The 72,089-nt window shown below is 34.4% G+C and overlaps 1 protein-coding gene across 1 annotated transcript; it reads left to right on the plus strand.

Annotated features, from left to right (window-relative positions):
• The first annotated feature begins 30,334 nt into the window (after positions 1-30,334).
• On the plus strand, positions 30,335-32,506 carry LOC141619082 (protein FAR1-RELATED SEQUENCE 5-like). The gene is made up of 4 exons (XM_074436114.1): positions 30,335-30,341; positions 31,344-31,610; positions 31,693-31,929; positions 32,049-32,506. The coding sequence occupies exons 1-4, from the start codon at positions 30,335-30,337 to the stop codon at positions 32,504-32,506; spliced, it is 969 nt and encodes a 322-aa protein (XP_074292215.1).
• The last annotated feature ends 39,583 nt before the right edge of the window (positions 32,507-72,089 follow it).

Consider the following 72,089-nt stretch of genomic DNA (forward strand, 5'->3'; position numbering starts at 1 on the left):
AGCATCTTCATTGGAACATCTTCCGAGTATGCACCATCTTGTGGGATTTGGAACCTCTTCCAAAATTGCTCCGTCTCGATGTAAATTCCGTCTTTTGGAAACGCCGGTAAAAATAACTATTGCAATCAAATTACATAGTTATTCCTTTATACATTAATTAATTAAATAAATAAAAACTATTAATTAATTACAAACCGACGATACGAGATCGTATTTAAATTACAAACAAATCGCTATTCCGTTATATTTCGGGAAATAACGTTTAAAAATAAACTAGGTCATACTAGGTACAAAAATTGCATAAATAATTAAATAAATGACGTTCATTCATTCAACAATAAAAATAAATAAAATGCTGTAACTTTCATGCCTAAATCGCCCCTTTAGCATAATCTCTTAAATGGCTCGGTTTTGCGGAATTTATCGATTTTTACCCCTTAAAAATCAATAATCAACACTTAAATCTCATTTAAGCTCAAACTAATTATCTAAACTGATTTAAAACTCAAAATTAGTCCACATTAATTTCTTAATACGAATTAGTTTGAATTGATATTATCCATGTGCTATTTAAATCGGTTTTTATCACGACCTTGATAAACAATTCAAAAATAATTTTAACCATTACAAAATTTTGACACAAAAATTTTGTACATTCTGAGACTCTCCCAGGGACCTAAAAAGATCAAAAATTAAGTCCAAAAATTTCGAATTAAATTTAGAACAAAACATCCATATTTATCGGTTGTTATGGAATAAAATCCAATAAACATCAAAAACTGTGAAAACTTTTTCTAAATTTCACTTTTATCATATAAAACATATTTTGGAATATATCAAAAAAATTTGTACCAAGAAAATTCCGTTTATTATTTTTGAATAAAATAATCGATGTTTATCGATTTTTAACCAATAAAAATCATTAAACATGCAAATCTTCATAACTTTTTACGAAATTTTACAGAACATTTGTAAAAATTTCATGTGATAACATATAAAAATTCCAAGGTCAGAATACAAGTTTAACTATTTTAGTTAACCTCTTAACCAAAATACGATATTTTCGACTCGGTTTTCCATAAAAATGATTAAAAATAGCAAAATAATTTCGCAACTCACCAAATTTGACCACAAATCATTTGAGATCAAAAGGTATGCATGAAAAAATTTTCGTGCAAAAATCTTCATTTTAGCACCATTTATGAAATTAAAATTATCTCATAATTAAATTAAAATGCTTAAAATTAACATGCATAATACAAGTCAAAGCTCATGATACCACTTGAAAGACCATAACCCCAAATTATACCTCTCTAATTAGGTTATCAAAAATATTTATATTATAAATTGTTGGATCTATGTAATATTCATATAATATTTAAGCTATTTTAAAGAAAAAGATGAGGAAAAATAATTTCTCCTTACATTGAGAAATGATAGTATTTGGGCACAACAAGATCTCCTATCTTGTTGTTCTTGAGCTTAAAATAAATGGCAAGATCCTCCATCTTCAAGTGTCCAAGATAGAACACCTCCTTTCTTAAGCACCCAAGAACTTACCCCAAAATCTTACTAATATTAACTAGTAATTTGGTTTTGAATTATTACCACTTAATAATTTTCTTTTGATTTTAGAGAGAATAACAACATTTTTCCACATGCAAAAGTTGAGTGGAAAAATTGAACAACACAAGTTGAGTTGTGCATTGAGGGAGGACGGTTGGAGGGAGTATAGGGAGTGTTGATTTTGCAATTTTTATGTCCAATCACATGTGCACGTGGAAGATAAATGACATGGGAAGATACACAACCAATGAAACAATGAGGTACATAATACTTGTGTCTCATGCACAATTATCTATAATCACACGCCCATTTACACGGTCCAAATGACCCATTTACGGGTCCATTTTGATTCTTATATTTGTCGCACAAATACGTGCAATTTTTATTTAAACATCATTTTATGTTTAAATGCTTCCCGATTAATTTCGTCTAAAACACTCCGTAAATATACGTGTACAGCTACACATATATTTTACGTACCACTACTAATCACATTAGTCAATTAGTACTAATTTAACAATTAACCGTTTAATCATTAATTCCCGTCTCAATTAATTTATTATTCAATTATCGCATAATTAAATAATAATTTCCACGCCTCGAGTTCACAACTTGATATCTCTCTAAAATAAATTTATCGACTAACTTTTTAGTCAATTTATCAGGGGGCTAATTAAACTGTATCTCATACAATTAATCAGTTTTCATGTTAGGGCTCGTTTCTTTAGGTGTGTCTGAATGGGATCAGCTGAACACCGCCGTCTCACGACAGTAACGTCAAACCCTAGTTGGCCAACCGTTATCGATATACGTTGATCAGTTGACTAGTATTGCCAATGAATATCCCATGCATATTCCTTAATGAGATTTAATAATATTATCATGCACTATTGTGGAGGACAAATACTCCAACAATGGCGACCTCCTCTGACATGATCAAACCCGTGCACTGTACGGGTTTTGCACATATTTCACAATTTAATTCCAATTGTTATTCTAACGATTCAAATTAATTGCAAAAAATACCAAATTAAATCCACGAATTCTAAAACATGAAAATACAGCATTCAACTAATTTTTCAAGATTAGAATTAATTACACACAAATTGAATCAAATTATTTCATAATTAGTCCAATTAAACATAAACAATACGAAATCATGATTAAAACTAAATCATACAAACATGCATAAATTAGATTAAACGACTTGACATTGCATTCATACATATCATGTGATTCATGCCAACATGTGAAATAAAACTAAATAATTTCATTATTTAATCAATAAAACATGAATTAACAATTAAACGTCACAAACGATAACTAAATTTAATCAAATCACAAAAGCATGTTATATTAAGTAAAGATTTCATCTTTAAAGAAACTAACATGTTAAAATCCAGATCTAAACAATTCCAAACATAGATCTAATCATGCAAATTCAAATCTAACATAATAAATGATAATAATGCGAAAAAAATTCATGTGGTAGCAGAAATTGTCTAATATCCTAACAGAAATTTATCCACATAAATAAGAGGCAATCCAATGGTATTCACCATCATAAATAATCCCGTTCACCTCCATAATTTTCAATAATTATCGTAATCAAACATGCTATAACGATAAATAATACAATAATTAATAAAGCGATAAAATTAAAGCGAAATTAAAAGGGAGAAAGAGTGAGTATTTGGCATCCTCGGCTTGCATTTATCTCGAATGCAAGCTTCTTTGTATGTCTACGACGGTTTTCAAATCAATAATCGAATTCGAACTTTGAACCAAACAAAGACGTTTCACGTGTAAAACCAATTTTGCGCAGCGAACTTCAAACGATCACCACAAATTCAATACTCAACGAAATTTCAAGCCGAAAGATGTTTTGGATTCCTTGAATGACAAAGTGTTCACCTTTGGCAAGAAACCAGACTAAAATTTCTTTAGAAATGATTAAAAATAACGATGAACAAGGGCTAGACAAAACGCGAGCAAGGGTAAAGAATTGAGCAAATAAATGCTCTAAAAGTTACCAATGCTATTGCACAAAGGTACGAATTAATCAAGGGCACTACCTTGATTATGTAAATAAATTTTGGTGAATTTTAATGGAGTTTTGAGGTGATTTCGAATGGGTTTTTCGAGAGGCAGCCGTGAATGCTCTGTTTTTGCGGTTTGAACTCGAGGAGGAAGATGAAGTTCTTCCTTGAGTTTTCTGGTTTGCTTGAGGCTATGGTAGGATACGTGAGCAGTACATTTTATTAGTGGAAGGCAGTGAAGGTTTATACAGGCTTTGGATGCTAGGGTTTGAGGCGTTTAGAAAGTAGGAAAGTAGATTGACTCGGTTTTGGAAAGCGATCTTTCTCTATCTCTTGGAACGATTTTTTCTATCTTTTTGGCTGGCAATGGAAGTATAGAGAATATAAGATATTGCTTTCTTAGTGGGGAAAGGCAAGGGAAGGCGGTTTATGTGCTTGGAGCTCGAGAAAAGAGCTCCAAAAGGGCACGAAAACAGAGCAGAGGAATGGACTCGGGTTGGGCTTGTTTTGGCTCATTTGAGCTTGGTATGAGGTTGGATTTGTTAGGTTCTTTAACCCCTAATTAGACTCCTCTAATTAGTTTCTAAATTACTCAATAATTTAGAATAATAGATCTAGTTGCATGAAATATGCAAATAAACGAAATAAGGAGAAAAACGGTTTTACCCTTACAAAATGGTGGACCGATATATTTGGGCACAAGGTAGGACACCTTCCTAACCTTGTTCTTGAGCTTAATAACTTTAGGATGATCCTCCAAAAACCAAAGTTCCAAATTAAAAACTCTCCTCTTAGTTGCACCCAAGACTTACCCTTAACACTAATATAATTACTAACTAGGTAAGATATATTAGTATCCTTAAAATATTAAATCTAATATTCAAGATATTACTACTATAGTAATATATATATTTTTCTTAGATTTTTGAACAAATCTTGACCATAAAACTATTTTATGTAGAGAGAAGGAGGAGTTTGCATGAGTATTGAGTAAGTATAATAAGAGAACTTATTCTCTTATTAATGGGAGAGGAGTGGCCAGATTAATAAGCATGGGGAAGGGAATGGTTTTTCCTTTTTGTCTTACCAAAAACAATAGAGTAGGTTTAGTGGAGATAGGTGTAATGATTATGTTTAACCTATTAAAATAATCAACTATACAACCCTAACCTACCCATAATAAAACCGGCTCCCTTAACATAAAATGGACTTCCATTTTATTTTTGTAATTTGTCAAATGTAATAGGTAGGTCATGTGACATGTAACATGTCATTAGACATTTTAATACATATTTAACAAATTAAATATCATTTTAAATCAAATAAATTACATTTAACAAATTAACAAGTAATTCACAATTACATGTATATAAAATGGGTCACATTAAGTCTAGTTAATATAATCTACAACATTTTGCAATTATGATTAACTAATTACTCTTATCTCAAATGTTTCATAAACATTAATCAATTTTAGTAATATAACATATTAATTATTAAATTGAATCTTATTTAATCACATTACAATAAGATATATAACTCTCACTCATTGATAAAAACTTGTTCAATTTAAGGATTTAATTAATCTGTATCGACATACAATTAATTAACTTATTAGTTAAGGGAATTGTCCTATAGGTGTGACCTTAAGGGATCAAATGATCACCACCGTCAAACGACAGTAACGTCAAACTCTAGTCAGCCAATCGTTACCGATTAATGTTGATCAGTTGACAATATATTGAATCATTCCTTGTGTATTCTTTTATATGAGATTTAAATATGTGATCGCACTATTGTTGAGGACACATACTACAACAATTTTCCACTTGTCCGAGACAAGTGTGCGTCACCAATTCTCTTGTCTTATTACTATCTCCCACTCAATGCAAGGTGTCTGGCAGGTCGTACTTGCATTTGATCATATCTAGAGTGGTTTCGTCGATCTGGAGAGTAACTGTTTGACCGGAATTATTTGCCGTAGATACCTTCCGAGCGTGGCCACGCATTTCCAGTTCACTACTCCTCGAGTGGCCATGAGATTTAGATAACCCTGAGAAGGGGGTGGACAATTCCTATCGAAGTATTCCCTTCGAATAGCCAAAGCTCATCATGACCCAAAAGATGCCCATTTGCACTCCATATTCGGAAGTCGTGGAGCAAAAATCAAAGTCAATCAGAAATTGTGCCACCTTGGGCGAACAACCTCTAGTCAAAGAACTGACTCAAAAAGAATACTATAGTAGCTCTCGCCACGACCAGGCTCTATAAAAATTACCAGAACTCTATAAGCGGTCACTGTCCGACAGAGTGTCCTACATAGTCTGCCTATGTGATCGACTAGTTATCTCTTATGACCCTATGGCACTTGAACTTGCCATCAATTGACTCACACTTTAGTCACTTGGAGACGTCACCTCATATAAGTAACTAGGGGCCAATACTATGTTAATCCAATTCACTTTAATAGGGTTCAACGTTGTTCTTACAACCTATTTGGATATAACAAAGTAAAAGGGTTTAGAATAAAACTCAAACGATGAATGTATTATAACATATGTAAAATTAATACAATATCAATTACTACACAATCTATAATCCATAATTAATTTTGTATATAATCGTACATCTCAATTCAATTGAAATGGCATGACTTATCATGTTAAGCCTATTAGAAGGCCTTGGTTAACTAGTTTTAGCAACATCTTGCATCTTACTTAACCTCATTATATACTATTTCCTTTCATTATCTATAATCTTGTATTATAAAACCTTTTGAATACGTGTTTAGATCCAATCTAGACATAGGCTCTCTTGCCTTAGGATAGCTCCCACTGTCCTCACAGTGTTTAGGATTCATCCTTCTTGCATATCTCACAGTTGCAAGTGTACTCAAGGGATCAACCGATCACCACCATCAAACGACAGTAACGTCAAACTCTAGTGAGCCAATCATTACCGATAAATGATGATCAATTGACAATATAATCTCCGTTGTATATTTCTCATTGTTCAACTGCCTAGAACGTTTCTCGCAGATTTACTACTCAAATAATCATAGCCAAGATGGTTCTCCAACCATTCTTATGTGTTTAGAATATGGTTTTTGTGTAATTCATTGCACATAAATCCAACAATTATTTCCAAACATTTAGCTTCATATCTTTAGTCCTTCTTGAGTACTAACGAATGAACTATATGGTTATATAGTGACTTTCACAAAGATTCCATTTTAATTTCTCGTCATACTCCAAGTATACGAAGTATAAGAATAGAGATACATCTTAGCATAATAAATTAATTCAGCAGCGGAAGTAAATGGATTCAATTTCTACATGTTCAATACTTTTGTATTTGTCAAGATTCTTATTAACATAAGAATATTAACTTTATGCTAATATCCATCGAATTGGATATCTTAGAGATGTATTATTCTTCTCCTAAGTCTTTTATCACTCATAGTGATCAATATGTCATTCACATATAAGACTAATAATACCACCCTACTCCCACTAAACTTCATGTATAAACAAAAATACTCAACAAATCGAGAAAGGTTTATTACATGACTGAAACATACCATTCAACTCCTTGACTTCTACTTAAGATTTCTTCTTAAGATCGTATCCTAACTTAGGATAGTTGCGATTTACAAAACTCATGCAAGATGATTTTAAAATCCAACAATCAAATAATATTATGAAATCCGAATTTAACGAAGCGTTTCAATTGGTGTAAACCTCTTACCACCAATCAACCAAGTCATGGAAACATCTTAATATTTACGTTCAGCTCGGACTTTTGCGGAGTTGAAACTAGATAAAGCATCTTAATAAGTCACGGGTTTGTTACTTTCAAAAATAACATGACTCCTGTACACTTAGGTTTTGAAGAAATATTTACTTATTTTGACCAAGAAAGAACATTTTCCTACGTCTTATGATCATTTTGTGGCTCTTGAACATTTTCTCCCACTCTGTCTTTAAAAAACAATAATCCTCTTTTCTTAATAGACAGTATCATGAGCCACAAACCCTTCATTCTCGTGATCATGTAGGAAAAATGAGCACATGTTTACTATCGAAACAAGCTACAATTTAGGTACCATGCCTAACTATATCTCATATGAAATGTAGATAATTGCTTTAACTATGTTTTGTTTTAGTGGAAAATTTAAATGCCAGACAAATTTTATAACAGAAACTACCTCCAACTCTATTGTAAAGATTCAATCATATCATATAGGATTCTTTGTCACTTTCTAACACACCTTATCTAATATTATGTGCTTATGAAGGTGAACTTGTGATACCATATCACACTCTTTTTAGTGCAAATCAAAGTCATTACTTTATTGTTCCCTACTTTGACAAAGTACTAATACTTTGGTTTTATAATCTCTAGGTTTTGATACCTTTAAAAAATTCATTGAACTTATTCAAAGAATTTCTGTTCTTACCTCATTAGGTGGATACCAAGTATCTACCTAGTTCGTTGCTAAAAGGGAAGAAGAAGTAATAACCTTTTCTGATTGAAATTGTATTCGACCATATACTTCAAAGTGTAAATAGGGCGAATATCTCGCTCTATTCATGATCCTTTTCAAGAAGAAGATCATGAACTATCTTGCTTTGAATACAAGATTCGCACATACCAAGAGATTCCCAATCAAATGGTTTGGGACACTAGTCAAAACTAGTTTCTAAATGCGATTTTTAATCGAGAATTGAGAAATGATTGGGATCACCTACTTGAGTCTTGTATATATGACATTTTATTTCTAGTTTGAATATAATTACCTTGATTTGTATGGTCTCACCATAAACTTAATCGTGGTACGTAAGGGCACAACGCTTGTTTTAATTGCATAATAGTGAAACCCTTTGTTTTTATACAAAAACTTGAATTATATTCTTATTTAGAGTTAGTGTACATAATAACAATTATTGAGGTACATTTCTAAATACAAAAGTAAAATGAGTACACTACAACATTCATATGTTCATGGATGAAATGACATCTACCCTAGTTCCATTCATGCAAATTTCTGAACTTATTCTTGCTAGTCGTCACACGACAATGCCAAATATTATGATGAAATCCACAAATTTGTATCAAATACTGATGATGTGGTAATTTGCAAGAATGCAATGTCAATGTCATACATATTCAAGAAGGAATATGTTGGGGTCTCACAACCAACTTCCTTGATCTTTACTTATTTAGGGTTTGTATCTATTTTAGTATCTAACACTTTCTCTTTCGAGCCTAGTTCTATCCTTAACAATTAAGATATGTACTTACTTCTCATTGCTTCCACTGACTTCAAGAATTTGTACTTGATGAAGACTTATCTTCATATAAATTCCTAGTTAATCCTTCACAAGGGTTAACCCTTTTGTGGTATTTGGTCAATCAAAATTTCTAACAAATCAATTTTCCAATTTTGACATTGTCATGTTCTTAATTACTTAAGTGCTTGATGACAAGTGTTTAGTTTGAGCAATAAGACTTTTGAACCGTGGATGCATAGAAGATATTATCAAAACATATTTTGTCTAATCATTACCTCTTTTATTTCTTCACAAGAAATCATACATAGGTATGTTAGGAATTTTACGATGCTAATCTTATATGACATAGGACAACTCCTATGGAGTTCTATGGAATAGAAAGATTCCTATGGAGCTAGTCCATGCCTTATTAAAGGGTTCAATTGGGGCTTTTAGAAAGGAGATTCTATTTGTCTTTAGCTATAGTGGTTTAATGGAGACATAAGTTAAAATTTAAATGACATCGTATATGTCTAGGAGCAAAGATATAGAACAAATTTAAACAACAAAATAGTGGGAAAACTAACATTCATCGTAATATATGAAAACTTTTAGCAAGTTTTAGCATTTATATAATGACCTCCACCCAATTATATAAACGATTCCCAGATCCAAATTCATACTAGCTCGTTTGTGGGACAACGGTCCCTCTACAACCTTTACTAATACAATTTGGTGGGTTAACTCATTTAACCGATTCTACACTTAGAACTCTCGGTCGATGAAATTACATTAAGTGCATCTTTAGCCCGAACCTATTGAGACAACGGTCCCTCTAATACTTTCGTTGAGATCAACCAAATTTCGAAATGTAATAACATTTTATTACCCCACTTACCCAACGTTAAAAGAAAGCACCCTAGTATAATATTTCAATATCGTATTGTACCCCTAATAAAATTGGGATTCATGAGTTCCTACTATTTGGTAAGGCTAAGTCTCAATTTTTAGAAATGTGAAGGTCTTGTCAATTTATTATCTATCTCTTTTAAGTTTACTAAATTAGTGATCTATCGATAATTATAATTGACAAGGTCGATGACTCGATATAAAAGATATGCATGAGATGTTATAGTGATTTGGCATGCATGCAAACATATAAAAATAGAACATGTAAAAAAAAAAAAAAAGCAATTTCCTAGTATGACCTTTCCTAAAATAGAAAATCTAATAATCTATTACATATTCGGAAACCAACTCCTTTGGTCCCTTGAACTTCATGTGACACGCCTCCCAAGGAAACATCGTCTTGATCGGAACTCCTTTCCGAATGGCTCCGTCTTTAGGAAACTCCGGAATTACAAAAATAATAATAAAATACATAGCTATTCCTATTATACATTTGTAATAAAAATTTAAATCTATTAAATTACAAAACGGTGATGCGAGATCACAATAAAATTACAACCGAATCGATATTCCTTTACATTACGGGTAATACCAATTAAAAACTAAGGCCATACTAAGACAAATTACATGATTCAAAATTACATAAATTTAAATGACATATATACATCTATAAAAATATGCAGCATTATATATGCATTCAACATGCAAAAATGAATGTGCAAAATCGCCTTACTAGATTATGTCGTATATCGCTTTGGTTTTACGGAAATGTGTGACTTTTAACTTATTAAAATCACAAAATAATACTTAAATCAAATTTAAGCCCAAGTTAATTACCCTAACTGTCTTAGGACTCAAATATTAGTTTACACTAAGATTTGACAATAATCTAACTTGGTTTTACATTATTGCTCATTATAATCTCATTAATCTTAACAATTAAGAAATAATTCTCAATAAATCATAACAATTTTGAAAAATTCGAAATCAAATTTTTGTATATTTTGGAATATGACCAAGATCCCAAAAATTCAATAAAAATTGCTTACAAAGCATTTTTTATTTATTTCATGAATAAATAGCATAAATCATAATTTTTACAACTTAATTCCAAATTAATCACAAAAATTATGAAAAATTCAAAATCAAAATTTTGAACATACTATAATAATTTCTAGATCCTGGAAAAACATAAATCCAACCAAAAATTTCGAATTTAATTTTATGACTAACAAAGTTGCCTTTTATCAATTTTATCACATTAAAAATCAATAAACACACAAAATCAACAAAATTAATTTTTTCATTTCACATATGATGTTATAAATATGTGTGCAGCTTTGGGAAAAAATTTGATGCCATAAATTTCGTTTAAGCTATTTTTAGCTTATATAATCTCGATTTATTCCATTTTAACCATTAAAATCATAAATCGTGCAAAATTAATCACATTAACCTCAAATTTTACATACAATAAGTAAAAGATGCATATGAGATCATATTAAAATTTTGTGGCCAGAAACAACATATAACTATTTTTAGTTATTAAATAACTATTTTATTCATTAAAATGTCATTATTATTCAATAAATTATAAAAATGAGCAATAAAGTTCCATAAATCATCTAAAACTAGCTTCGTGATCCGTGAAATTCACGGGATGTTTTGTTTTAAGTGTGATGTTTTTAGTGTTTCCAGAAATTGTAATTTTGTAAAATATCAAACCAAATAGTAAGATCGCCTCATGAATAATTGATGATAGATCGTGTACTTAAATAACGGACATTGACATGTTAACGTAAAGATCAAAATCGATAAAATAAATAAGTTAAGTAAGTGAAATGTGCTATTTTTTCAAAGGTAAAATGATGAAAAAACCAAACAAATACCAAAATAAATCATACATTTGGAAAAAAAAATATTAGTCATTCACATTGATATCGTCAATCTTGTAGCTAGTCTCATTAGATACCTCATTTTTGCACCTCTCGCAAACCACCCGGTGATGATTGGGCCGCATGTTTGCTACGCGGAACGATTTGTGACAATTCGTAAGTTTATCGTCAAGTGATTGCTCAAATACTAATGTCTACCTCTTAGTTGTCATCTACGCGCCGATACGGTCGTTTTGACAGTAATTAGAGTACATTTGGAGTCCGGGCCTAAAACCGTCTTCATTTTCTGATAACCATTAAATCCCGAGTCAGAATGTTCTGGAATGTTCCGGATATTTCTATTCCATATTTTATAAATATTTCACAATCTTTATCCTTTGGTAAACAATTTCCCGTAATATTCACATAAGATATTAAGGAAAACCGAATTATTCCGTCCTTCTATAACTCAAACACAGAAATATTTCTTCCACAGAGGAAACCCTTGGGAATAGACGCAGCAGTGTCTGCGCCTCTTCCAAGAGACGCGATGATCGCTGCGCCTCTTCCCAGGTCCTTTTCTGCGTAATTTTCGTATCTTTTTCATATCTTTCCGAGATTCACTTCCAAAGACTCTCCGAAACCCTAATCCCTTCACGTGATTAGTATAAATAGGAGCCTTCGATCCTAATATTTCTCACGCGAGGGTCCGCCCTTCTCTTCTCCCTTTGCATTCTAGACCTTTGTTCTTACTTTTTGGCGTCTGCGTGCTTGAACATTCGACCACGTAAGCTCGGATCCTTCTGAGTACCAGCCTCGTTTGCACGACCGACCAATTTGACCAACTCCACATCAATCAACTTAATTAATCTAATCGTTTTCCTCTTACGAGGGCACTTTCGTCGTACATTCGAGTCGAGCATCACTAATCGATAACTTAGTTCTTCTCGTTTCGTCAAACATGTAAGTCCGAGGGCAATATAGAAGCAAATGAATATAAGTGAGATGCTTACGCTGTCTAGCTGAAGAGCGTTCACGTCCCGCCGGTAGACACCGTGAGAAGAACGCTTGCTCTTCATCCTGCACATCACCCAATCCCTCACCACGGGATAGGCCTTCTCCAGCGGCTCCGTCCTCTTGGGCGCGAGGCCCGGAAAGTAGGAGTACACCCACGCCTGTGAAGCAAGATAGTTAATAACGATCGTTCGTGATTTGATAAATAAAGGAATTGATTTTGGTCTAAATGAAGGTTCATACCTCCAACAGTAGTCCAGGTCCGACAGCGCCAGGAGAAGTCCCCTTTTCCATCAACTCCGGACGAACCATAGCCCTCATGAAGCGGATGAGGACCGCAAAACCAGCAGTGACCCAGTCCCAACGCCCTAGGGAGCTCAGGTCAGAAAGGGATGGAAGAAGCTTCGTCGACAACCTCTCTCCCTTGTCTCCGAGGTAAATTGAAGACAGAAACCACCAGAGCCACAAACGAGCCCTCTGCTCAGCTGTACAGGGAGGAGGAGCTGTCTCCCTCCCGTCAATCATCACCAGCGCCGGGATCTTTCCCGCAAAGTAGTCTCGAACGTAGGAGCTGGGCACCAAACCCGGCACTGTGACAGCCTTCGGAGACAAGTTCCACCCGATCAACCTCCTAACCTCGGTCGAGTCCACCCTCATGGCAGTCTCCGGCCACTCCACAGCCTCAGACCCACACCGCAGACCAGAAATCATGTCGTAGTCCTCCAGAGTGACTCCCACCTCACCAAAAGGCATGTGAAAAGTGGAAGTCGTATCCCAGAATCGGTCCAAGAAAGCGCGGACTAGGCTAAGGTTAGCCCGCAGCTTCCTCTTCGCAATATCCCTCCAGGCCTGCACCAAGGCACCGAATGCTCCACGCTTGATCATGGCGCGCTCCTCCGCCGACAGCCGCTCGTAGCACTCCATCGCTGTCGTGTAGCCCGAGAACGACCTGATGTTCCCGACCTCCTGTTGTGATTTGAAACAAAAGCTATCTTTAGTTTTTCGAATGAAAATTGGAAGAGATATGAACAAATAAACGAAGGAAGATGAGTGATGAGTAGTGAATTCCTATTTACCAAGCTCTTCACCGTCCTGTAGGACAGGTGACCCTCTGCAGCCCACAACAAGTGCCTACTCTCCCAGGTCTCAGCCCACGCGGGAGCTCCTCTCAGCTGACGACCTCCTCGTCCAACGTTGGCCCGTCTCGGGGCCTCCTCCTCCTCAACAGCCTCCTCCTCATGGACCTCGTCCCCAGCAGCCATCATCGCAGCGGTGAAGGCCTGCTCCAAAGCCTCCTCGACAACAGCAGCGTCTATCTCCATGGGAGTCCTCCCAGAAGTAGAAGCCTCATCACCTGCAACATTAAAGCAAATTTAGGCCGCGTCACGTGACGACAAGCCTTGGTTAAGGGATTTTTCGAGCCTTCGGAAGCCCTGAAATCGCTTTTTCTCGCCATCTTTGGCCATATTCTCACAAACCCGATCGCTCATGTGGTAATTTGGGTTAAGTCAAGCCTAATTTGAAGCCTAGTCTTGGGTTCAAGTCGAAATTTCGGCAGCATTTCGTTATAACGACGATTATGCCCAAGAAAAGTGTCCTGAAAAAGTTGTCACAAACCAAAATTCCGAGATGGTAGGAAGTTTACCCATCATCCAAGGATCCCAAATATCAAGTTTCATCGCAAATGGGCAATCCTAAGGCTATTTTCGATGCAATTTACGGTTTTAGCTGTGAAACCGTCTCAAATTCACTCAAAGGCTCAAAACTCAACGAAAATTCGAAACAAATACATGGTTGTGTTCCTTATACTACCTATTATCCATTTCTAATGCCAATTTGACAAGGCAAATGCATTTGGGGGAAAAGCCCCAAATTTTCGATTAATTGGGTCATAAACCCTAATTTTTTCGATCCAAAATTGAATAAATACGGAAGATTAATGCAAGAATGAGACGCATACCTCTATTAGTCATGATTAATGCAAGCTTTTGGATCAAATCTTGGCGGAAATGGTTAAGATTTGAGAGAGAAAATGAGGAATTTGTGTTTCGAAACAAATGATCTTAAACCCTCTGTTTATCGTGTTTTTACGCAGAAAAAACGCTTTGGGGAATAGACGCAGCAGGTGCTGCGCCTATTCCAAGAGACGCAGCTCTTGCTGTGCCTCTTCCTGGTGTTCCCTCCATACGAGTTTTCAACAATTCGTTATGAGTTCGTTATTTATGGGCCCATCTTTGGTGCGCCTCTTCCCAAATGCTATTTTATTCTTTTGGTCCGTTTGACGATTATCTTTCGTTTCGGCCCGCATTTCTAAGCCAGCAACAGACTATTACACGTTATTTATTACTTCCAAGACCCACATTTGTCACAACGAGCAGATATTCCTTCACAGGTGTTTCGACACGCCTTCATTATATTTCCCCAACGAGAGTAAGCGAATAGACTTTCCCCCTCGAGACATAGAGATTAATTCCCGATTATGTTCCCCAACGAGAGTAAGCGGATAGACTTTCCCCCTCGAGACATGGAGATTAATTCCCGATTATGTTCCCCAACGAGAGTAAGCAGATAGACTTTCTCTCTCAAGACATGGAGATCAACATCAACCCCTATCTTTTCCGAAGTTTGTTCGAAGCTGAACACGAACAGATTTCTCCCAGCAGTTCCCGCCTGTGTCCTGCTACTCACAGTATTTCTTGTTTCCCCTCGGAGTGCGATAAAGATGTCGTACTCCACAGGTTCCCAAACCAGTAGAGTTCCTATACTCGAGCCTTATTTACCCTTTAGTTTAAACTTATATTCGGGCCTCCTTCCCGCCAATGCTTTCCTTTTAGGGCCCCATACCCTAACACCAATCCTTATATATCTTTTAGGTCTCACCCTTAGCTCCTATGCACCTCCGGAAGCATCTCGAGGAAGAAGTCTCAGGTATGATCTCTTCTTATGGCTGGCGAGCCTCCTTACGTAGTCTAATGGACTTTAAACGACCCTCCCCGATAGTCGACAGACTCTAAAATGTTCCCGACGACAGGTCCTTGGCTCAGACCCCTTGAGCCGCCTCGCGTCGCCATAGTCGTCAGGTTGTAATCTTCGATTGACCTGATGGCTATACTTTGACTTTCGCCTTGTCCAAGCCTCAGTCAAAGTGGGGGCTCTGTAGATACCTCATTTCTGCACCTCTCGCAAACCACCCGGTGATTATTGCGCCACATGTTTGCTACGCGGAACGATTTGTGACAGTTCGTAAGTTTATCGTCAAGTGATTGCTCAAATACTAATGTCTACCTCTTAGTTGTCATCTACGCGCCGATACGGTCGTTTTGACAGTAATTAGAGTACATTTGGAGTCCGAGCCTAAAACCGTCTTCATTTTCTGATAACCATTAAATCCCAAGTCAGAATGTTCTGGAATGTTCCGGATAATTCTATTCCATATTTTATAAATATTTCACAATCTTTATCCTTTGGTAAACAATTTCCCGTAATATTCACATAAGATATTAAGGAAAACCGAATTATTCCGTCCTTCTATAACTCAAACACAGAAATCTTTCTTCCGCAGGAGGAAACCCCTTGGGAATAGATGCAGCAGGTGCTGCGCCTCTTTCAAGAGACGCAGTGACTGCTGCACCTCTTCCCAGGTCCTTTTCTGCGTAATTTTCGTATCTTTTTCATATCTTTCCGAGATTCACTTCCAAAGACTCTCTGAAACCTTAATCTCTTCACGTGATTAGTATAAATAGGAGCCTTCGCTCCTCATATTCCTCACGCGAGTGTCCGCCCTTCTCTTCTCCCTTTGCATTCTAGACCTTTGTTCTTACTTTTTGGCGTCTACGTGCTTGAACATTCGACCACGTAAGCTCGGATCCTTCTGAGTACCAGCCTCGTTTGCACGACCGACCAATTTGACCAACTCCACATCAATCAACTTAATTAATCTAATCGTTTTCCTCTTACGAGGGCACTTTCGTCGTACATTCGAGTCGAGCATCACTAATCGATAACTTAGTTCTTCTCGTTTCGTCAAACATGTAAGTCTGAGGGGTGTAAATCCCTATTTTATTTATTCATTGTTCTTAGCTTTTTGTATCATCATTAATTTAAGGTTTATGTCGAAAATACTTATTAAAACCGATTTCTAAAACCATGCTTTAAACCTCTTTTTTACGGATTTCCAGAAGACAGACCGTCGAGAAAGGACGCAGCAACTGCTGCGCCTCTTCGAAGGAGCGCAGTCCCTGCTGCGCCTCTTCGTGAGGCTGCCGCAGTTCCTGCTTCTTTTCTTCTTCCTTCGTCCTCTGTAATTCGTTTGCCTTTGTTTACTTCGTTTGTTTTCGTTAATTCTTTGTTAAAATCACATATTAATTTCACATGTATTTATTGTTCATCATTCATACGTTTAATTCATCATTAAATCCGACTTAAATCCCTTATAATCTCATATTTGCGGGTTTTCGTCATTAAATTCAATCCAGGTTGTAGGGATTCGATTTGTTCATATCGGGTTTCTGGAATTCGATCCTTGATATATTTTCATCTGTCTATTGTCATATTCGTCATTAATTTGTCATATTTTGTTCACCCATGTCATTAATCGATCGTTCATGCATGTAATTAATCCGTTTGCATCCATCTCATCCATGTTTTATTGCTTTTATGACCTTCAATCACATGTAAATAACCTATTAATCATTTTCATCCGAGTAAATATCGTAATTAACCATTAAAATCACCAATTTACATTAACGATTTGCAGTTCCGGCTTCACAGCCAGAACTCACCCTTGGAACAGACGCAGCAACTGTTGCGCCTCTTCCAAAGGGTGCAGTCCTGCTGCGCCTGTTCCAGGTTGAGTTGTCTCTGAACTTCGTTGTTGCTTGACCTAGTTTAATTAGTCTACGTATAATTGACTATTATCCGTATTATCATCTACTAATCTGTTCGTTAATTCTTTCTTTTATTCTTTTTCTCAAAATTCATCCGTTTTAAAGATATTTTCGACATAAATCGCTAAACCCGATGTAATTATTGTATTTTTATTATAGTTTTCTATCATTGTATTATTTATCGCATTTGTATGTATCATTTGTATGTCTTCACATGTAATTGAGCATTAAATCCTACTTCGACCCAATTGTATGCTAAACTATGTGTCAACCGACTTAGTCTAATTCTCACATGCTAGGATTAAAACTTGGATGTTGCATTGCATGCATATAATCGACGATATATCGAGTATAAATAATTTTCCTAATCATTAGTAGAGGCCGCTATCGAGGCGGGCGGGATTAGGTGTTCGATCAAAAGAGCTTACTAATACGTACCCTCACCCCTTACTCCAGATCTCTGTGAACATCCGTGTTCATTGGCATCCACGAGAGTCATTCTAGACATAGAATGCCAAGGGTAACGATTGCTTAGTGTTCATGTCACTACTTTGTGTCTTGACATGGCACGAGGTGTTCGAACGGTTCCAATTTCCCATAAAAATTGGTGGCGACTCCAACAAAAATACAAACGCTTGTTCTCTTCCTCCCAAGCGCCCCCGTGGGCCCTCCGCTGTCCACAGTCTCCAATGTATATTTGTTTGAACAATTCTATTATTTCACTTCTACATATCGTCTTCGTTCTCCAATGAATCGTCCCTATGAAAAAAATAACTCAGTAATTAGTACGAATTAATCAACAAAATAATTATGTTTTATTTGAATTTTGACGTTTTTTCTAAACGTTAAATTGAACACCAATGTTTGACTTTGAGTATAAATGTGTAACAAATTCTTGCACAAATTACGATATATAGTACAAGACAAGTACGTCTTTTAAAAAAAATAGTTTGAATTACGAAGAAAAATATTTTAAATTTTTGTGTCAATTACGAAAACAAATATGAGACTATGAAATAAATTATCGTTATTTGAACAAAATTGATATCCATTGACATATTACACAAAATATGTGCTCTTTTATTTGAGATTATCTACTAATAAACAATACATTCATAACTTATGAGTTTATACCTTAACATTTTCTTTACCTTTGATTTGCCTCATTTTTTTTGCCTTTTGTATTTCTTCCCTCTTCAAATTACCCACATGATATTTTGCTTATCTGCAGTCACATACATTTTATGATACTTTAAAGTTTATATAATAAAAATAAATGATATTGAGCAAAGGGCAAAACATTAACATGGCAACAACTTGACGAACGAATAATAACATTGTCACTTGTAAATCATTTAAAAACCAAATGAAAAACATGAATTCATATATAAAGCAAACAATTCATAAAAACCAAAAACATAAAAAACTAAAATATACTTTGTAAGACTACACAACAACAACATACAAATATATGTTCTCATCATAATAAAATAAATAAATTAAACCATAAATATATAGCCCACAACTTAGAAACTGATGGGTAAATGAAAAATAGGTATTAAATAAATAAATGAAGTGAATATAAACTATTATAGGTATTATTATAACTTTTATAGCTATTATACAACCATAAATTCCAATATTTAAATTTATTTTTTATCTATTTTGTGTTATTGTTGAATAAGATAATTGAATGCCGAGAAACTCAAGAGGTGAATTAAATAAGAAAAAATGTTAATGAAAATGGTGGGGGTCAAGCAATATGAAGAGTTTTAATCAATTTATTAACATATTTTATTATAAAAATTAATTAAATAGGAAAAAGTATTAATTAATTTGGTGGGTGTTAAGTATTATGAAGAGTTTTAATCAATTTATTAACATGTTTTATTAAAAAAATGAATTAAATAGGAAAAAACACTTAATAAAAATGATGGTTGTTAAATAATATGAAAAAATTTAATTAATCTATTAACATGTTTTATTACAAAAAATTCAATTAAAATGTCAATTTTAATTATAAATTATGAAAATTTGATGTAAATTTGTAAGGGTTACATAAATTTTGGAAAATAATATATTTAAATTAATGTCATGTAATAAAAAGTTGATAATTCATGTCATATTTATTCGTCATGTCATGTGTAGTAAGTGATGTGGCTTTTTGTTAATGCTAGGTGGCATTGTATGCATGACATTTTAAGTTCCCCTTTTAATAATATTGTATAGATATAGATATGAAAATCTTTAATTAAATTTGGCAGAGTATTATAAGTGGAATTTACTTAAAAGATGTCACATATGTTTTAGATGTCTTAAGAAGATGCCATGTCACATTGTTCAAGCTAGCCTTTTTATATTGTTTATAGATTATAGATAGATATAACATGTCACCACATATCAGAGATTCATATTATCATTTTATATTACACACCATAATAGAAAAAGGAAAAATCCGACAAAAATGAAAGAGTATTCAAGCCAAAAGAAAGCGTCAACATTACCATTATTTTCTAATTTCATGTAATGTTATATATATGTGAGTATGTCACCCTCCTACAATTCGAAAACAAACACAAAATAATAACTAAATTAGATTCTAACTATTAATTCAAAACATAATAAGGATAAAAATCGAAACAACACATTTAGTTCTCTATGTATTTTTTACCTACCGACTTTTGTAATAAAAATGAAAATTAGGATTGGTGTGATATTTATATAAGATCATTTTTGTAATTAATTCTCCTATTAATTTCAACAATTTATTTGGAGGAAGAAGAAAAGTTTTTTAATGAAGAGAAGATTAAAAATTATCATAACATAATTACTAATAATGGTGATTAATGACATACTACCATTAAATAAAAGAAGTATATGTTACTATGATAGATTCATAACCAAAGTTGTAAGTGGAAAATAAAAAGTTTATATTAATTTATTTTTTGTGTTTGTTGTATTAATTTATTTAAGAATAATGATGATAATAATGACATTTTTGTTAGACATTTTAGTACATTTTATGCATATATAAAAGGGTTAATTTAGTAAATTTACATTGTATAGATTAGTGCCATATCACAATTAAATTTTTGCCATGTCATAATAAATTTTTGCCATGTGGCACTGTCTACGTGGCTTTAATTGGTCATTTTAGGGTAGCCTTTTAATAATATTTATAGATGACCTAAAACATTTTAAGACCAAAATGTATACATGCATCAAAACTTTTCCCGCCTAAATGAAATTTACTCTCTAATTGGGCTTCATTATGTAATATCTACAATTGGGCCATATTGTTTAATTTCACTTACCCTCTTATTCTAAGTTTCAAACCAAAGGTTATATTCTCTTTTCGGAAGTCCAACTTCACAAATTTTGAATGTGAATATTATCAAAGTATAAAAATTTGATAGCTGAAATTTAAATATATATACAGATTTGTTATGAAAAAAAAAATTATATAAAATGTTGTTTTTTTATAAAAACGACAAGTATTAAATTGTTGAAAATTCTTTTTTCTACTTAATACTATACATTATTAATAGTAAATTTTATAATTAAATTTCAATTGAAGTTAATACTACTACTAATTGTTAGTTTCTCTAATATGTCAATATAGAAAACCGCGCATTTGCGCGGGATCTATACTAGTTTATAATAATAGATCTAGTTGCATGCAATATGTAAATAAACGAAATAAGAAGAAAAACGGTTTTACCCTTACAAAATGGTGGACCGATTTATTTGGGCACAAGGTAGGACACCTTCCTTACCTTGTTCTTGTGCTTAATAACTTTAGGATGATCCTCCAAAAACTAAAGTTCCAAATTAGAAACTGTCCTCTTAGTTGCTCCCAAGACTTACCCTTAACACTAATATAATTACTAACTGGGTAAAATATATTAGTATCCTTAAAATATTAAATCTAATATTCAAGATGTTACTACTATAGTAATATATATATTTTTCTTAGATTTTTGAACAAATCTTGACCATAAAACTATTTTATGTAGAGAGAAGGAGGAGTTTGCATGAGTATTGAGTAAGTATAATAAGAGAACTTATTCTCTTATTAATGGGAGAGGGGTGGCCGGATTAATAAGCATGGGGAAGGAAATGGTTTTTCCTTTTTGTCTTACCAAAAACAATAGAGTAGGTTTAGTGGAGATAGGTGTAATGATTATGTTAACCTATTAAAATAATCAACTATACAACCCTAACCTACCCATAATAAAACCGGCTCCCTTAACATAAAATGGACTTCCATTTTATTTTTGTAATTTGTCAAATGTAATAGGTAGGTCATGTGACATGTAACATGTTATTAGATATTTTAATGCATATTTAACAAATTAAATATCATTTTAAATCAAATAAATTACATTTAACAAATTAACAAGTAATTCACAATTACATGTATATAAAATGGGTCACATTAAGTCTAGTTAATATAATCTACAATATTTTGCAATTATGATTAACTAATTACTCTTATCTCAAATATTTCATAAACATTAATCAATTTTAGTAATATAACATATTAATTACTAAATTGAATCTTATTTAGTCACATTACAATAAGATATATAACTCTCACTCATTGATAAAAACTTGTTCAATTTAAGGATTTAATTAATCTGTATCGACATACAATTAATTAACTTATCAGTTAAGGGAATTGTCCTATAGGTGTGACCTTAAGGGATCAACTGATCACCACCGTCAAACGACAGTAACATCAAACTCTAGTCAGCCAATCGTTACCGATTAATGTTGATTTGTTCACAATATATTGAATCATCTCTTGTGTATTCTTTTATATGAGATTTAAATATGTGATCGCATTATTGTTGAGGACACATACTCCAACAGGCTTGGACGGAATATGGACCATGGTTGAGGATAGACATGTGGGCTAAGCTAGGAGGAGGAGGAGTTGAGATAGAGGGAAGTCTAATTGGAAGGTGTTTGTTGTCGGGTTTAGAGCTGCCAAAAGAGGGGCACGGGTGGTGGTCACGGGCCGTTTTGGTAGAGGTTTGGGTGTGCTAAAGGAGGGATATTGGGCTGCTATTGGTGGGGGCTCGAACCTAGGTTGGACGGGGAAGGTAATGGGTCCTTGGATGCCTTGAGATTCGTGCCAAAATATGGCCCAAATCGCGTCAAAAATCACTTCACAAAACGCATTGAAAACGGGTTTAAAAACCGCTTTAAAAACTCGAAACTTCGAATTAAATAAAATGATAAATAAAAACCGTTACAAAAACTCATCCTTTGATTTTTTTTAACCAAAAATCAAAATCGAAAAATACTTTGATTTCTTAAACCAAAAATCAAAAATCCAAATTAAAACTTTCAAAAACAATTTATAACGATAAATGGGAAATAAAAGCTCGCAATTCGAATTAAATCCAAATAAAATACATTTATTTCAAATATCAACAAATCTTTAATAAATGAAATAAAAACTTTTATTTCATAAATTTCCAAACCAAAATGTAAAGAAACAAATAACCATTTATTTCAAAACATTCAAAATGTCAATTTAAATAACCATTTTAATTAACAGAAACCGTCGACGTAAACTTCTTGACATCCATGTGACATATCCGTATTACAAGCACATCATTTTGAGAATACACGTGTCCTATCATCATCGGATGGCTGGCGGGTTCTCTACAAATTCCATATCGACAGAAACGGGTATCTACAGAGCCCCCACTTTGACTGAGGCTTGGACAGGGCGAAAGTCAAAGTATACCCCAAGTCGTCCCTCTCGACCTGAGGATTTCGCGGGTCGTTTATAGTCCATTAGACTTGCGTACATAAGCTCGCCAGCCATAAGAAGAGATCATACCTGAAACATGGTTCTGGACGCCTCAACTTCTGCAAAACTCTTTTCATTTCGAATCAAAGTTGGGTTGAGCCTCGTTCAAGGAGGCCTACGTATCCGTTTGTGACGGAATCAAACCCGCAACGTAGTTCGGCAAACATGGCCTCGGCGCTCCGCAACTCTTGGCCCAAAACGGAGCTTTCTAAAAAGATGTTGCTGTTATACATTGAAGATACATCTCCCATACTATTGGTGCTCAAACCCGAGCAACGTTTATCGAATCGAATATCAATAAATTGTATCTCTGCCGGGGTAAATTTCCATTTGTGCTCCGCTCTGAAGAGATTTCTTTGCATCCGTTACGATCCGCTGTGGATCACCTTGCTTGGCGGAGAACTCTCCTGTTCAAAAATGGTCTCTAAAGCTAACGGCTTCAGAGCCCCCAGTTGCAATGGGTTCTAAAGTCCCCGACTTTAGAGCCCCAGTTAGAGCATACATGCATATATCATAAATAACATGTAATTCCCGCGACATTTCGAAAACTTTAAAATCATGGATAGGCCTTCGGCCCGAAACATAAACATTTGAAATCATGGATGGGCTTTCGACCCGAAACGTAAACTTTGAAAAGAAATGGGTTACCCACCCGATCTTTGCACCTTTTTAAATGGGTTAACTAACCCGTAAACATTTGAGACGGATCTTCTTCGAAGTCCAACATTTCGAAAACAATTTTGAAAAAAGTTTTTTGAAATTTGAGTTTTTCACATTTTGGATTGGATTGGCCGACATGACTTGAGTTTCTGACCCGTAAACAAAACCAGGATAGGGCATAGCCCGCTACCTCCAAAAATAAAATCCGTAAGTGTGTACGAGTTTTAATTCAAACATCGACTCGTTAGGGGGTAAAAACAGCCACTCGTCTCAAAAAATGCAAATCACTGAAGAAACATTCGAATACTGAAGCGGGAATCAACTAAAAGAAATGACCAATGGGACGCGGCCCTAGCCGTGCAAGGCTTTCCAAAAGCCAACCAAGGAGCTTTCCTAATTCTGATATGGAAAAATTTCCTAATTTCAATTGGAATACCTCCCTTATTTTTCCTATATAAGGGGATTAGGGTTGAGAGAAAATCATATCTCTCAATTCTCTTCCTTTCTCTACTCATCTCAAAGTCATGAGTCCTCTATACGGAGTCATGAAGGCATGGGCCGAACAATTCAAAAAGCTAGAAACATAAGTCCTAACTCACGCCGGTATTCAACAAATTCTTCCACTGAAGCAAATCACGCCCCGAATTGCTTTTCTAGATGAGTGCCTTAAGATGTTGGATTCCGCCCACCATGTCTTTGCATTTACGGAAGGAGAAATCTGTCCACTTTCCGAAGAATTCACCATCCTAGGAGGATGGCAAATCACACAAGAGCCCGCAGTTCCCGACTTTCAGCAGAATTGGGCAAGAAAATATTACGCATACTTGGGCTTATCGCTGGAAGAAGTCCATAGCATTATTGATGGAGAACGAGTGAACCTACTTGTCCTAGTGCACCGGTTTCGAACTGCCTATAATCCAGCCATTCTGACCATGTACCACTGGCGTGCCTTCGGGCTCATTCTGTTACATCTCTAGTGCTTCGAGGATAGAAATAAGGTCCCGTCTTGTCGGGGTGATGCTAGACTCTTTCAAATCGTAGAACAAATGGAGGCCCATTCAAAACCCGCTTAGATCATTTTGGCTGAGACTATTCGAGGGTTAGATGCTCAAAAAGCCGACCCTACTGCTGCTTACACTGGATCGACCCGTCTTCTGCAAGTATTCACTTCTTTCTTTTCTTTTTCTTTTTTTCTTTTTTTTTCGTTTTCTCTTTCTTTCTTTTTTTCTTCTCCGCCTCCTTTCTTTTCAGCGGGCTTTTATTCATTTTTCTGCACTAACCTATCTTTCGTTGCCAGGTGTGTGATATCGTCCTAATTTAGGATGATTTAGCCCCGTCCTATTACCTTATTCCAATTTGATTTTGCGTGCTTAATTCTCTAATAAGCTCATTTTAATTACTAATTCATAATAATTAGTCGTCTTAGTTTTATTTAATAATTAGTCGGGTTTTTATATCATATTAGTGTTATTACTATTATTTAATTAAATATAATGCGTACGTGAGACAGAATTCAAAGAGGCGGGTCAAAGACGAGTAAATAGACAAGAGAATGAAGCTTTAAAATCAATCCTTGACTTTGATAGCTTCTACATCCGAGCTCATACGCACGCATCATCTTCACCAATTTGAACTCGGTTTCGAAACCCAACATTTACCTCTCATACACACCATCATTCCTGCCTGCATCACCTTCTTCAACCTGCTGCTTCTTGCTTCAACATCACCCACCATAGCTCACCTTCATTTAAACCATCTCCTCAGCTCACTCGAACCCGACATCCCTCAACAAACAACCACCAACTTCAATTCCACTACAGACCACCATTCTCGCTACCTTTCACCATCACAACACCAGCTCAGCCTCCAATCACACCAACGGCAGCAACAACTCAATCCTACCTTGCCTCAATCCGAGTTCTGCCACCACCGTGCTCCGAAACTGAGTCACACCAGCAGCGACGGGGCATCAATTCACATCAATTCAATCAGCCGTCATCGTCCTTCAAAGCAGCCACCAAACCCGTCACCTGAACTCTGTCCAAGCACAACCATGGCACGAGCATCACCACGGAAAGACAACATAAAAATGAAGCACAAACGAACTTCCAGACGGCCATATCATCGGCGGCCGGCTACCCGGCTCCCAACGCACAACAAACACCAAATTGTTCTCCCAGACGGTCCACCGTCTGCCACCCCCTCAACCGGCTCACACACCCATCAATTCTTCCTTTCATTTCCAGGAGATCCTCAGCCAATGCCATCATCGGCGGCTGGTGGGCCGGCTCCCGCACCCGTGCTGCGTTTTGATTTCTTTTCTTTTTTCTTTGTTAGATTTGTTCAAGCCTTTTAATCCCCTCCCCCTTTTTTGTGTATTCAGTCGTGTATTAGAAACTTGGAAGGGTATGAGAGGAGACCGTGCGTCTTATTAATATTATTAATATTAGGGTAAATTGATAACTTATACCTTCTATAATGTCATTTTTCAAATTTTATATCTAAGATAACCTTTTTTCAAAACTTATACCTAATTTCCCAATTTCTTCCAACTCTAATACCAAGTTGCATTTCCGGCGAAAAAAATGACAAAGTGACCATTTTACCCTTTCTTTTTAACCCATATTACCCTCATTCCCCATAATTCAAAACCACAAATAATTTATCCGACCACCTTAACCCATGAACATTCAGCACCACAACCCTTACCGGCGACCTCCCTGCCACTCTGTCACAAGCGACCTCCCTCTGCTTCTCGCCACTAATCCAAAATCGATCCAGATTTGCGGTTTTGCTTCATGCCCTCATTGCCGCCTCCGAGCAATACCAAACTCCCCTGCACCTTTCAGCCAATCAATTACCATTTGAAACGCAGCCACCAGAACATATGCACCCTCACCAACGCCCTTATTTCATCGTCATTAACTGAATCGAGGTTTGTGGTGGTGGGTTTCATGGTGAGTTTGTGAATGGTGAGTAAGATCTCGAAGTGTTGTGCGTGCTTCTAGTGGTGTTCGAGTTGGGAAATTGTTGCGGTGGTGGGTAGTGGAGTTAGTGTTGGGTGGTGGGTCAACTCTAGAGGTGGGTGAGCGGTGTTGGTGATGGTGTTAGGGGATGTCGGTGGTGGTGCTAGGTAGTAATAGGCGTGTTGGGTGATGTTGATGGCGATGTTAGATTCAGACAGTATAGGGCAGCGGTGGTGGTCTTAGATGGAGGCGGTGTAGGGTGGTGATGGCATTGGGCGAGGATATGGTGTTGGTGTTTGGGGTGTTGGTGGGGTGTTGAAGGTTGAAAACTTGAAACAATAATTTGGTGAAGTTGATTAGGGGTAAATTTCGCAAACACCACAAGATTTTATCATTAAAACTTGATTTTAGCCGGAATCCAGACATTTTTCTTGCTGGAAGTGAAATTCGGTATCAAGTATGAAGGAAAATTGCAAGCTAGGTATAAGTCTTAAAGAAAAATTATCTTAGGTATAAAGTTTAAAAAGTGTTGTTATAGTAGGTATAAGTCATCAATTTACCCATATTATTATTATTATTATTATTATTATTATTATTATTATTATTATTATTATTATTATTATTATTATTATTATTATTATTATTATTATTATTATTATTATTATTATTATTATTATTATTATTATTATTATTATTATTATTATTATTATTATTATTATTATTATTATTATTATTATTATTATTATTATTATTATTATTATTATTATTATTATTATTATTATTATTATTATTATTATTATTATTATTATTATTATTATTATTATTATTATTATTATTATTATTATTATTATTATTATTATTATTATTATTATTATTATTATTATTATTATTATTATTATTATTATTATTATTATTATTATTATTATTATTATTATTATTATTATTATTATTATTATTATTATTATTATTATTATTATTATTATTATTATTATTATTATTATTATTATTATTATTATTATTATTATTATTATTATTATTATTATTATTATTATTATTATTATTATTATTATTATTATTATTATTATTATTATTATTATTATTATTATTATTATTATTATTATTATTATTATTATTATTATTATTATTATTATTATTATTATTATTATTATTATTATTATTATTATTATTATTATTATTATTATTATTATTATTATTATTATTATTATTATTATTATTATTATTATTATTATTATTATTATTATTATTATTATTATTATTACTATTATTACTATTATTACTATTATTACTATTATTATTATTATTATTATTATTATTATTATTATTATTATTATTATTATTATTATTATTATTATTATTATTATTATTATTATTCATATTCTTATTCATATTCTTATTCTTATTCTTATTCTTATTCTTATTCTTATTCTTCTTATTATTCTTCTTCTTATTATTATTATTATTATTATTATTATTATTATTATTATTATTATTATTATTATTATTATTATTATTATTATTATTATTATTATTATTATTATTATTATTATTATTATTATTATTATTATTATTATTATTCATATTATTATTCATATTATTATTCTTATTCTTATTCTTATTCATATTCTTATTCTTATTCTTATTTTTATTCTTATTCTTATTCTTATTATTATTCTTATTATTATTATTATTATTATTATTATTATTATTCTTATTATTATTATTATTATTATTATTATTATTATTATTAGGGTAGAGTTCCGGTGAGAACGAGGCTTATCGTGAGAACCGTGAGAACAGCTCTCAACCGTCCATCAAATAACTGACGGCTGAGATTAGACGCGCGCTTCTGTTAGAGTTTCGCGGAAAACAAAAAATAAGACTGTACATGTGAGCAATATCAAGCCTACATAACAAAATCATACCACACGAAACAAAATTAATCGATTTCATCATTAATCCTTCCTTAATTTGTAAATTTTTGTTTTTCGACATCAAATTTAGTGATCTAAAATCGGTTATTCATCAACAATTGCTGTGTTCGAAGTGCAAATCAGAGTCAATTTGTTCAAAGTTTTGCATTCATCAGCTATTCAGTTATTTCAAGATCAAAACTTTGTAAGGAAAATCGGAATTGATTTCGTCATTCATCTGGAATTATTGTTTTCTACAGTCAATATTGAGGTATGTTCATTCAATGTTATTTAATTCCTTTCTAAATCGTTGGTGAATTGATTTTATGATGATGTTAAAGTTGAATTTAATCAAATTCAACTTAATTTCGGATTTGATTAAATTTAGTTAAGTAGATTTAATGTCCAGAACCACAAAAACATTAATTTTATAATGAAAAGTGTTAAATTAAGGTTTATAGTTTGTTTATTTGATTTTAGGAGGATGATAAATGCAAATGTACTTTGTGGTGAGATAAAATGTAAAAATAATGAGAAAGGAAAGGTGTGCAATTTGAAGTAACTGAAAAGTAATTTTGCATGTAAAAATAATGTGTTGTGTTGTGCTTTACACGTTTCATAAGGAAATGTCCAATCAGTCTTAGTGAAATGTGCATTATATAATAAGGATGTGCAAGTAATTATTACCTTTTGCAAGTGGTCTTGCAACTGTTCACAATAAGTCAAAATAAGTCAAATGACGGTTTATAACTTGCTTATGTGGTGAAAAGACACAACTATTCACATTAATTTGAATATTACTTCTAAATGTACATTATATTAATTATAAAAAAACATGTTCCATCAAATAAATTGTCCACTATCTATATTCATAATTTGCATTTTCTGATAATTAGGTGCAACTAAAATATCATTAAGCACTGTTTGGAAAATGTACATTATATTATATTTAAAGGTACATTAAATTATTTAAAAAAGAACATGGAACATTATTTGGAAAATAAATGTGCTTTCAGTTTAATTCAAATGTCCATTACGTATTTTCATAGTGTGCATATACTGTTTTATGCAAGAGATTTAAGTAACATAGTTAGAACTTCACCCAATTTATTAATTACCATGATTATGTTTGTGGCAGTTGAAAAGACACAACTGTTCACATAATTTAATCTCTTATACTCAATTAATCCACTATATAAACCAAAGAGTATACAACCACTTTTCCATCCTACCTTCATTTCTAAAACCTTTTCCAATAACCAAAACTTTTAATCTCTCCAGAAAACTACTTAATTTTCTTAAAAAAAAAACAATGTCTTACTCAAAATGCACAATAGTTCCCTACAAGAATGTTGCTCACAAACAAAATTTCGTGGAGCATTATCGGTAATGGAAAGTAAGCCAGTTTTCTTTAAACTGGTTTGATGGAGATGACATTCCTGTGGAGATGGATGTACCATCTCACAGTCGTCCTTTACATCATTTCCTTACTACTGCGGCATTGCTCCGGATTTTTTTTGAGCGACTTGGGAGGGAAGAAAAGAAAAACATGGCCATGGTGTGCAAGGGCTGGTCAAAAGGTTCTTTATAGGGACCGAGCCAAGGGTAATGGATAGGGATTATTACCGAGACGCGGTTCGGGCAAATGAAATGGTATAATCACTGTCACAAAGGATGATCGGCTCCTTGAAAGATTCTGCCTTTGCACGACTATGTCTAGTCGTGCAGAAATAATTAGACATCATAAACAACAAGCACGACAATTTAAAAACCAAAGAGAAGAATATGAAATTGAGGAGCAGTCTGGTGATGAGGGTTATTATGACTCGATTTGTTAGATTAGTTTAGAAATATATTAAGTTAGTTTTCTAGTTTATTGTTATTTTGTATTATCCTGTTTTTTTTTTTTTTTTTTTTTTTTTTTTTTTTCAGTATAAGCCTTAGTAGGCTTAATCATTTTGAAAGCCTTAAATGGCTTTTGTAAATATTTTTCTAATATTAATGAAATAGTATTATGTCTATTTGTTTGTTTACTGTCATTAACATTCAATACATTTTATATATGCTATATCAAAATGGACAATAATATTTCCTATGAACATTAGCAATAAAATAAATGTTCCTTTAAAGGCATAATAATGGACATTTGCAGGAATACATTATATATGAACCTTTATTTGTACGAAATAAATTACCAATCTTTATAGAGCCTATTAGAATTGGATTACTGCATTATTGATGCAATAATATTCAATATACTTACTTACTTAACTACTGTTGAAGCAGACAATGAGTACAAGTGATGCAACTACGTCTTCTTCTACAAATAACAGTTTTAAAATACCAAGAACAAGAATTGAAACATTAAATGCACTCTAGTACATTCCATTCTGTCCAGAGGAAAAGAAACCTAAAGTAGGACAAGTATTCAAAACGCTAGAATCAGCAGAGTTATTCTACAAAGAATATTGTACAATCTGTGGGTTTACGCCAAGACTTGCAACAACAAAAAGGATTAAAGGCAATGAGTTACCAAACAGTTTTGCATTAAGGAATGTTGTCTGCAATAGGCAAGGTGTAAAGGAAAGTAGGAAAAGGAAGAGGACTGATACTGATACTGATACTGCTGAGAATGATGCAGAATCTGATGTGACAGACGTAAGCCGTGTGAGGCCGATTACAAGAACTGACTGTCGTGCATTAGTGCAGTTTAAATACCAAGCAAATGGAACTTATATTGTTACCAGATTCGATGAAGCGCATAACCATGACAGAGGTACAGAAGCAATTTGTCACAAAGGTAAAGGTGCTAAAACTAGGTGGTGTGAAAGCCTATAGAGGTTGGAAGGAGCTGTGTGGAGGTTATAACAACATTGGTGCTACTGAGGTTGATTTCAAAAACTTTGTCAGGGACATAAAAACCTGCATTGGTAATTTTGATGCGCAAATGTTTGTTGAAAATCTTATTGGGAGAAAAGACACATGTAGTTCATTTTACTTTGATTTTATAGTAGATGAAAACAAGTGCCACATTTGGAGTGTTTTGGGCGGATCCGATCCGCATAAAGAACTACATCTTTGTTCGGTGAGGTGTTATCAGCAGATGCTACATATGGAACAAACAAGTACGCTATGGTGTTTGTGCCTTTCACAGGAGTTGATCACCACAAAAGGTGCATAACCTTTGGAGCTGGGTTGATAGGTGATGAAAGTATTGAGTGTTACACATGGTTGTTCAAGACATTTTTTGAAGCAATGGGTGGGTGCCAGCCGAGAATTATAATTTCTGATCAGGACAAATCAATGAAGTCGGTAGTCCCGGAAGTGTTTAAGGAGTCAACACACAGACTGTGCATGTGGCACATAATGAAGAAACTAAGAGAAAAAGTCAGTTATCAACTGTTTCAAGATGAGGATTTTAAGACCAGGCTCAATAGGTGTGTTTGGAACAACCAACTTGAGCCTGATGAATTCGAAGAACAATGGGGGAAGATAATGACTGATTATCAACTTGTAGAACACGAGTGGTTTTCAAATTTGTACGATATCAGGGAACAGTAGATCCCTACCTATTTTAAAGATGTTTCCATGTCTGGCTTGATGAGGGTTACTTCTAGGTCTGAGAGTGAAAACAGTTTCTTTGGAAGGTTCCTCACACCTCATTTGACCCTTGTTGAGTTTTGGGTGTGCTATGAGAGTGCCTTGGAAGCACAAAGACACAAGCAGTCCAAGTTGAACAGTGACAACAAACACTCTGAAATCCCACGGAAAACAAAGTCAAACCTTGAAGTCCATGCTTCTGAAATGTACTCGCACAACATTTTCAAAGACTTCCAAACAGAATTGGTTGCAGCTTTGTCTGATTGCCATTTTAAAGATGTGGAGAAGATTGATGAGACAAAAATATATATTCTAACAGACTTGCAGATGCCAAATAAGTCATGGAACGTAGCATATTCACCTGATAACATGGAGATTACTTGTTCCTGTTCTATGTTTCAGAGAATGGGCTTGTTGTACAGGCATTGCCTTTGGATTCTACACAACTAAGATTTTCAGAAAATACCAGAACAGTACATAATGCAAAGATGGACAAAAGCTGCAATGAGTAAGCCTGTCTTTGATAAAGATGGCAAACTAATAGATGTCTCTCAAAAGTTTTCTGACCGAAAAAGTTTGACTACTGAGCTGTGGCAAGAGGTTTATTCTTGTGTCAGCGTAGCTGAGTGTGATGATAACGACATGAAGCTTTTGATTGAAAAACTGAGAGATATTAGATTGGATATGATTAGTAACAGAAGTGTTCCAGCAAAGAAGAAAGACAAGATGAAAGAAATAGAAAAGTACGTGGGCTGCAAAATACCTGAGAAGTTGGTGATTCATGTTCCTAAAAAAATCTAAAACCAAGGGTAGGACCAAGGGCAAGAGAATTGAATCACAAATGTTAAAAGCCCTAAAGAAGAGAGGAAAAGAGAAGAGATACTGCAAAACATGTGGCCGCCAAGGACACAACTCTAGGACTTGCAAAGAAACAAACCATCTGACAGGTATGTATAATTTGGTTTCTTGTTAAAGCATATTACATTAATGTTAAATAATTATTAAATTATACAAGTATAGCATATAGTGTTTACCTTCCAAAATCATCACTCTTATATGGAGGCACATAAGCTCTATGTGCAATGAACATTATGGTTGTTCTGAAGGCACAGATGAGAATTTCAGCAATGTATATTTGGTTAACATTAAATCTATATCAATTTAGTTGTTCATTTTGGCCATTTTCTCCTTAAAAAATCTAAAATTTAATTTACATTTTGTTGCATATTCACCAAATACTACCATGAAGATGACGACGATGAAGGAGATGAATCTGATGATGTGGAGGACGCCGATGAAGAAGATGAATCTGATAACGAAGTGGAAGGTGCAAATTTTTGATTTAAGGATAAACATCCATAATATACACTACGAGAACATTCTTAAAGGCTTGTATGTACAATTCGATTTTACTGCCAAAATACATTACTCTTATAGGGAAAGTATATTACATTTGTATTAAAGGATCATTATTGTTGTTCTACAAGGAACATTCTTAAAGGCTTGTATGTACAATTCGATTTCACTGTCAAAGTACATTGCCAAAGTACATTACTCTTATAGCCAAAGTATATAACATTTGTATAAAGGATCATTATTGTTGTTCTGCAAGGAACATTCTTAAAGGCTTGTATGTACAATTCGATTTCACTGCCAAAGTACATTACTCTTATAGCCAAAGTATATTACATTTGTATTAAAGGATCATTATTGTTGTTCTGCAAGGACATCATCAACTTGATTGGAATTGTTTTTCCAGAGTACAATAATTTTAAGGCGTTTTGCACAATAAACATTATTATTGTTCTGCAAGAACATAATAAACTTTATTGAAATTTATTTTCGGAATATAACACTCTCTTGAATTAAAATTTTTTCAAACTGTAGGTTGTTCAACTCGCAGCTTCCTCAATATATGTTACATTACTTACACACATGTCACAAACGAAACTAAAAAAGTTTTTACGGCTTCAATTAAGCATCTTCCTCATCTTCATCGTCGTATTCTTCCCATGGTAGTGGGTTTGATCGGAAATCCATTGCCTTCTTTAGTACAGCATCAAAACATACATTGCCTTCTGTTGAAATCATATATGAAATGTATTTCTTTCGCAGAATCAGTAGGGGAGCATCCTAGGAAAGTAAAGAAAACAAGGGGTTAGAACATGTACACATGTGTACTGAATTATGTATTAAAAATAATTGTATTACTTCTGAAACTCACATCGCCTTTTTTAAGCCCACAGGTCCAATTTAGATTACCCTTAAATGTCTTCATATGTCTCATAACGTAAACACCACAATCAGTCTTGTTAGTGTTGTTTCTCCACTTCATCTTTGCAAGAATAGGCTGCAGTTTTTTTATGCGATCAACTATTACCTTCGAAACACTGATGTCTTTCAAGTATTCTGCTAGAACATTACGCTGGCGGAGAAGGGGGGGGGGGGGGAAGAAAACATTAGGACACTAATAATTATATGCTACAATATCACAAAAATAAGAAAATTAAGACAGACACAAAATTTTTGGGGAAGGTACACTCTATGTAAAGTCATTGTACATTCACAATAATGAATAGGAACAGCATGTAGTGCTGTTAAGAAAAAGAGAGCATAAAATCTTACAAAAGACAGTGGTCTATCGTGGAAAAATTCTTCTGGTTTTCCGTCACGATGCACATTATCAATGATGATGAACTTATACTTGTTGCTGTCAATGACTAGTAAATGGTAATGCCTTTTATAAATAACTGGGAAGAAGAACTTTAGATTTTAAAAGATTTAATTAGGCAACAAGCAAATTAAATATAACATGCAGAAAGAGTGTATATTGTCGATGCTAACCAAATCAATTCTATCTGGGTTAACCGAGAATTGGGTAAACTCTTCTTTCATTATATCCTTAATCACCATAAAATTTTCAACAGTGTCCAGTTCTCCTTGAAGCATCATCTGTATGTAAGACAAGTAAAGTTTCCGAAGTTAATCAAGGGAAAAAACATTACAAAATTTACTTGTTGAAATAAGTTTATATAAATATTTGACTTACACACACAGCTGTGGTGAAAAAAAATCGATATGGCTCTGAAGAGTTTCTTCTAGATTCCTTGGCATTCAAAAGTTTTGCCCAACAATCGAACACATCACTCATTAAATACTTAGATTGTCGTAGCGTTGCCATTTCAATACGCCGAAGAGAAATTTCACCCACATGCACAAGAAGTTCCCTGGTTCAAGACTACTAGTGTTAACTCAAAACAGGATACAAAACAATTTAAATTTAAGTATTGTACATTAATATATATATATATATGTATATATATATATATATATGTATATATATATATATATATGTATATATATATATATATATGTATATATATATATATATACATATATATATATACATATATATATATATATATATACATATATATATATATATATATATATATATATATATATATATACCTGGCTAAATCGGTATGTTTTCCTCTACTATACGACACATAATCAACAATGCAATTCTAAAAGTCAGTAAGAGGAGTAATAATGCATGTATCTGTGCTTAGTAAATTACGATTTGCAAGGATGCTCAGAGACTCTGGTTGACTTCTTTCATGTTCATGAACATTTTCATTGTTGATGACTTTGCCCTTGGTAGTGTCAGCACTGTCAAGCAGATTATGCTCATTTGTACTCTTGTCTTTTATCCTAGGTATGTCGTTTTTATTACTCACATCTGTCATGCTATCATTGTTCTCACAAGCATCATAACCATCTGGTATATTCCCTTCTGTACAACCTACCTCCATTGTTCTCTTCTTAACCCTAACAGTCTCATTGTTGTCAGGGACACCAATATCATCGGTACTCTTCTCTTTCTTTCCAACTACCTCCTCTCCTATCTTCTCATCCCCAACAGTCTCATCACCCTTGTATAATTCTTCATCAGACAAATCCAGTTTCTTTGGGAAGGGCTTCTCTTGATACTGCTTCACCTTTGTTAAAACGTCATCACAAACAATGTTGCACTTGGATGAAACCAAAGTGCAAAGATATTTAATTCTCAATATTCGAAGTCCATCCATCTACAAAAGTTAGAATATCTTGAGCATAGGTAACTTATAAACAAGAATGTGCTTTTAATACTTTAAGAAAGATCATTTAATTAAACCAAAAGTACATTTACAATTATTTAATATAAATTGTTTAGAAACTTACGTTGTTTTTTGTCAACCCACAAGTCCAATACTGACCCCCCTTGTACGTTTCCATGTGTTTCATTGTGTAAATACCACAGTCAACAACATTTTGATGGTTTCTCCAAGGCATTTTCAATACAACAGGCTCCATTGCTCTGAGTCTTTCCTTCAAATCACCAATGTCATTGAAATATTCTGCCAAAGCATTACGCTGCATGGAAAAATTCGGATCAAACTGTCTAGAGAGACCGTGCAAAAAATATGACATTGTAAAAAAACAATAACCAATGAAAGGCAACTGAACAATTACCATATTCCAAGGTTTGTTTCCATAACGAGTTTTTGGGGTTTCATCATGCTGTTGATTATCAAGAATGACAAACTTGTTCTTCTCCATACTGAATACGAACACGTAAAAATGCTTGTCGGATATTATTGGGAAAAAAACTGTTTTATATAAGAAAAGATTAGAAGATACAACAGACATAAAATTTTTTATGAGAGTAAATTAGCATCAGAAAACACTATGTATTGACTATATATATTGTTTGAACTAACCATATCAACTTTGTCACATCAATAATCCCAGCATGATTTAACTCATTTCTAAAATGCCTCTTGAATACTTCCAATTGTCTTTCAAATTTGAATTCTTTCCTTTGCCCTTGAAATGCTTGCTGCACACACAGAACATAATATTCTTCTATTAATATACACTTGTATGACATAAAATTATTGTAATATAGAATGAAATAAAATTTTACATACAAATACAAGGGTTGAAGCAAAGAATCGACGTGGTGCTGAAGATTTTCTTTCAAGTTCATTGAAATTCAAGTAAGCTGACCAACAATCCACCACATCATCTGCTATATACCGAGGTGGTTTTAGATATGCAAAAAGATATCGGGTACCCACGACATTCTTAAACTCAAAGAGCTTCTCACTGGTTCAGACGTTACACAAAACAAGTCAGTTAATTACACATATGTACATTATCTTTATTAATAATGCACATAATACCCAAACGAAATGTACAGAATGATTAAATAAAAGAAACATAATGAGTAGAATAAAATATACCTAGCAAGAACAGTGCCTTTTCCCTTGGTGTAGTAGACGTAGTCAGCAATACGATCTTTGAAACTCGGATGGCTCGTACATGGGTCGGTGTCTCCTCTTAGTAAATCAAGTTCAGTACTAATATCTAAGCTTGGATTGAGATTGGTTGCCTTGGGTTCTTCACTATAATCTTCAGATAACATGCTACATACAAGGGTATTTATAAGATTATTCGTATTGGCTTCTTCCTCATTCTCCCCGTCACTATCAACATAAAGATGGTTCGAATAATTTCGTACATTCTTGTCATCATCAGACGTTTTGTTTTTGTCACACTCCCCTTCTGACACCTCTTCCTTGTTGTCTTCATTCCCATTTTCAACTTTTTCAACTTTATTTTCCTCAAACTCCCCTTCCGACCAGTCTTCCTTGTTATCTTCATTCCCATTTTCAACTGATTCAACTTTGTCTTCCTCTGACTCCCCTTTTGACATCTCTTCCTTCTTGTGTTCATTTCCATTTTCAACTGCTTCAACTTTGTTTTCCTCTGACTCTCCTTTTGACACCTCTTTCTTGTTATGTTCATTCACATTGTCAACTAATTCACCTTCTTTTCTAAATGAACAAGGCTTTTGGAGTAGTTGAAATGTATCAAATTAAAGAACAATACACTTAAGCACCAAGTTAACATAATATAACAAAAAATATGATCAACATATTTACCTTTTTGTATGTATAAAAAATCGGTCTCTTCAATGATATGCTTTCAACCTGAATACTATTTTTTAAAGTTATGTTTACATTATTCAAAGTTTCAACAACCAAAGGATGATTACTAACATTATTCTCAGCACCAGGAACAGCATCTGGAATATCAGCAACATTAATACCAAAAGAACTTTCACTATCAGCGGAGCTGTGCTCATTTGACAAATTGAGTAAACTAAATGCATGATTACAGAGCTTCTTAGCAGTCTTGTTCTCCTTAATTATTGATGCTCCTTTTTCTAACTTAGCCTTAACAGATGATATGTTCTGAGCTAAACTAGTTATACATTTAGCAAGATCAAGAATATAGTCCTCGGTGTAGTCCTTTGTTTGATAGACAGATTCGACACCTGTATTGTCAACCACCTCCTCCATTGGTGCTTCCAACTTACCATTTCCAAACATACCGCTTTTCATCTCATCCTTCTCTCTCGATGATAACAAACTACTTGTCCAACCTACCAACGTATAATAATCTCTTTCAACTTTTCGTTCCACATGAACAACGTGATCAACATAGATGAGCTACAAAAAAAAATAATAATAATAATAAAAATTAATTAGAAGAGAATGAAAACGTACCTTGCAATGTTAAATTAATTTATGAACTTCAAATATATTTTTTGATACTTCTTACCTCCAAAAACAACAGTGGCCCGCCGAAGTGAGTCTCCTTTTCCACCCACTCAATCTGGTTTCCTTTAGACTTTTTAACAAAAAGGAACACCAATTGTAATCTTTGATTTCATCAACATTTATCAACGATTTCAAAACATGATGATTAACCAAAGGCTTTTGGGTGTTTCTCATTAGCAAAGAAACAGCAAACACAACAAAGTTAACCTTGAATTCATCACCACCATGATCATGATTTATCAACCAATTCTCAAGCGTTTTGAGTGGAACTTGTCCATCTTTTATACCAAATTGTTGTTTCCATTTGCCATAAAACTCTTGAAACTCTTCTGATTCAGTATGAGTTTTGGATACTTCAAGTGTTTTAGGGCCTATTGGAAATCCAAATGTTGATCTTACATCAGAAAACTTCAAGAACAACTTCTCACCATCAAGAAGATCAATACAGTTTTGGTATGGGTTATACTGCTTAATTAACCAGTACCCAAGCTTTAAAGGAATGGAACGAACTCTTAACCAAAACAGCTCACTAAATCCAATCTCTTCTAGTGCGCACCACTGTTCGTATGACAAACGTTCAACTACCTCAACTACTCCTGTAGGAGACATTCTCGTATATGCACTTTTAAACGAAGAGAAATCAAACTTCTGCTTACACTTGGAACCCAATACCATCTTATTACTTACTTTACCGTTTTGAGGACTTTCTTTCTTTGCAGTAACAATTTGTTTATTAACAGAAACAATTTGTTTCTTAACTGCAAGATCATCGTCACTTTCTTCATTTATCTTCTTTGCGAAAGATTGTATAGACTTAGATTTACTGTTAATAGTAGCTGTTTTACGCTTTCTTATAAATGGAGCACACTCATTCTTACCATCAGTGCAACTTTCAGTTGGTGGAAAAATAAAAGTAACTTTTCTCCGCTTTTGAGATTTTTTATCTTCCTGCTCTATAGCCTGTAATAATAAAATGAAATTACAAAACAAGTAGAGATAATCAGCAGTTATCTAATTTTAGCAAATGTACATTAATCACAAATATAATGTTCTTTTAGATGATTTAGAACAATTTCTATATTAATAACAAACGACACATTAATTTAAGCTGAATGTACATTATATTATTACCTTCAATTAAAAATCCAAAAATTAACAAGTAGAGATAATCAACAGTTACCTAATTTTAGGAAATGTACATTAATAACAAATATAATGTTCTTTACATATTTCAGAACAGTTCCTATATTAAAAACAAACGGCACATTAATTTAAGCTGAATGTATTATATTATTACATTCAATTGAAAATACAAAATTGACAAGTAGAGATAATCACCAGTTACCTAATTTTAGGAAATGTACATTAGTCACAAAGATAATATACTTTTAGATGATTCAGAACAATCTCTATATTAAAAACAATACGCACATTAATTTAAAGCTGTATGAACAATATATATTATTACCTTCAATTAAAAATTCAAAATTAACAGAAACTAGAAAGTAAATGTTGAAAGAATACTTCAGAGATATAAAATTGGGGAAGAACAATGCGAATGTATTTCTAAAGGTAGAAAAAATAATTCATGCACATTAATCCGAATGAATTTTTAACAGTAAAGCAGTATAAATATCTGAGATCAAAACATCAAAATTATACTGTTGTTGAACAATTGATAATCGATCCAAATTAAACATTATATTAGAGTTATGATAGAGAAGAAACGAAATTAAAAAGAAAATACCTTAGTATAACGGAGGAAATTGGGCGTAGCGTCAAAATTATACTGCTGTTGAACAATTCTCCTATGACAACGTCTATACTGGTAATGTAAAACGAGTGAGCTAAAAACTGGTTACTACTTTTATTTTTTTACTCCGTTTCTTTTTTCTTGTAGGTAGTTAGTTACTAGTGTATTGTAACTGTTAAAAAATAAGGGAAATGATAAATACATTTAATACCCTAAAATAGTTAGTTAGTTACCTTGAAGCTTGGCCACTAAAGTCCCCGAAAGGGGTGGCTTAATGGTCCATGTGTTGGTGCGGGAATGCATGGGCCCGGGGGGGATTCAACTCCCTTATCATCAAAAAAAAAAAAAAAAAGACAACCGACGGACCAAGTAAACCCCTTTTTTTTTTTTGGGGGGGGGGGGGGGTATCCTAAAACGGAACGGGAAAGGGTTTAGGGTTGGATTAGGCGGATCCTTGCTTCTCATCTGAAGGCGGCAAGACAAAAAGACACCCTAGAGGAGCCGAGTGAACCCTTTTTTTTGGGGGGGGGGGGGGATCCTAAAACGGGACGGGAAAGGGTTTAGGGTTTGATTAGGCAAGCCGCTACCGCGGATCACCTTAATCAAACCCTAAACCCTTTTCCTTGCTTCTCATTTAAAGGCGGCAAGACAAAAAGACACCCTAGAGGGGCGGAATGAACCCTTTTGGGGGGGGGGGGACCGGGTATCCTAAAACGGGACGGGAAAGGGTTTAGGGTTTGATTAGGCGGACCGCTACCGCGGATCCCCCTAATCCAACCCTAAACCCTTTCCCTTGTTTCTCATTCGAAGGCAGCAAGACAAAAAGACACCCTAGAGGGGCCGAGTGAACCCTTTTTTGGGGGCCGGGTATCCTAAAACGGGATGGGAAAGGGTTTAGGGTTTGATTAGGCAGACCGCTACCGCGGATCCCCTAATCCGTCCCTAAACCCTTTCCCTTCCTTCTCATTCGAAGGCGGCAAGACAGAAAGACATCCTAGAGGGGCCGAGTGAACCCTTTTTTGGGGGGCCTGGTATCCTAAAAAGGGACGGGAAAGGGTTTATGGTTTGATTAAGCGGACCGCTACCGCGGATCCCCCTAATCAAACCCTAAACCCTTTCCCTTGCTTCTCATTTGAAGGCGACAAGACAAAAAGACACCCTAGAGGGGCCGAGTGAACCCTTTTGGGGGGGGGGGTATCCTAAAACGGGACGGGAAAGGGTTTAGGGTTTGATTAGGCGGACCGCTATCGCGGATCCCCCTAATCAAACCCTAAACCCTTTCCCTTTCTTCTCATTTGAAGGCGGCAAGACAAAAAGACACCCTAGAGGTGCCGAGTGAACCCTTTTTTTGGGACCGGGTATCCTAAAACGAGACGGGAAAGGGTTTAGGGTTTTATTAGGTGGACCGCTACCGCGGATCTCCCTAATCAAACCCTAAACCCTTTCCCTTGCTTCTCATTCGAAGGTGGCAAGACAAAAAGACACCCTAGAGGAGCCGAGTGAACTCTTTTTTTTTGGGGGGGGGGAGGGTATCCTAAAACGGGACGGGAAAAGTTTAGGGTTTGATTAGGCGGACCGCTACCGCGGATCCCCCTAATCAAACCTTAAACCCTTTCCCTTGCTTCTCATTTGAAGGCGTAAGGAAAAAAGACACCCTAGAGGGGCCGAGTGAACCCTTTTTGGGGGGACCGGCTATCCTAAAACGGGACAGGAAAGGGTTTAGGGTTTGATTAGGCGGACCGCTACCGCGGATCCCGCTAATCCAACCGTAAACCCTTTCCCTTGCTTCTTATTCGAATGCGGCAAGACAAAAGGACACCCTAGAGGGGCCGAGTGAACCCTTTTTTGGGGGGTCGGGTATCCTAAAACGGGACGGGAAAGGGTTTAGGGTTTGATTAGGCGGACCACTATCGCGGATCCCCCTAATCAAACCCTAAACCCTTTCCCTTGCTTCTCATTTAAAGGCGGCAAGACAAAAAGACACCTTAGAGGGGCCGAGTGAACCCTTTTTGGGGGGACCGGTTATCCTAAAACGTGACGGGAAAGGGTTTAGAGTTTGATTAGGCGGACCGCTATCACGGATCCCCTAAATCAAACCCTAAACCCTTTCCCTTGCTTCTCTTTTGAAGGCGGCAAGACAAAAAGACACCCTAGAGGGGCCGAGTGAACCCTTTTTGAGGGGACCGGGTATCCTAAAACGGGACGGGAAAAGGTTTAGGGTTTGATTAGGCGGACCTCTACCGCGGACCCCCCTAATCAAATGCTAAACCCTTTCCCTTGCTTCTCATTTGAAGGCGGCAAGACAAAAACACACCCTAGAGGGGCCGAGTGAACCCTTTTTGGGGGGACCGGGTATCCTAAAACGGGACGAGAAAGGGTTTAGGGTTTGATTAGGCGGACCACTACCGCGGATCCCTCTAATCAAACCCTAACCCTTTCCCTTGCTTCTCATTCGAAGGCGGCAAGACAAAAAGACACCCTAGAGGGGCCGAGTGAACCCTTTTTTGGGGGGTCGGGTATCCTAAAACGGGACGGGAAAGGGTTTAGGGTTTGATTAGGCGGACCGCTACTGCGGATCCCCCTAATCAAAGCCTAAACCCTTTCCCTTGCTTCTCATTTGAAGGTGGAAAGATAAAAAGACACCCTAGAGGGGCCGAGTAAACCCTTTTTTGGGGGGCCGGGTATCCTAAAACGGGACGGGAAAGGGTTTAGGGATGGATTAGGGGGACCGCTACCGCGGATCCGGCTAATCCAACCCTAAACCCTTTCCATTGCTTCTCATTCAAAGGCGACAAGACAAAAAGACACCCTAGAGGGGCCGAGTGAACCCTTTTGGGGGATGAGATTAAAACTAGGGGGCTGAGTATCCTAAAATGGGACGGGGAAGGATATATGGTTGGATTAGGCAGACCGCGGTCTGCCTAATTCACCCTTAAACCCATTACCTTATTTTAAGAGGATAATCTTTGAAAGAAATGCGGGTTTAAAGCTTTGGTACATTGTTACATAATAATATGGACATTTGTAAAATGTTGAAGGTACATTATAGTTGATCACTCTTGTAACTGGCTTTAAATTAGAAATGGTCAATTCTAAACAGTTAAAGCTTAGGTAGATGATAATAATTTAGATTCAAATAAACAGTCATAATAAACTGCAAATATGTTCTGACAATAATACTTAATGAAAACGCATATGTTTCTAAACTTAACCGCAGATTATAATTATACATAAATTAACATCAAAGTTCTTAACCCTTTCTGGGTTTATTACAAACATAAACATTAACACTGCTCTCACCCTCCAACAAGTCCTCCCTTAGATGTTTCATATAACTGTCTATTAATTCCATAGCCTTCTCGACTGCTGGCCAAGGTATAATATTTTCACCATCAAGAAGAGCATATGATTCTTGTACAGTTGTGACACCGGTGAGAAACTGACGGTCCATGTCAGCCTCTGTGTACTTTTTTTGTCTATTAGCTTCAAGTTGTCGGGCTATGCTGTCTCTTTCAGCCGTGATAAACTTCATCTACGCTTCAGCAATGTCCAGCCTCTGTTGTAGTGACTTTGCATTCACTTCAGCTATGTCCAGTTTCTCGTACAGCCCTTCCTGATGTTCTTTTAATACTTCGTTTTTACCAAGCACCTCAATAAGATATTGATCCAGTGAATCTCTTTCGCGTTTCATTTCAGCGAGATCATACTCAACGTCAGCGAGTTTTTGGTCGATATCCGACATTATTTCCACATTGGTAACGGAACTCATATTCTGCTTCAGGCAAAAAATAAACGTATTTTAAAAAGAGTGACAATAAACTTAAGGCATTATGGGAAGTACCAACTTCAACCATATTTAAGGTCATACTATAAGGTAAAACAAATTAATGTGGGCTTTGACATTGTATAATCATGCAAAGAGCAAACAATGTTATTGTGAAAACAGATTACAGCAAAAGGTAAAATAATCTTCTCCTGCAAATATTAAGCACATTGCCAGATTGAAATATCTACTATACTTAATTTTGGCAAAACATTCCCGCCACAAATGTAGTTTGATTTACAGACTTGAAACAACTTTTAATTCGTCTGGGGACTAAAATATATATTTCTTTTCACAAAATAAAAAAACATACTGATTAATCAAATAATACTTATAAATGAAATAATCTGAATGTTATATAGGCTACTATTTACATAAAGATATGCATTTCTTTTGCAGGGATAAAATAATAAGAACAAAAAAAAACAGAAACCAGAGCACCTTTTCAAGGGAGTGAAGACGTTTTCTATATGATTATTCCATAGATTTTGTAATTAGCACACTAGTTTAGACAAGTATTTATAGTGAGTTTTATATTTAAACTGATTATGAAACAGTCTTGAATGGCTTTTGTAAGTATTTCTAATATTAAATAAATAGTATTATGTCGTTTACTGTCATTAACATTCAATACATTTTTTATGTATGCTATATCAAAATGCACAACAATATTTCCTATGAACATTATCAATAAAATAAATGTTCCTTTAAAGGTATGACAATGGACATTGGCAGGAATACATTATATATGAACCTTTATTTGTATGAAATAAATTACCAGAGCATATTAGAATTCCATTACTGCATTATTCTTGCAATAATATTCAATATACTTATTTACATAAAAATATGCATTTCTTTTGCAAGGAAAAAATAATAAGAACAAAAAAAAAACAGAAATTAGAGTACCTTTTTAAGGGAGTGAAGACAGTTTGTATGATTATTCCTTAGATTTTGTAATTAGCACACTAGTTTAGATAAGTATTTATAGTGAGTTTTATATATAAACTGCTTTGGATAAGAATAGGAGAAGTTACAATTTATGAGTGTAGTATTATTTGTCTTTTTACATGCATTAGTTTACAACTGCCATTTGTCACATGTCTCATTTAATCAAATAGTCATGAATAGTGGTGTCTTTTCACCTGAATTATTTTACAACATGCATCTGAGAGTGTAATTAGTAGATGCATTAATTTATATTATTTAATTTAAATGGTAAATTGTTAATGCACGTAATGGACATTGTAAATACAGTGATGGGACAATTCTTTTCATGATGTATCGAAAATCCAAAAATTACAAAAGGTACTACGTCAATATAATGAAATATCATTAACAAATAAGAGAATGTACTTATATTCTTATATTCTGAATGGACATTGAAAATCAACAGTAGGTACAAGGGGTATGAGGTAAATATAAAACTTATACTCAAATGTACCTCAGCTGTTTATATATAGTATTACTCGGTTTGATTTAATAGAATAAAAGCAAGTTCGACCGCTGGTCGGGAAATTGATATTGGGATAGAGTCAAAATCTTCTTCTTCCCTGTCTACAACAACAAGATTTCTTAACTCGGGTGCCAAATGAAATTGAAACAGGTGCAATGTCCTTCTTGTTAAGAGATTGTCTGTCAAGTAACAAAGACACCTTCGGAAAACCACTACATTATCCCTGGTAGTCGTTCTAACCCCAAATGAAATGCTTGTCTGTAATCTGCTTTCATATTCCTCTCTTAAACGGGCTTCCTCATTGTGTAAGATAAACATCTTAGCCCAACACTTGCATACTGCTTCCATGTTATGTTTGTCAGCTTGATTAACTTTTTGAAAGATTTGTAGCATGTAAGTTTCATCTTGTAGTATTGTGTTTTTTGCATAGTTGTCCTCCACCCCTGCAATTATGGCGTCCTTCCCATTAAATAGCCATCCTAGCATTGTCTTCTTTGCGTCAAGATGATGTTCAATGAATTGTTTTCTGTCTTCCTCTTCAGAATTTGTTACCAATCCCAAGCAAAATAATGACATGATTTCCTCTGTAGACAGATTAAGAATGGTTATTCCAAAATGTTCATTGAACGATAGCATTTAGAACATCATACAGTAAACTTTAAAAACACCATTAATTGAACGATGAACACTGTGAGCAATATTCGAAATTGAGTAAATTGTACAATTAGTATTTTAATTTACCTATTACTCCTATTTCATATGTTGTACACAATTTTCCTACTTGCCCCAATTACCCCAGCACACGTAAATCTCACACAATTGTAATTAATAAATAACATCCCATTAAACATGACATGAACATCCAATTAAACTGAAAACGACGAAAATGTAACCAACAAAAGAGGCGGGATTTTCAGGTGATTTTGTCAATGATTTAAATCAAACAAGTATAATTAACTAAGAAATACACCAAAAGAATGGACGAAATTCAGGACAAGTTAGTAAATGAACGTGATTACCTGGCAATGAAGAAGTATTGAAAACGAAGGTGGAGTATAACCAAAATTTATGGAGAAGTTACCTAATACTCCGTAGTTGAAAGAAGTATTTTCTTTGGAAAGATTGTTTGAAAGAAGTATTCCTTTTATCTATTTTAGATTTACACCTAATTGTGTGTTTTATAATTGAACATAAATTGGCTATACTTCCATAATAGGTATTATTAGGTCCACCCTAGATTTACATGTGTTGGGGTTATTTGGGGAAGTAGGAAAATTGTGTGCAACATATGATATAGAAGTAATAGTTAAATTAAAATACTAATTGTACATATTTACTCAATTTCGAATATTGCTATTTCCCTTCTCTTTTCTGCCCTCTTCTCATATGATTTGTTTAAATATTAGTGTATACGGAGTATATTTTTTTGTTTTCCTTAAAATGAATATTCTCGTATTAAAATGACCACGCACGCTATAAATTAATTGTATCAATTGTGAGATCCTAAAGCAAGAAAGTTACACAGGATGTAAATTTGTTTTCCTTAAAATGAACATTCTCGTATTAAAGCAAGAACATCATTGATTTTGGTGAACATTTGTTTTCCTTAAAATGGACAATTGATCATTATAGAATGTACATTATAACAAGTAGCTTGGGATGAATGCACATCCAGTACAACTTTGGTGTACATACGCCAAAGATCAAAAGTACATTATCAATACAGCAAACCCAATAGACATCAACTAACGCCAGATATGTCGACATCACAAAAGAAAACTAATAAATAATATTCAGGAACTATTTGTGAATGTCGTGACATGCTAATGCATGTCTAATAATGCTGTTACGATGTTTGTTGTGCTCAAATGTTAGTAGCGTGCATAGGTACTTGAATCTCAGCATTGTTAACGATCTCATCTGCAAAAAAAAAAAAAAAAAAAAAAAACATGAAATTAGAGTTTAATAACCAACAAGATAACATTGATTTGGTCTAAATAAGTTACAATTAAAATGTAAAACTCACATCAATTTTGGACAGTCCACAGTCCCAAGTGGCTATTCCCATAAATGTTTCCATGTGCCTCATGGTGTAAATACCACAGTCAAAAATATTTCTGTTATTTCTCCATGGAAGCATTGCTATTGTAGGATCCATGCCCATTACTATATTACTTTTCTTCATAGTTGATTGATTTTCACCCAAAAACCGTGCAAAAGCATCACCCTGTAACGCAATAATAAAAATTAAACGAGATGAACCATAATGTACATGAATTTACCAATGCAAGTGAACGATAATAATTCATAGTTGAGGAGAATGTAAATTTACCAGTTTAAGTACACTATCACCATACTCTTCTAAGACACTCCCCCTTCTAATGCGATTGTCAAGAATCATGAGACATTTCCTTGGCAGGTCGAAAACGTACAACACAAAATGATTCTCAAGTGCAATAGGAAAGAAGAACTAGCATCAGGGAAAGAAATAATTGTAAGGTCACTGACAGGTAAAGGTTAATTTCATGTTAAGTAATAGCACATTTTGAAAACTTTGATAGTACATTCACTGACTTCTATTCAAATAGACTACTACAGTAATACTGAATTTAATTTCAATTACTAAATGAAGTGAGGGACTGACTAGTTCAATGGATGGTAGATCAATCCACTCAAACTCATTTAATTCTACTTCGATGCGAAGCTTGAAAGGTTTGTAACGATGATCATCAATAGAAGCACCTGTGTTCTTCGTTAATAACAACTGCATAATGAAGATAAAATTTTAGTAATGTGAAAATGTTGGAAATAATAAACTGAAATACATGAAAACAATGACCAAACTTACATATGTAAGTGTACTAAAAAAGAATCGTGTGGGGTTGATTGGATTCCCATCCTTTTCTTTGTAGTTTAGATATGCCCGACCAAGAATCTATGACAAAGCTTGAGATATAGTGATACGGTTTTAATGACAACAGTTGATCCCATCCAAGGACATTATTTTTGAACTCAAATAACGTATTACTGCACAAAAAACAGTAATAGCATTATGATTAGCAGCAGATATGTAAAGATGAACTATGTAAATGAATATAAAATATTAAATCTTCTGTATGTAATTACCAACTGTTATCCACAGAGCCCTGGCCAGTGAACACATAATTTAAAATCTGATATGGCATTGATGTTAAAAGTATGAAGGGATTCGTGTCGTCAATAGAATCAAGGAGAGGTTCACAGGAAGGACTCCTACTAAAATGATATTGATTCCCTGTTTTCGGATATAAAGGTGGACCATCAGCAGACAGTTTCTTTCTTTTTTTACCCCGCTCTGGTGCTGCATAAACAGAAGAGTCCTCATCTTCCGGGAACACACCTAAAGCGAATGACACAAAGACGGCGTTTGTAGGCGCATCCTTATTCCTCTCAAAGAATCGGTTTTCTCACTTTACGAAGAGCCGCTATGTGTTTACTAGCAGAAGTGGGTTGTTTGTTGAAAACTGGTACATTTGATATGACGTTTGAATAGGTGTTTCAGATTAAATAAGCAAGAATTTCTATCGGTGGCATACGCTTTTGACTTGTTCCTAAGGTGGCCCTAACAATGTCATGTTTGTCCCTCACAATCTGTTTAATGCATGGCCAGTTACAAGATGGATCAACAATCCCATCTTCAATGGGGCTGTCAGGAACATCAATCAACAAAGGATAAGAGGAGTTTTTTAAGATGGTACACGAAGTGCGGCGAACTCTAGGACGATTAACAATCTCTTCTATTGTAGGGCTGTCGGGAACATCAATTATCGCAATAGAAGAAGCGTTTTTGTCAACTGTTTGTAAAGTATGACAAATGCTAGGATGATGTACTACTCCTATTGTAGGACTGTCAGAAACTTCAATTATCACAGCAAAAGAAGAGTCTGTGGTGAATCTCGATGGAGGTTGACAAACAGTAGGTGAATCAGGATTGATTTGCACAACCATAGTGACATCTGTGTTCTTCAGTTTTAAATGTTGTTTATTTTAAAAAAAAACATATAAGACAGAAACATAAAGCCATTAAAAATACAGATATCCAGAAAAGACATGCTAAACATTAAGAAAGTACATGAAGAAAATACATCCTAAATATTGAGCCATAGCAAAGAACGTCAAAATTATTAGGAAATAATGCGTACAAATTCCGACATATTGATATGAAGCACAGGTATCCAGAAAGTAAATGCTAAACATTAACAAACTACATCAAAATCATTAGCAAACAATGCGTATAAATTCCGACATATTGATATGAAGGACACGTATCCAGAAAGTAAATGCTAAACATTAAAAAAGTACATGAAGAAAATACATCTTAAACATTTAAAAATATTAAGCCATAGCAAAGTACATCAAAATCATTAGGAAACAATGCGTATAAATTCCGACATATTGATGCACCTGAGAAATAATATTAGGACTGATTTATAATGAACATCTTTGAACATTAATAGCTAAGGAAACTATGTAAAATTCGAAGCAGATGAAAAGTAAACACAGTTGTTTTTAACAAATAATTAAAGGCAAAGAGTATAACCTTCATTCCGATAGAGAGCGATAAAGAGTAAGTGAACGATCTGAGAATGAGAAAACGTGCAGGTACAATTTAATTGACAGGTTTATCAAAAAGTAGTAAGATGTTAAAGAGAAGAAATTTAAAGTGGCGGTATTTTTTAAAAAAATTGGGTCATACTATAATGCCATAAGTCCATTCTTTTTTTGCTTTTTTTTCGTTTTGTTTATTCCAACTGCTAGGACCGTTTGAACCTCTACTTTTATATACCCATTTTATACTTAAAAACTTCATATTAGGTCAAATTAGGATATATGGCCATTTAACACAATGGTAATGTTATAATTTGTCAATGTATTTTCTAAAAGTTCTAAATGTACTTTTTCGACATTCATAATGTACAAATTAGCTCAAGTTGTTGGATTACGAACGGCCACGAGATCGAAAGACACCCTAAAGGGGGCGAGTGAACGCTTTTTGGGGACAGGATTAAAACTAGGGGGCCAAGTATCCTAAAACGGCCTGAGAAAGGGTTTAGAGTTGGATTATGAACGGCCGCAAGACCAAAAGACACCCTAGAGGGGGCGACTGAACCTTTTTTGGGGACGGGATTAAAACTAGGGGGTCGGGTATCCTAAAACGGGACGGGAAAGCGTTTAGGGTTGGATTAGGCAGACCGCTACCGTGAATCAACCTAATCCAACTCTAAACTCTTTCCCTTATGTGTGGTTTGTATAGGCGGAAGACCAAAAGACACCCAACAAGAGGCGAGTGAACCCATTTTTTGGGAAGGGATTAAAAATAGATCTTTGACAGTTTATTAAACAGGTTTTCCTGTTTACACTGTATATATGTAATTTATGTAAACAGTTTAATTAAAATGTCCATTATCTATATTCATAATGTGCATGTTCTGATAATTAGGTGCAACTAAAATATTATTAAGCACTGTTTGGAAAATGTACATTATATTATATTTAAAGGTACATTAAATTATTTTAAAAAGAACATGAAACATTAATTAAATTGTAATGCATGTGATCGTTTAATAAGATATAAAACTTCAAAAGTTTATTCATATACTTAGATTATGATGTCGCTATAGATAGATCTTTGACGTGATTTTAGACCTATTTTCCTGTTTTCAATGTATAATAGAAATAAATGTGCTTTCAATTTAATTCAAATGTCCATTATGTATGTTCATAATGTGCATGTACTGTTTTATAAAAGAGATTTAAAAGCAGACCTGAAATGTACATTATATTATTTTGCTAATTCAGTACATCATAAGTCGCTATTCAAGGAGATAACAACGTTTAAGTAAATAGCACGCCAAAAATAGATAAAGAAGTACTTTAATTAAGTGCAACTAAACATTGGTTTACAAATTCAACATTTTGCTTATGTAATTGTAAATCATTACACATACTAACGTACACTAGAATTTAAAACATCATACTATATGAACAGGGATGTCATCAGACAAATTTTAACGTACTGCGTAGATAATATTTGAACATTAAATGTAATCACTAGCTTTAGAGAAATGACCCTTCTTCGCATGATCAGCGACAGTTTCACGACAATCGTTGTGGTCGAACATAAGTAATGTGCATAGATATTTGTAACATCACACTTTAAGCACGCTCCGCTGCAAAACAGAAGCCAACAATTAACAAGATAGGCAAAACACAATGAATATGAATTTTTTAAAATAAGAACCAACACTCACATCATTTTTCATCAGGCCACATTTCCAAGAGATTAATCCCATAAATGTTTCCATGTGTCTCATTGTGTATATACCACAGTCATCAACATTGTAGTTATTTCTCCAACTAAGCTTTGCAACAATGGGATCCATAGCCAACACAACGTTGCTAGAGTCAAAAGTTTTTGGGTTCTCACCCAAAAACCTTCCAAGAGCATCAATCTATGACAAAACATTTTAAACCAGTGTTAAGCGCGACTAATAGTCCCAATTCAATAGAACAATAAGAATGTGTTAAATTCAAACATACTGTTAACAGTGGAGATACACCATATTCTTAATGGCGTCTTCATCTGAGAGTGAGTTGTCAAGAATGACGAAACGCTTCCTCTGTTGGAGCTTGTGTCCTCCACAAATTAGTGTGATAACATTTGTAAATCTCTTACAAGTTCACAAGGGTATACTTCGTATATTTAATCAGTTGATTAACGTTTACCTAATAACGGCTGGCTTGCTAGAAAGTTTGACGTTATTATCATACAGATGACGGTGATCAACTGGTCCCTAAAGGTCACACCTATAGGATGTGTTTGAGAGATGTGGTTATAGAAATATGATCACATTGATGCCTAATATGACTAAAGAGTTAGTCAATGTGTTGATGAGACAATTATTTAATGAAGATTAAATAATATTAGTTGAGACGAATTAACTGTGAATTCGTAAATTAAATATAATAAGTTATATTTAATTAAATGTATGTAATGCTAGCTTGGACGAATTAATCTATTAATTCGTAATTAAATGTAATCGGTTATATTTAATATCAACAAGTTGAATGTGTCATAGTGGTAATAGTGAGGGTACACAAGCCAAGAGGTCTTGGGTTCGATCCTCACTAGATGACAATTTAACACATTTTATACATTTTTGGAATAACCAAAAATAAGGAAAGAATACTCCTTATTTGGTTATGGGCGAGAAAATAGAAAAGAAAAGCCTACCCTAATTCATTCCTATACACGGTTTATAGGTGAGTGAGGGAGAGTATTTTCTGACCTAATTCATTTTTCATTTTTGCCTCCTCTCTCATCGGAAAAACACAAAGAAAACCTAAAAATTATTTTAATTTTTGGATCGATTCTAGCAAAATCAAGGGCATTTCTCGGAGCATCTTGGGTGCAACTGATAGAAGAATATCTATTTTGATATTGTTCTTAGGCCGTATTTGCTAGGACCGAAGGTTAATTCTGAATCCTTTACTTTTGTTTATGTATTTTAATTTATGACTAGTGATCGTCTTCATTAAATTCGTTATAATCCTTCATTTTAAGGGAAGTATACAGATTATTTCCCACAAGTGATATCAGAGCAAAGGCCACGAATTTTAATTTTGATGATTTTCATAAAAATTGTATGTAAACTTTTAGGGTTTCCGAAAAAAAATTTAGGGCACGGCTGTTTATTTTTTGTTAATGCCGATTGAAAAAAAAAAATGTTTGCAGCCGGTGTTTGTTCTTTTTGATGCGAGATTTCCATTTTTATTTTTCATAATGTTGTTTTAATCAGTTAAAATTATCATATGAAGAATTGGTAGATGTTTGATTTGATGCAGATTAAGTTAAAACATAAATGGAATCGTCATGTTTGATTTAATGCAGATTAAGTTGAAATTAAAAAGGCATTAGGGTTCTAATTTAAAAACCGTGAATTTTTTTTTTTTGCTGTTTCTGTACTGTTCACGGATGAACAGTATTAAAAAAAAAAATTTTTGCTGTTTTTTTTTTTTGCTCTCGGTTTTTCTAAAGTTTTTTCGCGGTTGTTTTGTTTATGCCGTTTTGGAAAAGCATCCAAAAAAAACCTTTTTTTTTGTTATTCTTTGTTCACGTGCTCTGTTCACGGGGGGACGAGAATTTAAAAAAAAAAAAAAAATTGTTTCGGTTTTACGAGATAAAACCGTGTATAAAATAAGAAACATGCTTGTTTTGTTTTTCTTTGTTTATGCCGAGACCAAATAAAAAAAACGGATTTTGTTTTTGTTTTGATTTTGGCCAATTAGTTATTGTGAAACGGTTCACAATTAAAAGATACCGAATTATTTTAAAGCAGTTTAAAATTTTGACGGATTGAATTCATATTACAAGTTTAATATGGATTAAGATTGAAATTAATGTGACTAATTGAGGAATTGTCACTTAATTTGATTTAAATAGGTGGTTTGGATAAATTAATCAACATAATTAAGGAATTGTGTCATGTATGTTTAATTTATTTTATTTGATGCATTATATTTTATTTTTGTTGAATGAATCGATTGAATGAATTTAATTTACGTATTTTTGCAATCAGTTGTAACACTTAGTGTGGCCTTAGTCAAATTATGTTTTCGTAATGAAGGAAACATAATTTTTAATGTAATTATGAGATCTCGAACCTCCTTTATTTTTCTTTAGTTTTTGGGTTTTGAAATTACAATGTAATAAATAGGTTTATTATGTAAATTTTATTTATTGTAATTTTCAAAAGAAGACTAAAGATAGAGATTGGAGCTCACTCCCGCTACATGGATAAAGATGGAACATCAAGACAAGCTTCTCGGATCCAAGGAGGATTCCAAAATTGTATTTATTGTTCACTTTTACTGTTTTTACGTTTTTCATTCTTATTGCTTTTCATTCACATGTTAGTTTATGCATCATATTCCGCCTAAAACCAAACCACCTACTAATAAAATGCATGAAAATTGACTCATATAGGTTGTACGTTAGTTTTCATGGACATACAGATGTCACTGTCTTTAAGCCATTACCTTAGTTTATTCATTCTCGCGTGCTAGATATTAGTTCACTTAAAATGAATTAAAATAAAGTTGATGGGATCTTCCTCTAAAACGGAAATTGAGATTAGTCTTTATAAGCGCAAACAACTATGAATCCCTTCTTCGTCGGTAGGCATAATATGACCCCTTCTACGTTGGGTAAGTAGTTGTGTTGACTTAGTTTACCTCAACATCATAGTCCGAAGAGTTTCTCGTGATTATGATGGACTAAAGATAGAATTTACAGAAATTTATCGACCAAGAATTCTAACGGTAGAATTAGCTAAAAGGTTAGCTTATCAATTTACAGAGAATTGAGTCTTGGGATAATTTATATAATTCTTGAGGGAGGTCAATTGTATAAATGTTTTGAGTCTTCGCGTTATGACAGTAGTTCATTAGACTTAAAAATATAAACGATGCACATGCTTATTATTTTTATTCTTCTTTCGCAATGTAGAACACGATTATTTTTCATAATACTGTTACAACGAAATGGCGGGAAATAACGCAATCCCAATGCCTAGTGCCACACTTGATCGCGCGTCTGGTGAAAGTATTCATGGACCAGATGAATCGGTTCACACGTACGAAAAATGATGGGTCCAACTTTGCGATCGGGAGGCGGCACTACGGAATCTTTGCCATTGCTGACGGTAAGCTCAAGTACTGGCGAGCCAATACCGGTCAACCCAGGCCCCAATGCGAGGAGTCAACGAGACACTCGCTTATAGTGATTTCGTTTTGGAAGCGGGTGCGATAAAGAACGTACTCATCTTTGCAATGGAAACCAATTTGCAGAGACGCTTCATTACCCAAAGTGCAAACAAGATTTTCACTACGCTCACTAACGAGTTCTCAAAAGCACCGAGAATCGTTACATATGAGCATACCTGTCGCTTCTTTGATGCGAAACTCCGAAAGGGCCAACCGGTTAGCCCACACATTCTTAACATGATTGAGAATGTCGAGAAGTGGAGGCACTTTGAATTGTAAAATCGGTGAGAGCATTGTCATTGACCGAATGCTTCATTCTCTTCACGATGGTTTTGCCCTTTTCAGGGCGAACTATTACATGAATGACTTGAAAAAGAGTCCTCATAAGCTACACTCCCTTCTCGTACAGACCGAGAAGGATATGAAATTGAGTGAGAGCATGAAGCAGGATGTTCTCACAATTTCCAACAAGGGTAAAGGTAAGGGCAAGGCTCATGGCGACCTAGCTGTAGATAAGCCAAAGTTTAAAAAGCCAGGAAACGGTAAGAGTGCGCCTGGTGAGACTAGTGGCTCACAGGGCAAGGCAAAGAGCAAGGGCGGTGACATAGAGTGCCACCATTGTTACAAGACTGGACATTGGAGGAGGAAATGTCTCGTCTACCGTGAGGACATCAAAGCAGGCCGCGTCGTTCCTGTTGGTATGTCATCTTATATTCATATGATTGAGATTAACCATGCAAGTTTCGGAACTTAGGTACTTGATCTTTTGGTTGTGGTTCTCATCTGTGTAATCATTTGCAGGGCCTAAAGAACATCATACCTCTCGAAAAAGGTGATGTGGACCTGCGAGTCGGGAATGGAGCACGAGTTGCTACTGTCTCGAAGGAAACATATGTAATCCAACTCCCTAGTGGTTTTGAGTTATTTTTAAATAACTGTTACTATGTACCCAGTTTGTCTAAGAACATTATTTCTGTTTCCGTACTTGCTAAAGACGGTTTTGCATTTTCAATAAAGGATAATAGCTGTATTTTCTCTTTCAATGAAATGATTTATGGCAAAGCAGTTTCCATGAATGGAATTTATATCTTAGACCAAACTACAGAAGTATTACACGTGAATAATAATAAAATAAAGGTTGGTGACAAAGATCAAACCTATCTATGGCATTGTCGAATGGGACACATAAATGAGAAACGCATGAAGAAACTCGTCGATAATGGGACTATTCCCGCATTCGATTTTTCTACATATGGCACGTGTGAATCATGTCTCATTGGCAAGATGACTCGAATTTCCTTCAAAGGTGTTGGAATGCGCGCTAGTGACCTATTAGGACTCATACATACGGACGTATGTGGACCTATGTCAATTACCGCTAGAGATGGCTATAGATATTTTATCACTTTCACGGACGATTTGAGTAGATACGGATATGTCTACTTAATGAAGCATAAAAGTGAGTCCTTTGAGAAATTCAAGGAATACCAGAACAGGGTACAGAACCAACTGGGTAGAAAGATTAAAGCACTCCGTTCAGATCGGGATGGCGAATATCTTTCAAATAAGTTTGATCAACACCTGAAAGACTGTGGAATCGTTCTGCAGTTAACTCCACCTGGAACACCTCAATTAAATGGTGTGTCCGAACGGAGAAATCGAACCTTACTTGATATGGTTCGATCCATGATGAGTCACACGGTAGTGCCTGATTCATTATGGGGTTTTGCTCTTTTGTCAGCTGCTCTTATACTTAACCGAAGTCCGTCTAAAGCTATCGACAAGACTTCATATGAAATGTGGAAGGGAACGGTCCCTAACTTGTCCTTTATTCGGGTTTGGGGCTGCGAGGCTTATGTCAAGTGGAGACACGAGGATAAGCTCGGCCCGCGATCGGTCAAGACATACTTTATAGGTTATCCAAAAGGAACATTTGGTCATTACTTCTATTCGCCTACCGAACATCGAGTTTTTGTTGCGGCTAGTGCGACGTTCTTAGAGAAAGAATTTCTCGAGAACAAGACAAGTAATAGAACCTTCGAGCTGTCGGAGATTCCAGAACCAACAACCGAGGAATGGATGGAGGAAGTTGTTCCTCCAACTATTGATACGGTTAATATTCCTGAGGAACCTAGGAGGTCGGGTAGAGTCTCTCATCCTCCGGACAGATACATTGGTATGGTCGACGAGAATGACGTTTTACTCCTAGAGAGTAATGAACCCGTTACCTATAAAGGTGTTATGACCTATTCCGACTCAAAGCTATGGCTCGAAGCCATGCAATCCGAGATGGACTCCATGTATGAGAATGACGTGTGGGATCTAGTTGATTTACCTAATAAGGTAAAACCTCTACAGTGCAAATGGCTTTACAAGATAAAGCGTTCTGTAGACGCGCAACCAGATACCTATAAGGCACGACTTGTGGCAAAAGGTTTCACTCAAGTGCACGGATTGCACTATGATGAGATTTTTGCACCTGTAGTCATGCTACGTTCCATTCGGATAATCTTAGCGATTGCCGCTTTTCATGATTATGAAATTTGGCAAATGGTGAAAGAAAAGTAGATCTATATACTTACATATTCATACATGTTTTAATTTAATTTGTCATAAAATTAATGATTGATCTTATGCATGCAAACATTAAAACAAAATAAGGAAGAAACATTGTTCTTACATTGTAATTTTCGGTTTAATGGGCACAAGAGAGATTACCTTTCTCTCTTGTTCTTGAGCTTTCCCTTTTGGATGAACAAAGACCCAAGTGTAGGATCTCTCCCAAGGATTTATACCCAAAGCTTACTCTTAATTAAAATTAATACTATGAATACTAGATAATATTAATTTTGTAGAAAATTGACCCAAAAATATTATAAAACACTTAATATTTTCGGTTTTGGGAGAAGGAAGAATGGGAGCTTTTTATCTCTCTAAAACTCAAAGAATTAGAATAATGAAGAATGAATTAATCACACAAAACATTTTGTGTATATTAGATAAAATAAGAGGAAAAACCAAATGGTTTTTCCTCTCTCAAAAACCGGGTGGTAGGGGGGGCATTAAGGGAGCCAATGCATGCACTTGTTTATCTTCACAAGGTAAACTAGGGTTGCATCGCTACTAAAGCAAGTAATCATTATGTTTTCCACTTATAATGTAAACACAATATTTAGCTTAAAACCCCTCTTAATTTTGGTACATTAGATAATATGGATTCCATATTATTTTTGTCAATTTGTCAATATGTCACATGTCATATGTTACATAAATTTGTTATGTATTTTTAACATATTAAAAATCAACGTATTAATAAAAATACGTCATATGCAAAAATCGATTTAGTAATTCATAATTACTTGTACCAAATAATTTACCAATTTATAAATCGTATTTATAATTCATTCAAATTTAATTGTTTCCTTAAACAATAATTTCATCTGAGTAATGATACAATTCGATTACTCAGACCGTATCTCATTTAATCAAATTTCAATGTGATACGTAAATTTTACTTCCAAAATCGTCCGTCAATTTTCAAGTAATTTAATTAATTCGTAACGTTATACGATTAATTAAATGATCAATTAAGAGTGTTGCCCTATAGGTATGACCTAGGGGGTCAACTGATCACCACCGTCGCACGACAGTAATGTCAAACTCTAGTCAGCCAATCATTACCGATATATGTTGACCGAGTTGTGATAAAAAAAAATTACTTCCCAATTGTATTCTTTATAATGAGATTTAAACATGTGATCATCATGATCAACAGTCGTGATCGCATTATTGTCGGAGGACACATATTCCAACAATCTCCCACTTGTCCTCGACAAGTGTGCGTCACCAATTCTCTTGTCCTATTACTATCTCCCACTCAATGCAAGGTGTCTTTTAGGTCGTACTTGCAAGTGATCATATCGAGAGTGGTTTCCTCGATCTGGAGAATAACTGATTGACCGGACTTATCTATCATAAATACTTTCCGAGCGTGGCCACGCATTTCCAGTTCATTACTCCTCGAGTGGCCCTGAGATATTCTTATAACCCTGACTAGGGGTGGACAATTCCTATCGCACTCATTCCCTTCAACTAGCTTGACCATCATAACCCAAAATGTGCCCATTTGACCCCATTTACGAAGGTCGTAGTAACACAAATCAAAGTTAATCAAAACGTGCCATCTTAGGTGAATAGTCTTTAGTCAAAAGAATCGACTCATTCGAATACTATAGCAGCTCTCGCCACGACCAGGCTATATAAATTTGCCAGAACTCTATAAGCGGTCATTAGGCCCGACAAAATGTTCCTAAAAGTCTGCCTATGTGATCGACTAGTCATCTCACATGACTCTATGGTACTTGAACTTGCCATCAATCGCATCACACTCTAGTCACTTCGAGACGTCACCTCATGTAAGTAACTATGGGCAAATACAATGTTAATCCATGTTCACTTTAACGGGGTTCCATTGTCTCCACAACCCGTTTGGATATAACAATGTACAAGGTGAGTTAATAATAACTCAAACGACAAATGTCGACATCACACTCGGGTAGTCAATATCATATTACAACCTTGTGATGTATATCGTAAGTGTAAACACTTATTGATTGCGATAGAAGTTTAACATGTCATGTGTCCATGTGTTCAAACTTCTTATAATCGCATTTTCGTTTACATTTATGTTCTCTCTCATAGCATGAATCTTACCAAGTACACATCAAGGTTCCCGACCTCGGTTTTGGTTCTTTATCTTGAAAGAACTTCCTTATCGATTATCACATAACGAACGAATTTGTGGTTAATGATATAACTTGTACTGATCAAGTACTCCATCCACACACAATGCACTAGGTACATGTTTTGTAGAGTCTTGCAACAATTTGTCAAGATTATTAGCCTAGCACTTCTTACAAGTCCTAGCTTAGTTAGGAAAGATTAGTTTTGAGTAACTTCTTATTCAACTAAGTATCTTTCCAATAACCTCTTATCTCTCCTTTTGATTTGAAAAGTTAGGATTTCCATAAATCTTTACGTGTGTTTGAACTTTCTATAATATGTGCAACCTCTTAACACATAATAGAGTATTCCGTCAAACACCGAAATCGCTCATCGGATTCTACATGAGAATTCATGATGTTTCTATTATGGTTTACCAATGAATCATCATGCTCTTATGCATATGATTCACTATTGGACATGTGCATTATTATTCTAATGGCGGAAACATTAGTTACTAATAATCATGAGATCAACCATTCATAGGTTCAATGAACGATCATGACTGCTAATGGCAATTCCATTTTCATCTATATGAATAACCTATGTGTATGTTGATATGATGTGTATTTCTTAATACTAATCCAATATTTCTTGTCATAATTGGATTCATCATAGTCCAAATTCATCCAGAATTGAAAACTCAAAAACTTCCTCTATGAAGGAAGGTGTTAGCTCGTCATTCTTTAATGAGTGGTGAGTTGTAAACATTCAAAGGATGATAACTCCCACTAAATTCTATGTCTTCACATGATAATTTCCTAACTCCCACTCAATTCCACATATTTCGAAATTGACTTCTCAATCGAAACTTTTCAAGAATTGAAATATAAATTGCATTGCCAAGTTATTAAGATAAAACCATATATGTTCCCATCATATCCCTTCAAAATACCTATTTCGAAGAGGTCTCATTTTAACCTTACGTAAAGAGATTTTAAATCTCTAACACACTCATGTCATAATGATGTGTAGCAATGTCATTATTCAAATATAAATAATATCTAGAACACGTCCTTCGAAATACCCTTTCGGAAGGAGGTTTAACCATTTCATAATGAGGTTAAGCAATGACATTTGCGTGGTTAAAACTTGGCCATTGAAGATACCGGTATATCAATCTTTGCAACTCGATCATAACTAGTATGTTACTATGATTCATGTAGGCTCTTAAGTAAATCTCAAGGTTGAAACTATTGGTCAAAATTTATCATATAGAACTTAGTCAAAAACTTGTTAAGACTTTACATTAGTCATTTTTCTTCCAAAACTTTCTTTTGGTCTCCTCGTGTAGTTATCATAAGAATATGTTCTTTCGATTACTTCACTTGGTCTCTTTTGTCATATAGAACTTACTTGAGACCATAGATCTCATCTATTTGGTATACTTTGTAAATAGATATACCTTCATTCAAATCATTCTTTCTTATGTAGATCTTCATTTACACAAGTACACAATTTTTATCTTGTCTCGTATATTGTGTCCTCATTTTTCTCCCACTCTATCTTTAGAATAAATACACTATAGATTCAAAGATAGCATATGAGACACAAATAATGATGTTGAAGTTATAAGGAGAACTATCTCATAGATTGACTAATAGTTTTAGATTTCATATGTGTACTTGGTGATTGACATACCTTTAAGAGAGTTCATAGACTCAAAATCGCTTTATAAATGATCATACACAAGCCTTAAGCATGTGGACATATAATGAAACCTGTCATTATATTTGTCTATTAGATCACTTTAAGTTATATGTTTCTAAGAACAAGCATTTAAACATGAATTTTAGAACAAAAGGATAAAATGATAAAACGGGTGACTTGGGTTGCAAACCAAGTCACCATTATCCAAATACAACCCATTATCCAAAATACCTTTCCATGTCGAACACGGAAACTTAAGGTTCTAAAATCCAATACATAATTTAAAATAAGACAATGAAAAGCAAAGCTCCATGAAAGCTATCCCTAGCTTCTTGATGGTTTCTCATGCTTGCTTTTCCTTTCCCTTGTCTTTGCTTGGTGGAGGCCCTATTTACAAATAAAAAGGGAGATACATTATCACAACTTTGCATCATAATACCATAGTTGAATTAGAAACATAAAAGAAGGATAGTCATTTACCTACTGTAGTAATCTTTCCAGCCTTAATATCACCAAGGTATTTGGAACAATTTCTTTTCCAATGTCCCATACCATTACAATAATGGCATTTATCAAGAGGACCCTTCTTGATTTTTGAAGTGCTAGCTTCACAAGTCTTAGCTTTGGTGAATGTGGGAGTTTGCTTCTTACCCTTCCTCCCATTCTTCTTGAACTTTCCCTTACTCTTAGTGCTTATGTTAAGCACATCTTTTGGTGGGTTCACATTTAACCCCATGTCCCTCTCGGCTTGCACAAGTAACTTGTGCAATTCTTCAAGAGACACATCCTTGTCTTGCATGTTAAAATTCACCCGGAATTGAACATATGCTTTGACTTTGGACAAGGAGTGTAGAATCCTATCTACATTGAGTTCTTTGGGGATTTCAACCTTTTGAATTTTCAAGGTCTCGATAAGCTCCATGAGTTTGAGCACATGAGGGCTAACCTTTTGGCCCTCTTTGAAATCGAGATCAAAGAATGCCGCGGCCGCCTCATATTGGACGATCCGCGGAGTTTGTGAAAACATTGTCACAAGCTTGGAGTAAATCTCATTAGCATTGCCCATTTTAAAGGCTCTCCTTTGGAGGTCCGCCTCCATCGCAAATATCAAGACATTTTTCATTGCGGCGGACTCCTTTTGGTAAGCCTCATATGCTTCCCTAGTGGCGGCGGTCGACCTAGTAGTAGGTTCGGGTGGAGAGGCCTCGGTAAGGTAACGAAACTTGTCGTCACCTTGGGCGGCCAATTTGAGTTGGGCATCCCAATCGGAGAAATTTGACCCATTATTTTCAAGTTTACATCGATCCATGAAGGATCGGAGCCAAGAAGTATTAGCGAGAGGCGTGGCGTTTGGTGTTGGTGATTGGACTTAATTAACATATTCTTATAATGTTAATTAGTGTAGTGGAAGATGTAATCATTCTTTTTACACTAGGCATGCATACCTAGTGCTTATTGTGGAAGAGAACCTAGCCCATGCATTGGCCTTCCTCTTCCACCCAACCGGTTTTCCCTTGGATAGAACAAGGGTGCTTTTGCTTAAATTATTATCATTCTCTATATGCATGTTTTTGGTAATAATTTTATTCATTCACTTCACAACATATTATTTTTAGAGAGATAAAAATAATACTCTTCCTACTTACTACTCCTACCCGGTTTTAGAGAGTAAAAACCAAACATTTTTGGTTCAATTTTTCACTAGATTAATATTATACTAGCTCAAATAATATTAATTAGATTAAGAGTTAGCTTTGGGTATTATTCCTAAGGAGAGATCCTACACTTGGATCTTGTTCTTCCATTAAAGGAAAGCTCAAGAATAAAAGAAAAGGAGATTTCTTTTGTGCCCCATTAAACCGAAATTCCATTGTAAGGATATGATTTCTTCTCTATTTTATTATATTGTTTGCATGCATAAAATCCGTATTTAATTTTATGACAAATTAATTTCAACATATATGAGTATGTTAGTGTATATAGATCTACTTATTCCTTCACTAGGTATATGTTTTGTAGAATCTTGTAACAACTGACAAGATTATTAGCTTAGTACTTTTTACAAGTCCTAGCTTAACTAGGAAAGATTATCTTGAATAACCTCTTATTCAACCAAGCATCTTTCCATAAACTTCTCATTTCTCCTTTTAGGCTTGAAAGATTTGGGATTCTCATAAATCCTTATATGTGCTCGGATTTTCTATAATATGTGCAACCTCTTAACACACAATGGAACATTCCGTCAAGCACCGAAATCGCTTATCGGATTCTACTTGAGAATCCATGACGTTTCTATTATGGCTCACCAATCAATCATCATGCTCTTACGCATATGATTCACAATTGGACACGTACATGATTATTCTAATGGCGGAAACATTAGTTATTGATAATCATGAGATCAACCGTTCTTAGGTTCAATGAATTACCATGACTGCTAATGGTAATCCCATTTTCATTCATATGAATAACCTATGTGTATGTTGATACGATGTGTATCTCTTAATACTAATCCAACATCCCTCGATGTAGTTGGATTCATCATTGTCCATTTTCATCCAGAATTGAAAACTCAATTGCTTCTTTATGAAAGAAGGTATTAGCTCGTCATTCTTTAATGAGTGATGAGTCGTAAAAATTCAAAAGATGATAACTCCCACTAAATTCCATGTCTTCACATGAGAATTTCCTAACTCCCACTCAATTTTACATATTTCGAAATTGACTTCTCGATCGAAATTTATTCAAGAGTTGAATATAAAATTGCATTGCCAAGTTATTAAGATAGAACCATATATGTTCCCATCATATCCCTTCAAAATACCTATTTTGAAGTGGTCTCATCTTATCCTTACGGAAAAAGATTTTAAATCTCCAACACACTCATGTCATAATGATGTGTAGCAATGTCATTATTCAAGTATAAACAATATCTAGAATACGTCCTTCGCAAATACCCTTTTGGAAGGAGGTTTAACCATTTCATAGTGAGGTTAAGCATGACATCTGCGTGGTTAAAACTTTGGCCATTGACGATATCGGTATATCAATCCTTGCAACTCGATCATAACTAGTATGTTACTATGATTCATTTAGGCTCTTAAGTAAATCTCAAGGTTGAAACTATTGGTCAATTGTTTCATAAACTTAGTCAAAAACTTGTTAAGACTTTACATTAGTCATTTTTCTTCCAAAACTTTCTTTTGGTCTCCTCGTGTAGTTTTCTTGAGAAAATTCTCTTATGATTATTACACTTGGTCTCTTTAGTGAGACCATAGATCTCATCTATTCGGCATACTATGTAAATAAATATACCTTCATTCAAATCATTCTCTCTTGTGTAGATCTTCATATACACAAGTACACAATTTTATCTTGCCTTGTGTGTTGTGTCCTCATTTTTCTCCCACTCTATCTTTAGAATAAATACACTAAACATTCAAAGATAGCATATGAGACACAAATTAATGATGTTGAAGTATAAGGAGAACTATCTCATAGATAGACTAATAGTTATTGATTTCATATGTGTACTTGGTGGTTGACATTCCTTTAAGAGAGTTCATAGACTCAAAATTGCTTTATAAATGATCATTCACATGCCTTAAGCATGTGGACATATAACGAAACCTGTCATTATAATTGTCTTATTAGATCACCTTTAAGTGAATAATCTTATGTTTCAAAACGCAAGCATTTAAAGATGAAATTTTAGAACATAAAGGATAAATGATAAAAACGGGTGACTTGGGTTGCAAACCAAGTCACCATCATCCAAAATACAAACCATTATCCAAAATACCTTTCCATGTCGAACACGGAAACTTAAAGTTCTAAAAATTCAAAACATAACTTAAAATAAGACAATGAAAAACAAAGCTCCACAAAAGCTATCCTTAGCTTCTCCATGGTTTCTCATGCTTGTTTTTCTTTTCCCTTGTCTTTGCTTGGTGGAGGCCCTATTTACAATAAAAGGGAGATACATTATCACAACTTTGCATCATAATACCATAGTTGAATTTAGAAACATAAAATAAGGTTAGTCATTTACCTACTGGAGTGATGTTTCCAGCTTTGATATCACCAAGGTATTTGGAACAATTTATTTTCCAATGACCCATGCCATTACAATAATGGCACTTATCAAGAGGACCCTTCTTGACTTTGGAGGTGCTTGCTTCACAAGACTTAGCTTTGGTGAATGTGGGAGCTTGCTTCTTGCCCTTTCTCCCATTCTTCTTGAACTTCCCCTTACTCTTTGTGCTTATGTTAAGCACATCCGTGGGAGGGTTCACATTTAACCCCATGTCCCTCTCGGCTTGCACAAGTAACTTGTGCAACTCCTCAAGAGACACGTCCTTGTCTTGCATGTTGAAATTCACCCGGAATTGCACATATGCCTTGACTTTGGACAAGGAGTGTAGAATCCTATCTACGATGAGTTCTTTGGGGATATCAACCTTTTGAATTTTCAAGGTCTCGACAAGCTGCATGAGTTTGAGCACATGAGGGCTAACCTTTTGGCCCTCTTTGAAGTCGAGATCAAAGAATGCCGCGGCCGCCTCATATTGGACGATCCGCGGAGTTTGTGAAAACATGGTCACAAGTTTGGAGTAAATCTCATTAGCATTGCCCATTTTGAAGGCTCTCCTTTGGAGGTCCGCCTCCATCGCAAATATTAAGACATTTTTCATTGCGGCGGACTCCTTTTGGTAAGCCTCATAGGCTTCCCTAGTGGCCGCGGTGGACCTAGTGGAGGGTTCGGGTGGAGAGGCCTCGGTAAGGTAACGAAGCTTGTCGTCACCTTCGGCGGCTAATTTGAGTTGGGCATCCCATTCGTTGAAATTTGACCCATTCTTTTCAAGTTTACATCGATCCATAAAGGATCGGAGCCAAGACGAACTAGCGAGTGGTGTAGCATTAGGAGTTGGTGTTGCCCTTTGTTATGAAAAAGAAGTGGTCTACAAAACAAAATATAAGGAGTAAAACAATTGTCGTTTTAATAATACTCGTAAAAATGTATGATTTAAACAAGTTATTTGCATTTTTCTAGTGACCTCTACCCAACTAGATAAATGATTCCAAGATCCAAATTCATATCGACTTAGGCACGGTGGGGCCGATACATCCTTTATCAATATAACTCGGTGGATTAACGTTTAATCGATTCTACTTTTAGAACTCTTGGTCGATAATATTACATTAACAATTATCTATAGCCCAAAACACATCGACAAGGGCACGGTGGGGCCGATACATCACTTATCAAATACTTTTGTTGAGTTCAATCCAAATTTCGAATAAATGTGTCTATGATCCAAACCCACATTAACTTGGGCACGGTGGGGCCGATACATCCCTCATCAACATGAATTCGGTGGATTAACATTCATCACCCACTTCCCCTACGTAACAAGGTTTGTACCCCGGTGTGGCCGAGTGCACTCCCTCACGAAATAGGTTTTCATGGTTTCTACTATTTGGTAAGGCTATGTCTCAATTGATAGTTTTAGCGAGAGGTCATGTCAATTTATTATCTATCACGTTTTAAATGAACTAAAGCGGTGAACTACGATAATTCTAATTGACACGGTCGATAAACTCGATAAAAGACAATGCATGTTTAGTTATGGCGATTTAGCGATGCATGTGACATAAAATAAAATGCAAGCATAAAGATAAATAAATCCTAGTATGGCCTTTCCTAAAATAGAAAAACTATTTAACTATTACATATTCGGAAACCAACTCCATTGATCCCTTGAACTTCGGTTGTGGCACGCATCTCGAGGTAACACCGTCTTTATGTATCACCATTCTTGAAGAAATAGTCTTTTGGAACTCCTAGGAATGAATAAAATTACATAATAAATTACATAATTTCCTATTATACATTTGTAACTAAAATAAAATAAATCTATTAAATTACAAAACGGTGATACGAGATCACAATAAAATTACAACCGAATCGATATTCCCATACATTTCGGGAAATACCAATTAAAATCTAAGGCCATACTAAGTAAAATTACATAATTCAAAAATTACAAAAATTAAAATTATGACAATCATAAAGAAAATGCAGCAATATAATATGTATGAACATGCTTAATTTTATGCTAAATCGCCTTTAATTAGCCAATATCGTATATTACTCGGTTTTTACGGATTTGCGTGATTTCAACATTTTATAATCACAAAAATACATAAACTCATATTTATGCATAAGTTAATTACCCTAACCTCTTAGGACTCAAAATATAGTCTTCACTAATAATTTGACCATAATTAACCTTTATTTACAAATTTGTTCATAAATGGACCAAAATTACAAAAATAAGCTATTTAAACTTCAAATAAATCACAAAATTTCAAATAAATTCAAAATTTGAAATTTAAACTCATGAACATTCTGGAAAAATTCCATGACACTCATAATGTTCAAAATCTTAGGTTAAAAATTTCGAAATTTTCCCCGGAAAAACAATGTTGCGGTTTATCGATTTTTAATAAAATAATCATAAAAACAAGGAAAAATTATTTTCATTAACTTTTCAATTTTATATCTGAAAAATATAATAAAATGCAACATTAGACGTTTTTCTTAAGTCATAGATTATGTTTTATTAATTTTCCACTAATAATGTCACTATTTATGCTATTTTTCTTCAAAAATTCATAAATCATGCAAAAAGACTTCTTTATAGCCAATTGTTTTACACAAATCTTGTAAAATTGCATGTGACAACATATTAATTTTATATGACCAGATTCGAAATTTAACTCATATTAACCTATTTTTCACCTAAATCCGAATTTAATAATGAAAAATCCATTTTTCGAGCATAACAAGTCCAAAAATTATGAAAATTTGCAGGTTATCTCAAAATAATATATGTGACAACATATCCAAAAACCAAGTGAAAATTCGAAGTATAGCTAATTTTAGACCAAAAATGACATTTTTACTCATAAAATCACATTTAAATGCCATTATTGTAAATTATGAACAATAAAAATCCGAAAAATTAACCAAAATATCCCAAAACACTTTAGGACCAGAAATATTAACATGCATGTAATAATTTCGTGATATATCATAATAACACAAATTTTACAAGTTTTATTTGTTATTCTTATAACTCGGAAAAACTTTTAACCAATTTGCATGCAAACAACCGTGGCTCTGATACCAATTAAAGGAAATGTAGATTCATATACATTCTTAACATACTCATATATGTCTAAATAAATTATCATAAAATTAAAACGGATTTTATGCATGCAAACAAATAATATAATAGAGGAGAAATCATGTCCTTACATTCAATATTTCGGTTATATTGGGCACAAGAGAGATCACCTTTCTCTCTTGTTCTTGAGCTTTTCCCTTATGGATGAACAAGATCTAAGTATAAGATCTCTCCCCAAGCTTTATACCCAAGGCTTCTCTTAATTTAATTAATATTACAAATACTAGTATAATATTAATCAAGGTAGAAAATTGAACCAAAAACTTTTTAAAACACTTATATGTTTCGGTTTTTATGAGAGAAGAAGAGGAGGAAATTTCTTCTCACTAAAACTTATATTTTGGATGATGAGTAGTATGAATAATAATACATAACACTTAGTATATTATTAGGTAAAATTATAAGAAAAACAATGATGAGTTTTTCTTCCCAAAACCGTGTAAGAGGAGAGGTAACGGGAAGCCAATGCATGGACTTATTTGTCTTCACAATGCACCATAGGCTTGCATGGCTACTAAAGCAAAACAATCATTATGTTTAGCTACTAATTAAACAATTAATTAGCTTAATCCTCTTCTTTTATTTCGGTCCATTTGGTAATATGGAATCCATATTATATTTGTCAATTGTCAATATGTCACATGTCATATGTGACATAAATTTGTTATGTAATTTTTAACATATTAAAAATCAACGTATTAATAAAAATACGTCACATACAAAAATCGATTTAGTAATTTTATAATTACTTGTGCCAAAATATTTTACCATATATAAATTACAACTGATTGTATTTATAACAATTCATTCAATTTAATTGTTACATTAAACAATTATTTCATCCGAGTAATGATACAATTCAATTACTCAGACCGTATCATATTTAATCACATTTCAATAATAATACTCGTAAAATGTATGATTTAAACAAGTTTTATGCATTTTTCTAGTGACCTCTACCCAACTAGATAAATGATTCCAAGACCCAAATTCATATCAACTTAGGCACGAGGTAGCCGATGAAACCTTTATCAATATAACTCGGTGGATTAACCTTTTAATCGATTCTACTTTTAGAACTCTTGGTCGATAAAATTACTCTAATGTTTATCTATAGCCCAAAACACATCAACAAGGGCACGGGGTAGCCGATGAAACCCTTATCAATAACTTTTGTTGAGTTCAATCCAAATTTCGAATAAATGTGTCCATTATCCAAACCCACATTAACTTAGGCACGGGGTAGCCGATGAAACCCTTATCAACATGAATTCGGTGGATAGACATTTATCACCAACTTCCCCTACGTAACAAGGTTTGTACCCCGGGGTAGCCGAGTGCACTCCCTCGCGAAATAGGTTTTCATGGTTTCTACTATTTGGTAAGGCTATGTCTCAATTGATTGTTTTAGCGAGTGGTCATGTCAATTCATTATCTATCACGTTTTAAGTGAACTAAAGCGGTGAACTACGATAATTTTAATTGACACGGTCGATTAACTCGATGAAAGAAGATGCATGTTTTAGTTATGGCGATTTAGCGATGCATGCGACATAAAATAAAATGCAAGCATAAAAATAAATAAATCCTAGTATGGCCTTTCCTAAAATAGAAAAACTATTTAACTATTACATATTCGGAAACCAACTCCATTGGTCCCTTGAACTTCGGTTGTGACACGCATCTCGAGGTAACACCGTCTTTATGTATCGCCATTCTTGAAGAAATCCGTCTTTGGGAACTCCGAATGAATAAAATTACATAATAAATTACATAATTTCCTATTATACATTTGTAACTAAAATAAAATAAATCTATTAAATTACAAAACGGTGATACGAGATCACAATAAAATTACAACCGAATCGATATTCCCATACATTTCGGGAAATACCAATTAAAATCTAAGGCCATACTAAGTAAAATTACATAATTCAAAAATTACATAAATTAAAATTATGACAATCATAAAGAAAAATGCAGCATTATAATATGTATGAACATGCCCAATTTTATGCTAAATCGCCTTTAATTAGCCAATATCGTATATAACTCGGTTTTTACGGATTTGCGTGATTTCAACATTTTACAATCTAAAAAATTACATAAATTCATATTTATGCATAAATTAATTACCCTAACCTCTTAGGACTCAAATTTAGTCTTCACTAATTATTTGACCATAATTAACTCATATTTATAAAATTGTTCATTAATGGACTAAAAATTACAAAAATAAGCTATAAACTTCAAATAAATCACAAAATTTCAAATAAATTCAAAATTTGAAATTTAAACTCATGAAAATTCTGGAAAAATACCATGACACTCATAATGTTCAAAACCTTAGGT

The sequence above is a fragment of the Silene latifolia genome, chromosome X (assembly GCF_048544455.1).
Source record: "Silene latifolia isolate original U9 population chromosome X, ASM4854445v1, whole genome shotgun sequence".
Classification (NCBI taxonomy): Eukaryota; Viridiplantae; Streptophyta; class Magnoliopsida; order Caryophyllales; family Caryophyllaceae; genus Silene; species Silene latifolia.

Bases quoted from the DNA above. Each gene is read 5' to 3' on its own strand.
- LOC141619082 (XM_074436114.1), top strand. The intron at 31,611-31,692 runs GTGTGAGGCCGA...TATTGTTACCAG, and splicing joins TGATGTGACAGACGTAAGCC to ATTCGATGAAGCGCATAACC. The intron at 31,930-32,048 runs GTAGTTCATTTT...TGTTATCAGCAG, and splicing joins TATTGGGAGAAAAGACACAT to ATGCTACATATGGAACAAAC.